The 72089-nt window shown below is 40.9% G+C and overlaps 6 protein-coding genes across 6 annotated transcripts in view; 2 read left to right on the top strand and 4 right to left on the bottom strand.

Annotated features, from left to right (window-relative positions):
* The window catches only part of vwa5b1 (von Willebrand factor A domain containing 5B1), a gene marked incomplete at both ends in the record, with an annotated part of 25382 nt that extends 183 nt beyond the window's left edge, over window positions 1–25199 (bottom strand). Inside the window, 21 exons of the mRNA XM_080732733.1 lie at window positions 1–510; window positions 847–970; window positions 1672–1741; window positions 2579–2650; window positions 3522–3656; window positions 5288–5425; window positions 5582–5890; window positions 6537–6834; window positions 8311–8504; window positions 8679–8880; window positions 9167–9352; window positions 9666–9780; window positions 16661–16863; window positions 17848–17958; window positions 19772–19948; window positions 20432–20556; window positions 21732–21863; window positions 22441–22595; window positions 23468–23687; window positions 24496–24657; window positions 25061–25199. The exon at window positions 1–510 is cut by the window's left edge and continues 183 nt beyond it. Coding sequence (XP_080588859.1) covers window positions 1–510; window positions 847–970; window positions 1672–1741; window positions 2579–2650; window positions 3522–3656; window positions 5288–5425; window positions 5582–5890; window positions 6537–6834; window positions 8311–8504; window positions 8679–8880; window positions 9167–9352; window positions 9666–9780; window positions 16661–16863; window positions 17848–17958; window positions 19772–19948; window positions 20432–20556; window positions 21732–21863; window positions 22441–22595; window positions 23468–23687; window positions 24496–24657; window positions 25061–25199 — 3777 coding nt within the window. The remainder of the gene's footprint in view (window positions 511–846; window positions 971–1671; window positions 1742–2578; window positions 2651–3521; window positions 3657–5287; window positions 5426–5581; window positions 5891–6536; window positions 6835–8310; window positions 8505–8678; window positions 8881–9166; window positions 9353–9665; window positions 9781–16660; window positions 16864–17847; window positions 17959–19771; window positions 19949–20431; window positions 20557–21731; window positions 21864–22440; window positions 22596–23467; window positions 23688–24495; window positions 24658–25060) is intronic.
* An 8897-nt stretch (window positions 25200–34096) lies between these two features.
* Window positions 34097–39411, top strand: ddx19a (DEAD-box helicase 19a; the record flags this gene model as incomplete). Its single annotated transcript, XM_080732732.1, has 9 exons — window positions 34097–34218; window positions 34370–34462; window positions 36456–36558; window positions 36649–36763; window positions 37074–37251; window positions 37831–38068; window positions 38252–38414; window positions 39051–39242; window positions 39350–39411. The coding sequence occupies exons 2-9, from the start codon at window positions 34401–34403 to the stop codon at window positions 39409–39411; spliced, it is 1113 nt and encodes a 370-aa protein (XP_080588858.1). The 5' UTR covers window positions 34097–34218; window positions 34370–34400.
* A 1440-nt stretch (window positions 39412–40851) lies between these two features.
* ubxn10 (UBX domain protein 10) lies at window positions 40852–41604 on the bottom strand (the record flags this gene model as incomplete). The annotated part of the gene is made up of 1 exon (XM_080732731.1): window positions 40852–41604. One exon carries the CDS (start codon window positions 41602–41604, stop codon window positions 40852–40854), a length of 753 nt encoding a protein of 250 aa, XP_080588857.1.
* A 1408-nt stretch (window positions 41605–43012) lies between these two features.
* cptp (ceramide-1-phosphate transfer protein) lies at window positions 43013–46406 on the bottom strand. Its single transcript, XM_080733161.1, has 3 exons — window positions 46300–46406; window positions 46023–46194; window positions 43013–45456 (listed from the first exon to the last, which is right to left on the bottom strand). Exons 2-3 carry the CDS (start codon window positions 46154–46156, stop codon window positions 44934–44936), a joined length of 657 nt encoding a protein of 218 aa, XP_080589287.1. The 5' UTR covers window positions 46157–46194; window positions 46300–46406; the 3' UTR covers window positions 43013–44933.
* An 817-nt stretch (window positions 46407–47223) lies between these two features.
* ints11 (integrator complex subunit 11) lies at window positions 47224–58719 on the top strand. The gene is made up of 17 exons (XM_080733331.1): window positions 47224–47387; window positions 47575–47672; window positions 48459–48532; window positions 48638–48866; window positions 49126–49224; window positions 49309–49343; window positions 49447–49585; window positions 49802–49866; window positions 53276–53465; window positions 53575–53658; window positions 53829–53918; window positions 54887–55049; window positions 55648–55758; window positions 55886–55947; window positions 56375–56517; window positions 56831–56960; window positions 58363–58719. Exons 1-17 carry the CDS (start codon window positions 47360–47362, stop codon window positions 58426–58428), a joined length of 1806 nt encoding a protein of 601 aa, XP_080589457.1. The 5' UTR covers window positions 47224–47359; the 3' UTR covers window positions 58429–58719.
* A 213-nt stretch (window positions 58720–58932) lies between these two features.
* Window positions 58933–59898, bottom strand: LOC308290819 (lysophosphatidic acid receptor 6; the record flags this gene model as incomplete). Its single annotated transcript, XM_080732730.1, has 1 exon — window positions 58933–59898. One exon carries the CDS (start codon window positions 59896–59898, stop codon window positions 58933–58935), a length of 966 nt encoding a protein of 321 aa, XP_080588856.1.
* Window positions 59899–72089: the final 12191 nt, after the last annotated feature.

Here is a 72089-nt window from a genome sequence, read left to right as displayed (position 1 = left end):
GCTGGCTGAGCTGTGCTCCAGCCAGGCCAGAGCCACGGCCGTGCCCCACACCATGCCCTCTGGACCCTGCCCCCTCCTGGACAGGCCGCCGGGGGAGATGGAGGCCGGCAGTGTCTCCAGGCCCTCTGTCTCCGAGCCCCGCCCACTGTCCGTCTGGGAGCGGGGAGAGAGCGGGGGCTCAGCGGTGGTGGAGGATGAGCTGGATGAGCTGACCGAGCAGGAATAGCCAGCATTCGTGCTGGGACTTCTGGCTGAGGGGCAGAGGTTGGGGCCGGTCGCTAACAGCTCTCCAGGCCGCTGCTGTTTAGAGGCGTCCGGCTCAGGCAGTGGCTTGTGCCCATCTTCAGTGGTCTCGGTACGACGGCCGCCACCTGAGTGGGACAGATGGCCCAGGCTGGCCCGGTGGCTACTGAAAGGCGAGGTCCACTTCAGCTTGTCCATGGGGACATTGATGGCATCACACAGAGCTGTGTCTAGGGGGAACGCACCACAGGCCAACTGTAATGCCACCTGTTATGAGGAAATAGTTGTGTGTTATATTGTCTTTTGTAAATAAATCATTGTGTATGACATAACTCAAAAACATGCATGAGGACATAATGAATGTAGACAAAACATGTTCCTTTCTCAAAGACAACTCGCATGCACATTGCAACAACGCCTGCACGCACCACGCAGGCACACACACATGCGCGCGCGCACACACACACACACACACACACACACACACACACACACACACACACACACACACACACACACACACACACACACACACACACACAATCAATTGTGTGGTCATGCAGCAATCCGTTTGGCTTTCACTATACATTATCTAGGTGCTACCAGAGGAATGTAGTCTTTGTTCTCATTGTCGCTTTCATTGACTGAGTCACTTGTCCTGCTGTGTGATCGACACATGAAGCCCCTGGCAGCCCGAGTCAGGAGACGAGTCCTGCTGAGGCTCAGCCTGACAAGAGAAAAAGAGAGAGAGAGAGAGAGAGAGAGAGAGAGAGAGAGAGTGAAAGAGAGAGAGAGAGAGAGGGAGGGAGAGAGGGAGAGAGGGACACATGCACAGCAGTAGAGTGTGCACAGATTACTGATGGCTTATAAGTGCTGCTTCAACTTAAAACACTCCTTTGTATATCCTCTCATGGAGTCATTTAAAAAGTGACAGTTGCTTTAAAGTAGACGATGATGATTTCTACAGGAAATAATAGGGCTAAAAACATATGAAATACACTATTTTATATTACATTTGGCTAAGAAACCCCGCCCCCGCCCCTGCCCACGTGCTCACACACACACACACACACACACACACACACACACACACACACACACACACACACACACAGCTCACTCAGCTCACTCAGCTCACTCAGGGCAGGGTCATATTGAGGTCAGCAGGAAGCCAACACAGAGCAAGCCAACTTGTACCCGTAACCCGAGGGATTTGTATTTGAGGAATAATATTATCCTATAGCCGCGACACAACGAGAACTTCTAGTACTATACAAATAGAAAGGCAAAAATAATAACACTAAACAGTTTAACTTCGCAGCCATTACAGTACATATAAGTTACCATGGTATAAATCAATGTATTGATACACTGGTTCAGTTCATGTCTAGATAGTACACTGATGGTGCTAGGCTGTTGAACACGCACCTGGCAGAAAAAAGGCTCTCCAGTGATTTCTGTGATTGGTCTGAGGTCACAGATGGACTCCTTTGGGTGGCTGACATGGGTAGAGATAGGAAAAAGATCAAAGGCAACTACTGATCTATCAGTGACAGCAGAAGAAGACATATAAACATCCATCTCTTTATTTGTGTGCGTGCGTGCGTGCGTGCGTGCGTGCGTGCGTGCGCGCACAGGCGCGTTCGTGCAAGCATACATACATGCGTGCGTGTGTTTGAGAAAGAGGAAGAGAGATATCTCAACTCATCTGCAGACCACACAATTATCTTAACTTGGTACACTTGAAAGAGAAAGGTCAATCTCATGTGTCAGATTAGGAAGAAGAAAACAAAGTTCCTCAGGAAATGACTAGAGACTGTGGTGTGGTGGTTTACCCCCATTTGTTTTGTTGAATACTAATTCACAGGTCTTCAACATTTACAGGCCAATGACCCCTTAGCTGAGAGAAAGATAAAGCAGGAACCCCCACAACCTTGTTGTAGATTCCATATAGTTTATCGTTTGACAGCACAATGATCAGTGTATTTTGGATTCATGTCAATTTGTGTTTTCAGATATTTAACCACTCGAACTGTCAACAATTGACCTTTCACTCCGTACGTGTCTGTTCCTTTTCCCCTCTATACCAAACCTCTTCGCCGAAAATGGAAAATCTACAAGCTCACAACGCCTCGCAGCTTGTAGATCTGCTATTTTTAGCTTAAGTTCTCAGAATATGGACATTAGGGTTCAAAAAGGTTTCTATCACACAAAGATTTGGAGGACCCCCTGTAGTAACTCTGAGGACCCCCTAGGGGTCCTGGACCCCCCTGTTGAAGACCCCTGGACTAATTGATAAGATCAATGGAATGAATAGCTGTTGTGTAGAACTTACCCTCTACAAAGTTACATTTCTCCCAGCCTGACGAGGTAGGCGTACTGCATGGAGACACACCATCCTCACCACCTTACACATCATTTGGAAAGATTGCTCAGTTTCACATGAAGACCACTATTATTATTTCCTTTTTAACTGTGCCCACATTTTTCCCAAGATCAATTCTTTGTTTCTGTGACACGTGCCGCTGTGAACCACCATTCCGTCAGGAACACGCATGTCATAGATAGATTTAACGATTTATTGCAACACATGGAATACAGTTATACTTGGCGTTGATGACTCCGCTCTTAAGAGGTTCCCTGGATTAGCCAAGTAGCAGTTTAAGCTAAAATCGGGGAATGCAATGCAGAAACCCCCATGGGTATACAAGTGCAGGCCCAAAGCAAGACATTGAATTCAGTTTAACTGTAATATATTGAATTTCAGTGTAACTTTAGAGCCATGCAAACACTGAATTTCAGTCACGTATGAGCCGTGCAAGACTCTGAACTATAAGGTGCAGGCTGGCGTGGTGGAGCCAAGCTTTGGCAGCAGCAGCATCAGCAGCGTGTGTAGCAGCAATTCAATAGCTTGTGTGTGGCAGCAATTCAATTCGAGGGTAGGAGGGAGACATGTTTAAATGGACCGCCTTTGTGTGAATGAACTGTGATTGGCGTGTAGAGAGGAGTGCTTCAGTAGTAGCGTTTAAGTTGTAGCAGTTACTACTGCACTGCTGCACTGCTTAAGCCCATTTTATAGTCACAGTCTCCACAAGGATCACTTTGCTAATGTTCTGTTGGCTGTTGTTTTTTCCTCCTTTCTAAAACAGGTTGTCAAAATTAAGCAAGCTCCCACAAAGATTCCCCTCCCAGATCTCCTCCTTCACCCCTTTAAATTCAGGTCACCCCATGTAAAATGTTGTTAAGATGTCCCCGGTAGAACGCAGGGTGAATCTTACTGTTTTGTAGTAGAGCATCCTCAGTTTCTTCTGACATGCACCCAGACTGGGAGCGACCCAGCCCTACAGAGTAGGTCCTGTTCTTTCTACTCCCTGAACGTGAACTGGAGTGGGATCCCCTCTTCAGACCTTCACCTGAAACATAACAGTACAGCTTCACATACCAAGCATTTTAAAGACATTTTTAACGCACTATGGTCCAAGACAATATAATTCAAAAGTAAACCTGCAATGTCATTTTCTGTCACCTAAAACGTATGGAGTTTTGATCTTGACTCATTTGAAGAAAGCTTAATCGTAGGTTTGTGAACACGTGAACATCTCTAGCAAAGCTAGAGACGAATAAAACAAAAAACAAAACAAAAATCACACCCGTGTGAAGTGGAGCTGTGTGTGTGTGTGTGTGTGTGTGTGTGTGTGTGTGTGTGTGTGTGTGTGTGTGTGTGTGTGTGTGTGTGTGTGTGTGTGTGTGTGGATCATGTGTACCGATCTTTGTGACATTTGAAGAAAATATGTAGGAAAAGGAGCAAAAAGTGTGTTTTGGAGAAAATTCAAGATGGCGGAAAATCTATCATGGCGCAAATGGGCGTGGCCTATATGGGGAGATGCGTCATGACCCAAGGAATCCAGGGAAAAAAGATTTTTAATTTTCCGACCTACGGTTCAAGAGTTACAGGCCAAAACGTAAAGTGGGGTGTTATGGCGCCACCATGCGGCCAAATGACACAAATATTTTTTATTTAATCCTTGAAATCATTATGAACCTCCTCTCCAAGTCTTGAAACTCTAGCCCCTATGGTTTGCGAGAGACAAATAATTGAATGTGAGTTTTTGCGATTCCCATTATAAGTCAATGGGGAAAATTAATTCACTAATAAATTAATATCAATTAAACTAGTGAACCTTTCTCTTAGCAAGTTACTAGCCCACGATTCCCGAGTAAGCCGGTCGATTTGACATATGGCGCGAGTGTGTGGTGGCAAAACTGTGGGACTAGTAGCGTGCCGAAGTTTAGGAAGTTCAGGCTACATACACACAGACACACACACAGACACACAGACACACAGACCCACACGGCCACGTATAGGGAGCCTGTGCTTCACACAGCTCCAAAAATAGTTCTCCTCAATTTACTTATTGGCAATTCCTTTCCAATAGTACTAGACCGGTGCCCGTTGGGCAAAATAGTAATTTGTGCAATACCCATTGTATCCGTCTGTCTGTCTGTGTCCCTTTCATGCCCATACATTAGCCTATATGGAGATCTCTTATCTCTGTCTGTCTGGCTCTCTTTAATGCCCATATATGGTGTTACGTGTCCAGGCCAGTCTGTGAAGTCAGTACTTTGACTCCAGAGTACACAGACATCAGACAGACAGACAGACATTCGGTAAATTAATAGTTAGATTAGATTAGATTAGATAAGTACTATCTAACAATTAATTGTTCTCTTGAACTTGCAAGTGGCAGTGTGCGGGTCTAATCTTTCAAAGATTCATCTTACTACTTATACTGTCCTGAACTGGGTGTGCGGAAGTCCTCTTTTCACTTTTAGGCATAGTTGCAAAATCACCACAAAGAAATTGCTCCCTGGTGGGAGACTTCTCCCCTTGGCACTCAGATATCGAACCCGGGAGTCAATGTCAGGCTGCATCAGAGCCTACAGTATATGGTACTCGCATTCGCCTTGACCACTCGGCTACCAGCACCCCAGCAAATTCCTATTCTAAGACAAGGTTATATAAGTAATCTAAATGTAAACTTACCAGCATTTATGTATTCAATACATGTCTGCAAGTACTCATTAGTGTCAAGATCAACAGGCACCAATGCTGTGTATTTGCTCAATATATTGCAGGCCTTGCTGGTGTGAATAGAATATACTTGGTACCTCCTGCCAGAGCCTGTGAAATATTAATATAATAATAAATCAGTAATCAATCAATAAATAAGTTTCAAATATCATTACAGATAATTAGTTATTTGAAAAGGGATGAGAGTTAAGCAAAAACACACTCAATACTGTTCTGTAATCACTCAAATACAGTACAATAAAGTACAATAACGTAACTCCCCATGCTCGATCTCACACTCCTTCTCTGCCATGTTCTCAAAGTCCTGTATAATGGAGCGTCCTGCCATATGATGGAAGGTCTCGTTCCAAAGCTCCTCGTGAACCTTTTCCTCACGCTCTCTGCCATTAAGGTAGGGCTCAATATCAAACACCACCTCCCACTTCACTGCCTTCCCACACAGCAGTCCAGACACTATGGCCTTGCAGTCCCCCTTTCCTTGGACGATAGCTCCCAGATCTGAGGTGTGGTTCTCCTGTGGGGTTTCTGCCTCACACAGCTGGTGGCTGTAGCCATCTGCAATGAATAGCACAGGATCAGTGTTGATTTGTTTTGGATATACTTACTCTCCTTTTGCACAAAAAACTGCATTTGGACTGCTTTTGATCATTTGTGATTCAGCTCCATGGCTCATTACTTGTGAATTATTTGTGGCTATGTTTGCTTTTCCTCTCGATATGTGTCCAATGCTTTCTCTGCCCACCTCTCTCGCTAACAGCTAGAAGCAAGCGTTTCCTTCATTAGCTCTGAACTGTTGTTTTGCTCCTAAATGTCGACCAATATGTCTGGTTCTCCCAAGAACCCTAGTCCTTAGTGCCTCACCAGTTGCTGTAATATGGTCTGCAGTGCACACCTCTGGATATTTGTCACATACATTATATATACCACACACATGAAATGTGTCCTCTGCATTTAACCCATTGTAGTTTTTTGGGAGCAGTAGGCACTATGGGGTAGTGTCCAGGGAGCAGTTAGGGGTTAAATGTCTTGCTCAGGAACACACAGACCGGGGCGGGGCACAAACCAGGGACCTTCTATTTCTCAGACCAGACAGCCTCTCTACCAACCTAGCTATGGCCGCCCCCTTTAGAATCCCATACATAAATAGTCTGAATGACGAGAGCAAAAACCATCAACAACACTGTCCTCATTCTGATCCAACCTGTGTCCCCAACACTGCCGACAGATGGGCTCTCAGTGGAAGATCTGGATCCGTCTTCCCCAGTGGCGCTGTGAGCTGCCACAGGCTGCACACTGGTACCGGGCGCAGCGTTGGTCTGGGTCTGTGCATGGGTGGTGCTGTGAGCTGCCACAGGCTGCACACTGGTACCGGGCGCAGCGTTGGTCTGGGTCTGTGCATGGACGTGAGGCTCTGAGTCGGCCTCCTGCTGGGGCAGCACCTCCTGCTGAGCGAGAGGATGTCCCCTGGAGGACGTGGTACACACGCTGGCCAGCTGTGGCTGCATACGGTGGAAAATTAAAATCCTCGTTCAATATGCAGATCAAAGAGGATTGTGGTAGGCTGTTGTGGGCATGTTTTGGAATCATGTTTTAGCAGAAGCATGCTTGACAAGGGATTGTCACTTCAGCTACTGATTGCATTGATTACAATCATTTTGCTACAATTACATTAAATTATAGTGGTAGTGGATTGGTAGTGAAGGTTCCAACGCCCACTCTAGTTGTAACATAACAACAATAATAACACATAAATCAGGAAGGTGTGGCAAATAAACAAGGGAAGAAAATAAACTGTAGCCAGGCGAATACCTCCTTGCTCTCAGGGAAAAGCCAATCAGTAACAATATCATTGATGTTGTTAAAGTGAAGGTACTTGGCCATGATATAAATTACTCTCATCAAAATTGGTCTCTCAAGATCACACTTTTAGCAGGTAAACAAATACAAACAAGCAAATCTGATTCTGCCAATATATAAAGATACATAAATGAGACACGTTACATCTTACTGATTAAGATATGTCATCATCATCATCATTATTGGTGACCTATCGGTGGCAAAAGAGATCTTTCAAATCCAATGGATTTACATATTATGAATTTCACTTTCCAAAAACATAAGTACCTGGACTCATCTTTTTTATTACATTTTTTTTTTTACATTTGTTTATGCACAAAAATTTTTATTTTGAGCATGGTCGCCATGGAGATAGAATGAAATGCTATTCCTCACAGAGCACAGAAACAACAGATAAAGGTTCACAGTGTTTGGACTGATGCCCAGATAGAAACCCCTTCTTAAATTCTCCTTAAATTACTTCACAATATATGGTTTTAGTCCAGTTTAAATATCAAGTTTGTAGAGAGCCACTCTGATGCGTGTCTAGTACTCTCTCTCACATCTTAACCGGAAGACCAGAAACCCCTTCTTCCAAAATCACTTGAAAGCATGTTCTGTAGTAATATTACCACAAGATATTCCATAAAATAGTAATATTACTATCTTTGGATTTATTTGATGATACCTACAGTACAGTATCAGAATGTAATATGTAAGATATTACAATATTTCTTCAAACCATGCCAGGATTACTTGAGTGTACTGAAGCACTCCTTGTGAAATATACCAACTCAATTATTATGCATGAATTGTGCCCCTCATTAAAGCAGAGCACATTGCTCTGTTGTATTCTTGATTACACTCCACCCAAGGCAAGGGTCAGATGGCTGCTTCTCATCCTAACACTCCTCCCTTGCAAACTGTACATAAACATTACATTTCCTTTGATGGACAGAATGCAATTTTTAAGATATAAAACATTATTTCAGTGTAACTAAAATTGCAGCACACTAGCTCACGATCTTTATGCTGCGACGAAATTACTTCACTTCACTTTACAGAAATACAGTAAATACCTACTTAAAATGAAATGAAATGAAGTTAAGACCAGTGTAAATAAACAGAAGCTCTTCTACCTGATATTCATTCTTCCACTGGGTTCCATGGTCAGGGCTTATCTGCCCAGCCAGCTCCTGGGCTCTAGCTCTCCTAAGAGGGTTCTTCTCCACCACAGAGCTGGGGTCACTGGCAGTGTAGCCCCTCTTTGATGGGTTGTAGTCCACTATCTGGTTGGTGCTGTAAGCACGTCTCCTGGTTTTACTTTCAAACCCTGAAATTATTTGAAGAGCACACAAACACTCAGAGACGAAAAATGTATTCTTATGATGAACCCATCACAGAAATCCAGTAGAAATCCAACATTGAGGACCTGAAGGGAAATCCGGAAGGTAGTACCATGTACTAAATGTGAGTGTGGGGGGGGGGGGGGGGGCAGGGTTCTTACACATGGCGTCTTGTTCCGTGATAACAGGGCTGCTTTCGGACATGGTGTCCTGATAGGAGTCATACAGAGGGACAGAATGCGTGTCCGTGTGCGGTCCCTGACCATCAAAAGCCGCTTTCACTGAGTCTTCTTCTTGAGAATGGTAGAACACTGAGCTTGCAGACTCATTGGAACGCATCATGCTGTACCGCCTCCTCTTATCCTGTTGAGAGTGTTTTTACACAAATTACAAATCCAACGTTGTTTGGTCAAACTCCTATTCACAAAGCTCAACAAAATTCCCAATGGGTTCATGTGGACGAGGAGACACACAAATCAAAATCTAATCAGATCTACGATTTGTAGTGTATGTTGTTATTGTATATTTCTCATGGTCATGGTAGGTGGCTCAATTTCAAATCATTCATGTTCAAACTTGCAAGCATGATAGTATAGTAATTGAATGCTTGGCCATCTTTCAGTTTTGGACTGGTGATGAGGTTACTTACAGACTTGGGGTTGGAATGGTAGCGGGTTGTGTCACAGACCACACTGTAGCCAATCAGACGGTCCCCAGGAAAGAGGAAGGTGTTGCTAACAGGGGAAAGCAACACCTCCTTGGTCTCAGGGAACAGCCAGTCAATGGCAATGTCACTGAGCACGGGGGACATGGTTCTCTTTAAGGACTTGATCATCTGTGGAGAAATAGTTACAGTATACTGTATTTATATTTTTAGAGCAATTTAAAATTAAACTCGATCTTGGTAATCTTTCTTCCAGACAGAATAAACAAGAGTTCAAATATGGAGTGTAAAGTCTGACACAGCACACAAAACGGTTCTTTGCTCTGGAGCAGCCTGGCTTTTAATTAATGTTTTGCCTGACAGCGTGATTAGCTAATTGCTAATGGCGTTCAACCCTTGCAACTGCTGAATAATGGCCTCTCCGTGACATTCAGAATAGCTGAGTGTCAGAGGGAAGGATACACATGTCACTGCAAATGAGTACCTTGGGCTGCAGTCTCTCGCCCTCTGCTAAGAATTCTGCTGTTCCATTAGAAGCTGTGGCCAATCCCTGCACCAGCCTTCTGCAAGCATTCTGGCCAATACCAAATGTATGGCACCTGCACAAACACACTTACAGTTAGTAACTATAGTTCAGGAAGTCCGTGAACCGGTGGTGGAAGAAATACTCATATTAGTATTCAAATCATTTTACTTGAGTAAACGGACAGAAGAATTGGCATAAAAATATACTTACGTTCAACCCATTTCCCATTATTTTTAAAACAGCAGATCTAGAAACTTGTTTTAATTTAAGTATACAATGATGGCATAGTTGGTAATGTTGGAATAGTAATATTCCAAATCTGCAAAGTAACTTTTAGCAGAATAAAAAGTACAATATTTGCCTCTGAGATATAGTGGAGTAGAAGTAAAGAAGTAGAACAATGAAAATAGGCCTACTTAAAGTAAAAGTACCTCAAAAATTGTTTTAAAATAGTGCACAGTAAATGCTGCTTTACACCTGTGTCGTGAACATATCTATATCAACTTGTATATCAAAAGTCTGTGACCCCAAAAGCCTGATTTATACTTTGCTTGGTGGAGTCGTATGCCGCAAGCTCACAATGCATCGCAGTGACGTGTTGTTGAGAGCTATTTTCAGCATACAACGAATGTACAGTAAGTATGAATTAAACATAAGAAGACACTCTTTAACTCTCTGAGAATTGTGTTTTTGACAGAAAGTTCAAAAGATGCTACTACGTGGTGTTAAAGTATATCACGTACAGTGACCCTGTCATATTGCATGACGTTAGTAGATAATGTGATTTGACTCAAATACAGAGTTGCAATGGAAAACAGACGGAGCCAAACAGGAAATTATCCTCCATCCTGAAAAGTTAAGGCATGCCTGCAGCTTCTCAAAGACCTCCAGGGAGGCTTGATAATGTTGTGTTCTTCATCGTACGCAATTACATATCAGTTGTCTTGTTAACTGCTTGAACCCTAGTGTACCTATTCTGGGCATATAATACGGTAATAGGCAAACATTTGTTGAATATAGGCAAACATTCAGCAAACACAGCAGATCTACGAGCTCACAATGTTAGCTTGTAGATACTGCTATTTTCAGAAAAGAGATTTGGTGTAGAGGGGAAAAAGGAGGCGGTGAAAGATCGCTGGGGGGCCCTGGTCAACAAAGTATATAATAGGCCTAGGGTATAGTCTGCCCATCTCATCCTTGAAATTAGACAGCAACCTCACACCACCTGGCCTGTTTCAAATTAGACAGAAGGCAAAAAGTGGGTATTATTAAAACAATGAAATCTGACCTTTTGCTTATAGCTACAGTCAGACATGGACTTTCAGATAACAGATTAATTGAAATTTACTTTGGTCTCGGACTGGATGTGCTGGTTTGTAAAAGCAACAGTGATCATTATGAGGATGTGTGGATGAATTGGCTTATTGGCTATGCTCTATGTTCCTAATGTACTGTAATCATCTGGGGCACCAGAGCCATTAAATGACGAAAAGACAAAAGTCAATTATTTCCCGAATGTATTGACTATTGTGCACTGAGTATTTAACTCTGGCAGAGCGTTATAATTTCCAGTTCCCCTGGCATCACAGGGATGTCCATATATGGCAATAAAGGGGATTTGGTTCCACTGACATCACAGTGATTATATATTGGCATTCACAGATATGGGCTTAATATTAATGACATCAGGGATCTCCATATATGGGCATAAAAGTGATTTGGTTCCCCTGGCATCACATGGATCTCCATATCTCCATATATGGGCATGAAGGGATTTGGTTCCCCTGGCATCACAGGTATCTCCATATATGGCAATAAAAGGTTCCCATGACATCACAGTGATGTCAGAGCATGATGTCAGTGTGAGAGTCAATCAACAAAAAAAGACAAGCGTTACCTGTACTTAACCAGACAGAAAGACAGGAAGACAGACAGACAGACAGACAGACAGACAGACAGACAGACAGACAGACAGACTGTCCCTTTATGGCCATATATGAAGATCCCTGTGATGCCAGGGGAACAAATCCATTTTATGCCCATATATGGAGATATGGAGATCCCTGGGATGACAGGTGAACCAAATCCCTTTTATGCCCATTTATGGAGATCCCTGATGTCCACATCACTGTGACATCACTGTGACTCTGTGCCACATTGGCCAAGACAGTGATGTGTCAGGGGAACCACAGTGTCAGGCATTACCCGTACGGCCACAGACAAGCTGTGCCGGTTCTGACAGTAAACTGCGACCTACGGTCACAAAAATGTATTTTTTTTCTCCAGAGAATCTAGCAGCCATTTCCCTAATTTGAGTGCGCAATGACATGTCATATACTGTAGGCCTATGAGGGTAGTCATAAGCTCACACGTAGTGACTCTGCCAGACTACTTGTATTCACAAACAGATGAGAACAGAACCATGACTGAGGTGCAAATTCCAAGATTTCATTTTGAGAGGATTATAGCACAATAACATTTGGCATTATAAGCTGTTGTCAATCCCTTCAGTTCCATTACATGTGAGGCTAATGCTTTTCCGGTTTGCCTAAGAATGAACAAAAGGTGAATTGTTGAGTAGCCTACCATACATAGTAAAATACTAATTTAACCACTTTCAACCCGGTGTCCCTACGCATGCCATTATACGTGGCAATACAAAATACAGTCTATATGGTTATTTTTTTAATTATTCAAAATGTGCAAAAATAGCCAGGCTACAAGCTTAGTTATTTTTGTGTGACACCATTACAAGTTTAAAATAAGACTTAAGTGGTTAACTCTGAAAAAGTTCTGTGTATGCCCTAATACAGAGTGATCTCTATCTGATCTATGATCTGTGCTTGTGCCATGGCTGTGGTTTCGGTTAATGTAATAATATCGAATCCACTCCCAACTCTAAAAAGCCAAGTAACTACTCCAGACACCAATCCATATCAATTTGGGATATGTATTGCAGTGCCTGGAGATTTGATTCACTCTCTCAGGGGCGTCACAAGGGGTAGGAAAGTGGGACTGAGTTACAAGGGCCCAAGGTGGAGGGGCAATAGTAACTTTAGCTATTGAATAGCAGATATACATAGCAGATATACAAGCTCACAGCGCGGCACCGAGTGCCGCGCTGCGAGCTTGTAGATCTGCTATTTTTGAAAAGTCGTGAAAATGTGTGCAAATCTTTGAATATATGTATTTTTAAGTGAACATTTGTAACTCAAATTTTGCTTCTGGGGGGTCCCTGGAACTAAATATTTTGAGATGGGGGTCCGTGGCCAAATTCACATCATTTTGGGGGTCCTTCACATGAAAAGGTTTGAGCATCACTGACATGGAAACATGGGTTTCTTGCACACATTTTCACGATTTTTCAAAAATAGCAGATCTACAAGCTCGCAGCGCGGCACTCGGTGCCGCGCTGTGAGCTTGTATATCTGCTATTTTTCAATAGTTAACATTCATGGGGGGCCCGCAGTGAATCCTTGTACTCAGGGCCCAGAATTTGGTGTGACGCCCATGCACTCTCTACACCATATTTCTCTATGGCATTTCATAATGGATCCAGAACCCTGTGTGGGTGACATTTGTGCAAAAAAGTTACGGTAGTTGCCAAAGTGTCAAAAGGCTACAAAAGTAATTTGTCAAAGTAATTTGCAGTGTACATGTGTAAATGTCACAGTCCAGGCACCCCATGCAAGCACATTCCCTTGTGTTTCCCTTTCCTGTACTGTGTTGTGTGGCCAACACACCTGCCTCCAATAAAGCTCCTCAAATCCCTCTGCCAACACATCTGCCTTCGACCGGGTCATCCTCACCTCTCCGGCATAGCCAGATTGTTATTTCTATCTCAAGACATTCTGGTCACTGCCCTAGTAGTGTGTGAAGCAATAAGCCACAAGAGGCATGTGGTTACCTGGTATTTTATAAAAGCGTGGTGAGACACGAGGCGATCGAAGCCGAGTGTCTCCAACCCTCTCAGCCGTTATAAAATATAGGTAACCACATGCCTCGCGTGGCTTATAATATGGCAACATGAATCACAGACACGTACAACAGTACCAATTAAAACTGTTCTATTTCACTAATAATTCACTACAAGGTCTGCAAGAAAGTAGTTTCCAGCTACAAGAAAGTAGTTCCGAGCTTTTTTGCCAACAACCAGTGTTGGGGTAATTGTAATTAGGCTACATGTAATTGAATTATACAATGTAATTACATTTTGTTGTAATTTGCTGTAATTTGAATTACATTCATATTTGTGTACCGCGTCAAGTAATTCAATTAATTTTTGGGTAATTCTTTTAAGTTTAATTACTCAATTACTCAATTAAAGTTTGGCCAATAACATCAACATGAAATTGTCTTGATACATTCATTTAGATTTTACCCTTGCTATGTGATCTTGTGCCACCAAAACCCCCTTTGGAAAAGGAAGAAGTGGACTGTTCCTTTTTCTTCCATTGTGATTGCTGCGAAGCGCATGATATCTAAATAGGATTTTGCCACGGAAAAGACTCGCTGTGATTGGCCAGGTGTCACTTTGAGTGACAACCTTGTGAGGCCCCTCCCCTACACAAGGCTTCTCCTCCTCTACTGCAAGTCGCCGTGTTGAGCGTTGCGAACTTGCAAAGGTCACATGAGCCGACTCAGTTACCGACGGACTTGCTGTCCGAGTTACATACACTGGGGGACAGAATAGTAAATATTGTTGTGGGGACTGCTTCTGCGTCCAACTGCGGCTCAAAGGGGACTGCAAAAGCTTTCAGCCAATCAAAAGCAGGCAGGGTGGCGCTTGGTAGAATCTAGTTGTATAAAAAAACATGCCTTTGAGACTATTGACCGTATTCACACCACGGCCATCTTCACTGTGTGTGTGTGTGTGTGTGTGCGTGCGTGCGTGCGTGCGTGTGAAACAAACACATGATAAGAAGAATCAGGACTGACTCAAGAACAAAAAAATAAAAAGTAATTGAAAGTAATTTTCAATAGTAATTTTTCAATTTTACTATAGGCTAATTTTGCAAATTACATTTCTCCAGGGGTAATAATATAATTGGATCAAATTACTGCCATGGCAAATTACATGTAATTCTACAAATTACGCTTTCAAAGTAATCGACCCAACACTGCCAACAACACAGGTGCAGATAATTGGTGCACTGTGGAACACTGTGGAAAGAAATAACACAAACTGATTCAAGGTGTGGTCTCATATACCACAGCAATTAAAGGGCGTTTATCGAATGGGTTCCTAGATTGTAGTATTAGTATTAGTAACAGACTGCCATGGTCCAGTGGTTCTCAAATCTTTTAATTTCAAGGACCCTTAGTTTGCTATCTATGCATTAGTCCACAAAACCTCATAACTCTGAGAGTGTTAAGGCCACTTTTAACCGCACAGATTCGTCGACGATTCGGCGGCGGAAGGCGGCGGATAGCGTCGGTTGCCGAACGGGAGCTCATCGTCAGGTTTTCGGCAGCGGGTCGGGGACGTTATCGACCGAAAACTGGGAAACTGGACTTGCCCGGTTTTGTTGAGTCGGTCCCTTGCCCGTCGGCAGTGAAATGAGCCAACGAGAGCGGATAAAAGACAACACACAATCCGCTGGTAGCTATCTGTTTGGCATACATACTGTTTCCACACAGTCACAGAGGACACCGAGACAACACACTACACACAAATGAATAAAGTGGGCGTGAGTGAACTGCTTGCCTAGGGCGATGTAGTAGTTGCCCAATTGCTGCGCTCAGAGAGGTGCTTGATTGTATAATATCCACGTTTCAACTGGGTCCAGTTTGGTTTAGATTACCTCCTCTTTCAGCTGTGAAAAGCTGGATGTGTGCTTCAGCGTATGACGGTGCGTGTCGAGCATAGCAGACATACAAGCTCACAACGCTTCAAGTTCCGACATGTTGTGAGCTTGTAGCTCTGATATTTTCAATGCGCGACGTCACACGGAGGCAGAACGCTGAAGCAGCAACAAGCTGTTGTGAAAGTGTCAGATCATGATACAATTTTAAATGATTATGATTGGTTTTAAAGGTTGTTCTACTTTATCCAAATAATAATATAAATAATAGGCTTAATAACAGCATTTTCCGACAGCGACGGCATGCAGGGACGATCAACTATGGAGTGAAAATAGCCTTTCAGACTACTGCCACCTCCTGGTTTGGAATGGTATTTCATGCGATCTCTCCGCGCATGCGCACAATTGCATACAGTAAGTACAGTCGGCATACAGTCGGCAGACGAAGTTCTGTGCAGTTCTTTGCAGTCCTTTGCAAGTTCTTTGCAGTTCTTTGCAGTCCTTTGCAAGTTCTTTGCAGTCCTTTGCAGACTTTTTGGTGTGGAGAGGCCTTTAGTGTAAGGGTCCATTTGGTTCCATTTGTACACTCTCAGCGTTATAGACCTGAAAGGGTACATATTTGGTTCCTAACAGGACAAACTGGAAACACCTCAAGGACCACTGGGGGTCCCTGGACCCCACTTTGAGAACCACTGCCACAGTTAGTGAAAGTTCTTCGAGTTTGAGTCCTAGTTTAACAGTCCTTTCCCTGTGCTCAGGATAATTAAAATCCTCATCTACCTGCTCGCTTGCCTGATAACCTGCTTGCTTGCCAGTCAGCCTGCCCACACCATTCACCATCACTCCTCAACTCCCGACCATCCTCTACAAATACACTTCCTTAAACCTCACTTTATCTCCTGTGTCTTGTCTTCTGCATTCTGGTTTGCTTTGAACTCCACAGTAATACCAAATAAATAAATAAAAGCACTGGTTCTCAAAGTGAGGTCCCCGGACCCCCAGGAGTCCTTGAGGCACAGTTTACACACTTAAACCCTATTTAATGTTTCGACTATTTGAAATTAGCGGATCTACAAGCTCACAACAAGTCGCGTCACACCATTTTTGTGAACCAGTGATGTACTACTGTATGCAGAGTGGAACATTTACCTGGTGTAGCGCGCGTGGCTGCGTACCAGTGCAATAACCTTGCCTGTGTTGCTGACTGCACCGTCTGTGAGGAGGAAGAGCAGGCGGGGGTGGCCGCTGTACATCGGCTGCCTCAGGAGCCAGCTGAGAGGGGCCAGGATGTTGGTGCCACCCATGTCAGCCCGGAGTTTCCTGACATATTCACAAGCCAGGGCCAGGGTTTCCTGGGCCACGGAGATTAGAAAAAGAAAACAGGAGCATATCGTTGTTGTCGGATGGAAATGTCCAAAGCCATTCGTTTTGTATTTATAATTATAATGTATATTTTAAATAGTGAAAATAGCTCATCTACAAGCACACAATGCCTTGTGCAACGAGGCGTTGTGTGCTTGTAGATTTGAAACATTTGAAACTTGGAGATACCAGGTTTCTGCCTGACAGTGACGATATACTGTGCTGTAAAATCCAGAGTATTGAAGCTGTAACCTGGAACTTATTTTTAATTGATTTGATTGATAAAATACTAATACCCAAGCTTATGCACAAGCTTATGTACAAGCTTACCACATTTCACAATGTGATGCATTGTGGTAGGTGGCTGGGCTACTTTTGCTATTCATCATACAACAGCTTATAAGTGGGGTTTTATGGTCAATGAATAAAACGTTATTTTAACCAATCTGTATAGTATAGAATATTAATTGTTAAAGGTAGGATAAGTGATTTAATTTAAGTTTCAGTTTAAGTTTTCATGTAGGTGACAGGCAGGAGCTAAGGCTGAAGTCCAAATATGGAACATGGACCCATTTTGTGATTATTTGAATTAAATGAAATCACTTACCCTACCTTTAAAACAATATAACTAGCACATCTGCAGTGATTTGTGGTGGTATATCTCTACTCTTCCATTAAGGTGTGCTGCCTGAAGTTAGTGTGTGATACCTCACCTAGCCAAGCAGTTATTCCATCTTGGCAGAATTAAATAGGCAGGAGATCAAATACCTATAGGCTATGAAACCTAAAGAGTGTAGCTTTAATTTTACTCTGAGAGTATGTTCAGAATTGATAAATAAACAATGAGCATTATACTTAACTAGGTTGTCAGTTTAGTTATTTCCACCAGTGGCCATGTACATTTATCATAATTTTTTAACAGCAGAGAAATCATTGTAAGGGATTTGCATTCCTCAATCATACAGTTGTTATACCTCTTCATATCTCTGGCTGGTGGTAAAGAGTGTTTTGAACGTGGAGCCGAAGCCAACGATGTTGAACAGGCAACCAGGCACAAGGCTCTTCAGAATCAGTACCATGGTATCCTGGGGAAAATGACACATCACTCATTGAGGACAAAGCCAGGGTGTGAGAGGATTCAAATATCGAAGTAGGAGTGCAACAGTTAATCGAACTAAACGATTTCATCAATTAATTTTAATAAAATAATCGATCTTGAGGAAGAAAATAGAATTGTCCTTTTTGTGTTTCTTTCCCCAATTCTTGTCATTAAAGGTGACTTGTGTATAAAACAGGGCTAATCAGGTTAATCAAAAGAAAATTAAAAAAAGTTGTTGATTGCAAAAAAGAAAAAAAAACATACAAAAACACGCATGTATTTTTTCAATTAATAAAAAAAAATAAACCAAAAGAAGAAGGTGAGGCAGCAAATTCAGGGTGTCACAGAAATCCCTGAAGTCCTACAACCACCCTGAGCATACTGACGGAGGCCATGACTGAATGGTAATGAAATTCCCATTCCTGTGATCTGCGAGGTCTACACAAGGTGGTGTGTACTGTATACGGCTGAGTGTACTACAGGGAGCCTCCTCCCGGAAACAGCAGACGACCGAGGAGAGCTAAAAGGATAAAGAAAGACAGGCAAGATCCCGATGCAAACTGGTAATCGTTTGAGGTGTATTAATGCCCAGGGTTCAAGGCTCAACAAGAGCTTCTTGGTTTATGGCTCTGACAGCCACTGGGCAGTCAAAGCCATAAACAAAGACACAGACAATAAAAACTGGGAAAACTAAATAACAAAAATAAAAATAATATGTTAGTACTAACATACACTAAAACTGTAAATATTTCTGTACAGATTGTTGAAACTGATATTGCACAATACAAATTTAAGTATAGCCTACATGGTTATTCCTTTTTGCATATTCTATAAACCCATGAAATAAGCTATTGCTGCTATAGGACTCCTCACTTGGTGGATGCATGAGTGCCAGCAACAAGAGTGATGTGTGTTGCGCTGCACACCAGAGCTTACAGTCTTGTAGCCTTCAAGTCTTTGAAACAGTACTTTATACGTGATCAATATCTTAGTGTATTTCTACTTTCTTTAAGGCTCACTGCACATACAATAATAATATTTTTTTTCTCTATCATGAAAGTCTGCAATATATTGTAGTGTAGGGAAACATGGATAATTTCTTTTTTGGTATGTCATCACTTTTGGTCCATTGATTTTAATAATGCCACTAAACTCTTTTTCTTTCAGGTTGAGTCATACAATAATTGAGACATTCTGGGGCATTCAGGAGTCATTACCTCACCATCAGGCTAACCCCTCGACATAAACCCAGACTGGGCAGTGTCTGGGAGGAGACACACCCAATGAAAATCGGAGTCACAAAAGCGTGCTAAGCTCTGCATCACTAGTCAGGACTACTAGTCCACAGATGGAAAGTCGATTATATAGGCTATATTGGTTACAGATAGTAGACACATTATACTGTATATGCAGGCTCAGGCTCTTCCAAAAGCGTGGAAGAGAAATAACATGAATACTTAAGCATTGAATAAACAGACTGTAATCTTCAGAAACAAACAGCGTGGCTATGAGAACACTACAATCCAGTTACATTTGTCTCATTTAATTATTCAGAAAATGATTTAGAATGAACTATCATAATTCTTAAGCTTTCATAAATCTTTTTATGTCCCAAGATAAACAGCCATTGCAAGCTGTTTATGTTTCATTTGGCTTGACATCATTTTAAAATCCATGAATGTTGAAGTATTTGATGTATTCTAAAGGATTTGTTAATCACGTGTTTGTGTCTAGACAGACACTGTGATACAATGCAGCCATAGTGAAGGGGGACCTTAGTGGCTAGATGTATACTCTACCTTCACACGATTGATGTTAACCCCACTCATGCTGCCACTGCGGTCAATGAGGAAGATGAACTCTCCATGCACTTTACTCAGGTCTGAGCTGATGGTCTTTAGATTAGGGCAGAAGTTCAGCATGACCACAGGGTTGTGGAGAATGTCCTTGTGTAGACGTTTGTGAATGATATCTACCTATAGACATGAAGGTTAAAAAACAGTTAAGCAGTCAAAATAAATTCAGAGAGAGACAAACAAAATAACATTGATCTGTGACTACTTGATGCAACGTGGAGTTCATATACATTTAACATTTCAAATAAGGTCATTGGGGAAGAATCGTGCGCCAAGTGATTTTAGAGAGGGAAAAGGCACTTATCCATTTATTGTGCATGCATGGGAAATCCAGGCAGAGTGTGGAAGAGGGTTTCCATAGAAACACCTTTTATCCAACACTTTTGTTTAGGGCAAAGTGCTTTCTCTCCCTCTCTGCTGTTGAGGTCATTAAGAGTCTAATGTGTACAAGATTAAGTGAATGTTATTGGAATGAGAGTTCAAAAATAATAATATCGACATTAGTAATTAGCGATTCAAAAGTTCATGGTTTTTATTTTGAAAAACCCCACCAACGCTATACGGCCTCAGTTCTGTGACACACTGACGACACGACACACTCACTTTCTTCTCATTGCTGGAGTCCTTTTTTGTGGCCTTGATGAAGTCACTCCTGCTGTGAAGATGCTCGTCATACTCCTCCTGTGTCATATCTCCATCCTCGATGAGCACATGTGGCACATGAGGCTCTAAAGGCAGGACACAGCAGGTCAATAACTCAATACATAGAGTTCAGGAGGAGGCACGCACATCCCACAAAAATAGTTTCAGGTGCTGGACAAAAATACGTACTTAAGAGGAGGAGGAAAGTCCGCACACTGAGCCGTAGCTCCAGGAATAGTACTTTATTCAATCATGAAGGACAACGTTTCGACCTCTGTCGAGGTCTTCATTAGGTCTAGAAGAGACCTGATGGGGTAAACTATTCCTGGAGCTACGACTCAGTGTGCAGACTTTCCTCCTCCTCTTCAATAACTCAATACACACACTACCAGCCATTACCTGGAAAGCATAGGAGATGGACAATGTCAGGTAGCAGCGTGTTGAAAAGGTGTTATTCCTCATCACTAAATTATCTCTATTCTGACATACGATGCAAAAGAGCTGGAGCAGTGATTGAGTTATTGTTGACTATATAATAGTGTCTGCCCTGAGACTGGGAGGTTGGGGTTTGATTCCTGGACAGGTCATACCAAAGAAAAAATGGGAACCAGTGCCTCCCTGCTTGGCACTCAGCATCAAGGGTTGGACTGGGGGTAAGTCCCTGTGAACCAGCATCATGTCCAGGGGGTGTACTTGTACACCAAGCTGCCTCACGCCACAGAATCAGGAGATAGGCTTACTTATATAATATACAGTTATTGTTGAGATCAATTAACAAATGTCCTTCATTTCTATGTTTCTGTTGACTAACTCCATGGCAAGATTGAAACCTCTTAGTCTGCACCATACTGGGTCAAATAGAACTGGCATCCATCAGGTTTGTTTGATTATTTGTTCATTCCTAGCACACACACAGGACAAAACTACCAGTCAGGAAAGTGAGAGAGAGAGAGTGAAAGACAGAGACAGAGAGAGAGAGAGAGTCAAAGAAAAGGACAGCTCATCCACAAATTGGTGGCTGCATGGCTCAGCAGGCATTGAATAGTATTGTAGATGGCATCCACACAGTGAATCACTGAATCACCTTGCTACCGATCTGACTGATACTTGAAACGTATACAGACTGGCCAAGTGATGTGTCTAGAGCATGAACTGAACTCCTTATCTGACAGCAAACACTGATTCAGTTTTGTACACCAGGGAGACAGAGAGACTAATTAAAGTACCACACTGTGAGTGAATGTCGAGCCTGGATACCCACCACTGGGGTAGATGATGATTTCGACAGGGCAGTCATAAGTGTACTTGTCAGCCAGGGTGATGACGACACTGGTAGCAGAGCGGGCCAGAGGGTCTGCATCAGCCCGGATGGCATGAGAAGGACTCTCCACACCTACATAAAGAAACCACTAAAGGCAACTAAAACAACCAGTCAACAGGAAGGAAACATATCTTGGTAGGGCAGGAACAATCCATTATCTTCGTAGAGATTATTCTATCGATTACTTTTTCGATTAATCAAATTATAAAGCTTGTTTTCTTTGTAAATTTTCTTTATTTCTTCAGGGATACATTTTAAAAAAATAGGCAAATATGACTTTGTTGTACAACAGTATAGCTAATAGATCAGTACTTTTCGCTATAAGAAATGTTATAGGAAATGTACCGGTATTTCACACAAAGTGGCACTATGTAACCTTTTTAAATGAATACATTTTAATTTTGTCCTAATACAATATGTATACAATTGGGGTGGTTGTATTTTGTCTCCCTGCTCTTCTATTGTGACATTTAGATTGCGTCAAAGGTCATGTCTCATCTAGACACAGCATCTGACACGAATTTTGACCTGAAGGTCAAGATTCAATTTATCTCCTTTTTTTCTTTTTCTTTTAGCAACTTTCACTTTAATTGATTCATACGGTATGTAACCAGCTAGGAGTATTTATAGTATACGTTAATTCTCTGACCTGCCAGGAGGTAGGGAGCTCGGATCTCGAGTTGGAAGTTGAACTCGTAGTCAATAGAGTTGATGACCTCTTCCTCCAGCAGAGTGGCCAAACACAGCTGAGTGGAGGCGGGGGTTTGATCATGAACGCCTGGGGCACAGGTGTGTCTGTCCCTCCTATATGGTAAAGTATACTCAGTGTTGGGAGAAGTCATGGAATTCAATTGGTGTTAAAATGTTAGTAGACTAAACTCAGATGTTATGGAGAAACACAATCACCTCAGAAGCTGCTGCACCCTCTCAGCACAGCATATATGAAAATGATCAAATTAACCACTTAAGTCCTATTACGAGAGAGAGAGAGGGGGGGGGTAGCTGATCTGCTATTTTCACTCTTATATTAGAGAATTTTCATCTATAATGACAGCTTCACCCAGTTGATGAATACTCATGTGGAGATGTTAAGGGATAAATATCTTGCTCAGAGACATGGGAAGGCCGCGAGGTGATGATTACCAGACAGCCTCATACCCACTCAGATTCAGTGATGTGATGTGAATGTTAGAGTCGCCGCCATGAATTTTCACCGGGCAGGTTCCACAGTAGCGCAAGTTCCACCAACAAGAGAGACTGCTACACATTACGATTTGGGGTATTGAAGTAATTCTCCATGACATGGTGAATTAAACATGTTTACTTAAAACTATAGATTGATTGCTTAAATACTTGCGGCTTCTACAGGAGCATATTTAGTATTGCTTTACAACCAGGAGACTCATGGTAATTGAATTGAATTGTTTCAATATTATACAGTAGCTGTTAATAAAATCCTCTATGGATGATGTTACTTCCAGAACTCACTGCTGAGCCCCATTATTTATCTTAGTGAATAAATATGTCTATGGGTAAACTACAGTATACTTATGTTGTTAACAAAAGGTTATGCAAACGAGGGCCGGTTTATTAGTCCAGGCCATAAATAAAGGCTGATGCAGTCGTGGTATTGGCTGCACTTTGGTGCGTGTTAGTTTCATGTTAATTCTTCTTACGCTCTGTTGAGGTTAGGGGATAAACCCTGCTCCTCGTTGATGGTCCTCTGTACCCGAGGTGAGCACACAGATGGGGAAGAGACCTGGATGCCCCCATTGGAAAGGGTGGAGAGTTCCGAAGAAGTGCTGACAAGAATGTTGACCGTCTCCATGGCAGGGATGATCCCAAGGTTAACCACTAGCACAGTCCTCTCCAAGTCCTCATCCATCACTATGTGTCCTACACAGTGTACACCAGATGAAAAACAAAACTCTTCTGTTTATACTGGACATTAATACTGCAATACTCATAGCCAGCCAATCACTTCTCTTACTTGGTGACCTATAAAAGCCCTTTGTGCGCACGTTCTCTCTCTATGCTGACATACCGTAGGCCTACTGTTATTGCTGCTGCTATGCGGCAAACAAACTTTTTTCAAGCTCCTGAGCCACAAAAAGGACCCAAATCCACAGAAGGAGCACCATCGCCCGCACTAAAACAGACTTGCATGATGCCAATTCCCTCCCTATTCTAACATTGACAACTTCAAACTATTGCCATCTTAATTAATGACCTACCGCTAAGTGATTCCTGACAGAACTAAATCAAGAGGTTCATTTTTTTGCAACAGCCAGTATTCTGTGGTAAACCACCCTCAAGCAGTCACTCTGTTATTTTGATGTTTCCCCCATCTCACTGTTGGCTCTGAGCATCCTTGATGAGATTAAGCACCATGCTGATTCAAATACTATTGCAAGCACCATACTGAGTCGAATAGAACTGTGAAGCATTTGCCTCAGGTTTGATATTTTGTGTATCTGATGAGAAAATCCAAGGTTCATTCGTTCCTCTGGGAAACAACTAGCCCACGCACAGGTCACCACAAACATGAGGGTCACACGGATAGCAGGTTTAACCGCTATAGGGCAGTCGTCTCCAATTCTTTATCCATCACTACAGTAATGTGTTTTACACAATGTGAGATGCATGACAGATTCAATTAGAAAACATGAAACTTTCACTCTCACAAGATAATGCTCATTCTTACCGGTACAACCCCGGGAGGCCCCATTAGCTGCATTGCAGCAATCAAGGTAACAGTCATCAAGTTTGGCTTTGTCTTTGATTTGCAATGTTATTATTTGACTCGATATCATAGCCTCGAACCCCACAACAGTGGAGTTTTCTTCCAGTGGATAAATAAAGATTCCTAAAGTGGAGACAAAAAATATAAAGAAAAGTATAACTCAGGGCAAGTATGTAAAACCAATGACTGTATTGATGCACCTTTAAGTAAAATATTAAAGCCAGTATTAGGGAGGGGAAGGAACATTTTATTTATACTTATGAGAAGGAGACTTTGAAGAGGTGCTTGAGAGCATGGGATGAATTGATAGGAGTCGGAGATTGTGGCAGAACGTTTCCCTCTCTATATTATGTTATGTTATGTTATTAAACAGAATATTAAAATTCCCGTTCGGAGAGAAGGACCGGCACGTCCTGCCTTTGCCCAAGATCCCACAAGAATGCTGACCTTTACCAGCGAACATCTTACTGCGCTGATTATTAATAATGCCCATTCTGAAAGATCTTATCACATATAGTATACTCACCCTCAATGGGATGGTCTTCAATATTTTCATAGGTCATGGAGGCAGTCAGTGCCAAAGTGTAGCCTCTGACACAGGAAGTGATGTCAGAAACGCTAAGGGGCAAAGCGTTCCACCTCTCCTTATTCATGAGTCCAGGCATGGTGCTGGTTTTAGGATTCTGTTTTGTTAACACCGATCATGAAGAGAGACAAAGAACAAATGCGTCATATAATGACATGCTAATTCAGGATGCAAAACTGGACAGCTTTCCCTTTGTGGAAAGCTCCCCTTTCTTCTTTATCCCATGCATTGTTATCGAGACATGACATCAAAGCCAATATGGGCCATGGAAGCAATATGAATGCGGCTGCCCATCTGCCTGCTCAGTGCCTCAAGTTGTATAACCATGATAACCTCAAAGATGTTCTCCATAGAATCATGATGGGGACACGTATATGCATCTCTAAAATAACCTTAAGAAATAGCACAACTGCAATATATCACATAGGAAACATCAATAATTCTCAGGTAGAATATGGCTTGGCTCTGTGAGGTATACAGTAATAATGACATTTTAAATGTATTATTATTGCTTCTCGGGTTTGTTTTGAAATAAATATCACCTGACCAGCATGTTATCTGGGGATCTATCTCTTCTGGAAGACCAAAGCCTCAACACAGCCTTTATAAAGTGTTATGACGAAAGCAATTTCCATAGAGACAGCTCTGCTTGCTTGCCTGCAGACTAACCAATGATCTCTCCAAAGCATGGCACTGCTTGAGGCATACAAAACTATAAGACCATGAACTACTGAAATGATAATGACGCTGAAGATTAAAATAGGTAAGTGGCTCTCCAGACAAGATGTGACAACTAGCAGACCCATAGTCTATGCGCTCCATAGAAATCCTGCTAAATGAAGAAGGGTCTTGGAGGACCCATCATTGCCTGACAAATTACTTATTAAAAGTCAAAGTGGGGTTTTGGACAACATATGGTAATTTATGGAATAGAAAAGGTCATGCAGATGCTAGTCTAAGAAGCTCCTCTGCTGACTGTGTGAATATAGTGCCATCACGTGTGCCTTCTAGTACCTAGTACCTATCTGTTGCTACAGAAACATTTAAAACATGATGCAATTTAGGACATTTAAGGCACAGCTGCCTGGAAATGTTTCCTTGCACCCACAATGAGAATTTGCTATGTCAGATGAATAATAATAGTGTGTAGATATTTGTACAAGATAAATGAAAAATAACACAGATATTAATTAAAGTTACATTTGAGTTGATTTTGATGTGCATATCTTCCTTTAAAATAACCTGATTTCAGAAAGTAGCTGGGTTTCAGCTCTTTTCTTTTCTTCTTTATTTGTAGTACTTCCAAGCCAGCTACCGCCTACTGTACTGTAGCCTATCTCAGCTTGTAGTAATAGTAATAATCAAACAAAGTGACAATCCCATGGGCTCCCCTCTCCTGTGAGGCTCAGTCATATGAATCATACTGAGCCCATCAGGGGAGCTAAACAGCCACTAAACCATCCACCTCCAACATTTTGCGTCAGCGCTGCTGTCAGCAGACACTACGACCACCTGTTGGCTCAGTTTGGTGAATGAAGCAAGACTTGTCAATGGCATGCTTACTGATTTAAAAAATATATTATCAATTTAGTTTTTCATATCTGTGAGCTGTCAATTCCTAGACACGACAGTAGAGAGACAGATAGAGACAGTAATAATAAAGCATCTGCATCAGCATCAAAATCTTACCTTTCATTTGGGTTCAACTGGATGTATCAGTGATCTTTCTCTGTTTCAGAAGTCCATTTATCATGAAAGATATCCTCCTGTTCCACAGCTTCTCTTCTTACCCCCTTTTTTGTCTTATGCCTGTGGTGAGGGAACAAGATGCTGCCACAGGTGGCTATTGATGCAATGGTCCCTGGCTCTGAAAAGGAGGTAAAAGCACAAAGAGGACAGCAGGTTCACCCGTTGCAGCAATTCAATCAGCGCAGCAACATGTGGTTTTATAAAAAACTATGTTTTAGTCTCTCCTCCTCCCTTTGAATGGAGGAGTTGGAGGGAGAGATAGAGAGCTATGGGGAGGGAGGAAAAGAGAGGGACAGAGATGGAGAGAACGACAGATTGAGACAGAGAGAGAGAGAGAGAGAGAGAGAGAGAGAGAGAGAGAGAGAGAGAGCTAAGTGGGGAGGGAGGAAAAGAGAGGGAAGGAGACAGAAAGAGCTAGAGTCCTCTGCTACAGATAAACATCCCCATCCCCTCCCCTCTGCATTCATAGCATCAGTACCATCCATTCCCTCCCGCACCACTCAAGTGTCCTTACTGATTGCTATGGATGATATTAAATTAAATACAAGACTAGACAAGGAGAGAAAAAATAACAGGAGGTGGAAAAGGTGGGTAGCAGCCGGAAACATAAATGTCTCCCTTGAATAAACATCTGTCTCTCTCCTCTCTCTCTCTCTCTCTCTCTCTCTCACTCTCTCTCGTTCTCTCCCTTTCTCTGGTGTGGTCGGAAAGCTGAACGAACGTGTTGAATCCATTGAGGGATGTTTTGTGATCACTTAGTCTGATGTGTCTGATTTCTTCACAGGTTACCATGACAATCAATATCATCACCCCGCTGCCATTTTAAGGTCCTTGGTGTGAAGATGGGGATGGTGCATGCGTGGGAGTATTGGTTGGCTTCAGTATCCGCTTTCGCAATTGAATTAACAGGCTGCCAATAAACCTCTGTCTCTACACACTATCCCTCTCACTTACACGTTTGCACACAAGTTGACACAGCCACACGTGCTCACACGCAGACGCACATGCAAAAATACCACATACATTCTTGAACTAATACAGTACTAATATGCATTCACTCACTGAAATAACACTATAATGGCATTAGCACTTATGATGAAGGGCTGTTATCAATATTGTGAACACTGAAAGGGAAGTCTGGAGCTCTCTGTTGGAACTGTCACCCCCATGACCCTATTCCGGAAAAGTGGTTGAAGATGAATGGATGGATGGATGGATGGATGGATGGATGGATGGATGGATGGATGGATGGATGGATGGATGGATGGACATCTCCCAAAGCCAGAAACAGAACAGTTCAGATCTGCAGCATGCAATGAATGAGAGAAGAGAAGAGACAATTATCTAATTTTCAAGAGTAAAGGTACAGACACCCAAACAAATACTGATCACATTCAGTGTGTTTTTATAACCTTATTTTAGAAAGGTATGTTAAGTACTTTAGTACTGTTTGTATTGTTCTTGTTGTGTATGGAGCACCCCAACCTAGGTTTTTCACACCCACACACGCACACACACACACACACACACACACACACACACACACACACACACACACTGCAGGACTGCTCACTCAGGGGTGATATTGAGGTCAGCAGGACTGCCGGAGCCAGGGGTCATAAGGGTCAGCCTCTGTCAACATCTTAACACACACACACACACACACACACACACACACACACACACACACACACATACACACACACACACACACACACACACACACACACACACACGCTATAGTGTATAGCTGCGATGTACAGATTTATTGATTTTGACTACAGGTTTTGATGAATAGGTTCTTGAATAGGTTCTTGGTCTACCTAAGTTGTTCTAAGATTACTATTTATATGCATTTGATGTATTGATGACGTTGCTTATTGTAAATCACTCTGGATTAAGAGCGTCTGCTAAATGCCTAAATTGTAAATTGTGTTCAAATTAGTTTATTAGCTTACTGTTAAAAGATGTTGCCAAATTAGGGGTGTTGAAGTATCAAGATACACCCCTCATGTGTCAAAATGTGACTGCATTGCTGTAACATTTGAGCAGCCCAGCAGGGTAGGGGTGGGCAGTGGCTCTTCCCTGCCCTGGCTGGATGAATCATAGGGATGGATGGGTCCTAGTGGTCACATAGCTGGAGGGACAGATAGTCACACTGTGATTGGCTGGTTGGGTGGGAACCAGTCTGCACTGCATTAATAAACATACACAGAATAGAAACAATAATATGACAAATTGATTGACTGACTGACTGATTGATTGAATACTTTATTAGACGTTTGCATAGGAAAGGTACAGGACTGTACACTGATACAAGGTCAACTAAAAGGACCACAAGAAAGCTTTTGGGCTTGTTTAAATTGGGGTCCCTTTTTCTCAATTCACACAACATTAAATGACAGACAAATAAAACACAGTAGTACTAGTAGGCCTACTATGCAAGAAATATAAAATATTATAAAATATAGCAAATATTGTTTAAATTAGTCATATGTATGAAGTGGACGGCAACTATAATGGCAGATGTAGACTATGTTTGTTTTAGTTTGCTCTGTGAACACCTGGGTAGGAATTAAAAATCTAACGATAGCAGATCTGCAAGCTCGCAATGTGGTGCTAAGTTGTGAGCTTGTGGGTCGGCGTCGGTTAATAGCAGATCTACAATCTCTAAACGCGTAGATCGGCTATTTTCACTACTTCATAAACGTTTTGTTTTCTAATTTATGGGATTTCTTAGACTTTTCTTTGATTTCTTCATGAAATTACTGAAAAAAAACATCGAATTTTGTTTTTAATTCAGGGGGGGAGAAAGCTTTTTTGGGAATGTTTTTTGAAAATGTTTTGTAATTATAATAATTAAAATCAAAATACGAAACACCCAAAAATGAAGGGAGCCATTATAATGTGTCCGTCGACCCACAAATGGGTCCCGACCATAGGTCCCGACCCAGTGTTTGGGAAACGGTGCCCTTGACAACCATTAGCCAATCACAGCCCGATTGTCCCTCTGGGCCATGGGATGAGACTCACTCACTCTCCACCTGATGAACGGCAGTCGGCAGCATCATTCGTCACTCAACGCCCTTCCATTCCATCACCGCGTTCACATCATCACCAAAACTTTTTCAAAGTAACGTGTTGTTCAAAGATAAGCAGCACCATTATTACTAACCTTTAATGATGGCTTCAGCTTCAGACTCTTGGGCAAAGGCAGTCGACATACAAGATGTTTCCACTGACAAACCTAAACCCACTCCCAGAGTCAGACAGGTAACGTTGTTTGTCGAGTTTGACATGATTGATGGCATGCAAAAAAAACAAATGCGGGTTTAGACGTGGTCGAATTATACTTTCGACTGGAATGCATGTCGAACGGGCCCGTTTGACCAATATTTCTGGGGAAAGGGGGATTTACGAGGCTATGTGTAATGTATGTTACATCTAGTAACTCCAAAAAGTAACTTATTCCGTTGTAAAGTGTTGCTTTTTTGTCGAGCGACCCTTAATAGCCTGTGCCCTGTGTCACACCGGACACCTGTTAAGCTAACATGATGATGTCCATGGTTAGCATGGGGATTGCTACCTGGTCTGGTGGAAAATGTACACATGTTTTTAGTGAAAAAGTATCAATACTGCAATGTAGAAATACTGTTGCAAGTAAAAGTCCGGAATTCAAAATGTACTTGAGTAAAAGTAGGAAAGTGAATAGCTTCAAAATAATGTACTTAAAGTACCAAAAGTAAAAGTACAAAATGTTTGGAAATTGCAGATCTATTAAGCTCACAACTCGTCGTGTGAGCTTGTCATGATCGCCTATTTTCAAATTGCCTAGGTATAAAATAGGGCTAAAGTGGTTAATCTATGTTTTATAATTATAATTTATATCTGCAAAGTAACTTAAGTTTTCAAATAAATGTAGTGGGGTAAAAGTACAATATTTGGATCTGAGATGTAGTGGAGTAAAAGTACTGGAAATTTGAAATACTAGTAAAGTACAAATACCCAACTAAACCAAGAAATGTCTTCACCAATGTGTTTCTAAAGGTGTATAATATCATGTACTGAAAAGTTGAAATTCAACTCCTGGGGGAAACCTTATAAAAGACTGCTGAAAGTTGGGGTCCCATTAAGTTTACTAAACAGGAAAAAAATACAAAAAAATATATATTTTTTTAAGTAGCATGTGAGGGGTCAAACTAGTTTTTTTTTTCATGATTCTGAATCCATTGCAAGCATTTGTTTTGCATGAAAAACATTGCTTGGGCTAAAACGGCTCCTACAAAACTATGGTGAGAGCCGTTCTTTAGCCCAAGCAATGTTTTTTGTGCAAAATAAATGCTTGCAATGGATTCAGAATCATGAAAACCCCCTACTTTGTGCAGTTTTCCCCGGGAGTTGAATTTCAACTTTTTAGTGCATGTTATTATACACCTTTAGAAACACATTGGAGAAGAAATGTATTGGTAACCATTTAGTTTGACCGATTTAGATTGGTCAAATATCGAATAAAATGCCCTTATTTCCTATGAGCGCTCTAATCATGTTATGCTGTCTAGTAGCACGTGTTATTTTTTTATTTTTTTGCAAACTTGCACATATTAATTACTGTCTGTGATGTCATTGCATTGTACTGTTTTTGTTGCATTATGATGTATTTGTATTACAGTATGTAAAGATGTTTGCATTATGTATTGTAATAATGTCATGTTGATTCTGTGTTCCTCTCCAGTTCATCAGGCGTATAGACAGGGACACTCCAGTGAACATTAGAGGAGAGATAAATGGGAACATCAGAGGAGAGATAAATGGGAACGTCAGAGGAGAGATAAATGGTAACTTGAAAATCCTCCATTCATTTTTACAAAGATATTTATATCAATTATGTTAAGCCTAGAATAAAGCCATCCAGGATCCTGGTGAATCATGACCATAAAACCTTTGATTCTGTGAAAAGAAAAAATTGAAAACCGCTAAACAAATGGTATCTATTAAATGTATATCATATAATTAAATATTCAAATATATATATTTTCCCCCGCAGAATCAAATGTTTTATGGTCATGAGTCACCAGTCTATGCTTAAAATAATTGATATAAAATAATTATTTTTGTAAAAGTCTTATAGGAAAACGTTAATGGACTTTTTTTGCACCAGTAAACAACTGGGTCCGCTCTGCCCTATTCTGCCATTTTATCTTAAGCTTTAATTCTCATGACTGTGTGACATCAATCTATGCTGCTTCTATGTAGGGAACGTTTTGCCAAGACTCAAGATTGCAAAGAAAGCAGAGGCGCCAGTGATTGGAACAGGAGACGAGCCAGATAAAGGTATATTGTATTTTGTATTATTTTCATTTTAGAAGTCATTTTAGAATCCTAACCCTAACCCTTTTTTTAAATCATAGTTTGCCACATTTTATTAACATAAGAAATGGTAATAAAGTGAAACTTGTAAAGTTAACTCAGTCGGTGCCATATTTAAAGTGGGATGACCTCTTATATTGCCGGTTCGCCAACAAAGGGTTAAAAAAATAGTGTGCACGCTGGTGCACACATTCGTGCACAGAGCATGCACTATGCATGTGCATGCTTTTCACAGCTTTCAAACAAAAAAATCCGCTTGGAAATCCGTTCAGGCATTCAGGAGAAAGGAGCCCTTATGTTTTCTTCAAATGTAAACAAACATGGCTGCCATGTTTGAAAGATGGGGTTGGTATGGGGGTTAAACATGCAATTTCGCGATCGCGATCATGCCTAGTACACTGTTGGAGGTCCAAAAAAAAATTATTTTTTTATTTTTTATTTTTTTGTATTTAAAGAAAAAAGACGTTCAGAAGACGTCTGGCAGGGAGGTCCATAGTGAAAAAGACGTTTTAAAGATGTTTTTATCATAGAAACTTCTTTTTTGGCAGGGTATGAGTTAACCTGATGTCAACACTAAACCTTCCACATAATGATACATGCATACATGCTTAATGTTTGTGTGGTATAAATTGCAATTGCGTATATATACTGTAGTAGACGGTTCTCTCCTATATCATATTATCAAACATCTTGTTTAATGGCTAGTAGGGGTGTAACGATACATTTTAATAGCGATTCGATACATATCACGATACATGGTTGACGATACGATACATGGACGATATTGGTTCATTCATGGCGATACGATACGATTCGATTTAATGATTTAAAATCGATATAGTAACTATTTAGCAAAGAAATTAAATCTGTGTGAAAGGTGTAGATAGTGCAGGTTTTTAAGGGAAACATGTATTATTATGGATATAAATAAGTAAACACAGTGATTATCTGCCAAATACATGGACATTGTATATTGACAAACCTGCACCTTGACATGAACCCAGAGATTACACACATTTATCGATAGACCAGTGTAGCTATATGGAAAGGAAAAGTAATGAAACCCCTCCTTTTAATTTTTTCTTCTTAACTCATCTAGTGCCTTTCGCGTGATGTCACGCGATAAGTACTAGAGTACGTATAGTGCCGAATGCGTGATGTCGCGCGAAAAGTAATATATTACTGTAACGGCGAGTAAAAATACCTAGTACAATGGCCGACGCTCCGGAGACGAAATCCGCGCTGATTTGTCATCATCACGGCTCCACGAGCACACAATAGTCATCCCATAACATTGAGGTGGACGGCCGATCTCATCTTTAATGTCCATTATCTCAAAACAACACTTTAGAAGCGAAGATGGAGGCAGATGCTCGCTTATAAAACACATGTATAAACGCTCCTATGCAATCCAGCATGGCACCACGTAAACAATGATCAGTTCCGTCGCAGGATCCGATGACGTCAGACCGGAAGTACTTCCGGTCTAGACTTCTGGCCTTCAAAATAAGACAATGGCCCTCTGGACCCCCTAATCCGTTAATGTCCTGGGCTCTGGATGAGTTAAAAATGCTAAATACAATGCACAAGTAGGTAGTATCGATACAATCGATTCTTTGCACTGCCGATTCGATACGATACAAAATAAAACGATACGATTTGATTTTAGCTGTTTTCATTTCGATCTACTTCGATTTTTTAAGTTAAAAACTATATTTCGATACAGTTACTATATCGTTACACCCCTAATGGCTAGCTTTCCCTTTGATATAACCTTGTCATACAGCTACAGTATTGATCTGATCTCTGATCTTTTGACTCATACATTTCATTGTGTATTTTACAGTGAGCGCAGCAGAACAATCACTGCTGAATAAATTAATCCGCAACAATCTTGTGAGGAATAGAAACCACGTTGAGGTCCTCCAGCGAGACCCCAACTCTCCTCTCTTCTCTGTGAAGACATTTGAGGAGCTGAGGCTGTAAGTCTGCTGTGAAAAACATTTGACATGGCATTTATGTAAATGTCATGTAATGTTCCAGAATACATTTCATCCATGCATCAAAATGCAGCCTTTGCCGCATATTGTTTTCAGTTTCATAACATGACTGTATTGACTTGATGTTCAACAGGAAACCTCAGCTTCTTAAGGGTGTCTACACCATGGGCTTCAATAGGCCATCAAGGATCCAGGAAAATGCACTGCCAATGATGCTTGCAGAGCCGTGAGTACCTTTTGTGCAGTTACAGTGGCATACATTTTAGCCACGTCTTGGTTGGGAGACTAACAACGTTACAAGTATGTCACCGACAAATCATCATGTGCCGTCTTTCACTTGGGGAAGCAGGTCAAGAAATTGTCAGTCTTAGCACATCATAGAATCATCGAAGCCCAATATTTGATGCCACCGCCAGCTGAGCTGATGTCATTTTATATTTTTTAGTGTGCTCTAGACTCTAGGAGACGGAATGAGGAAAATAAGTCGATAAAAGTTCAACTTTGGTATATAACAGTCAATCCAAACGGAAAAGATAATCCAAACTCTTCAGTAAAGAATCCTAATAGTCCAGTCAACAACCCAACAGAAAAATTGAATCTCCAACTGAACACAGAAAACAAACATAGGTCAGATTAATGAATTGTACCTGTGCATAATAATTCTGGTGTGTAATCCTGCATTGTGGCATTTAGCTCTGTATTCCACCAATAGCACAAAAAGATAGCATAGGCCTATACTGTAAGCGATCAAATAATTCAGGTCTCACAGACTCTCTCTCTTTCCCCTTTGAGCCTGACATTTCCATGTCAGTCAATTGGTAGCCTAAATTACCTGACCCCTAAAAAGTAACAATGTAATGGAAATATTACACACAGTTGGGCAGGGATTAACTCCTAGAATATGCCATTATAAATGAATTGCTTTGTCGTTTCTAACTGACCTACTGGCCATTTAAGGGCCATGCCACTGATCCTATCTGAAGGTCATGCCCTGGTTTTCCCATACACCTGCTGGCCCGGGCCTCTTATTTGCGGCGCTCTGCAGAAAAGAAGAGAGCGACAAGCCCAGGCTATAATGCTTTGGTATATAATAAAACAGGCTAAATCAATAATATGTGGCAGTCATATTATGTGCACCTGGGAAGGGCACTTCAAAGATTTGTATTTTGTCATAATGAACACACACTGGGCAAGAACATTGAAAAACAATCTTAACATGCTAGTCTTTCTGTCGTGTTTTATTGTGCGGCACTGTAGACAGTTACGCCAACTCGATGATCTTCTGACATGTCACACTACAGAGGAAAAGATTAAGAATGGGCATTTAATCGGTCATCATATCGATGTTGGCGATATCGCCCAAAATTGGGCTGAGATATGTGTAGTTTGAGCCTGGCTTTACTGTTCCAGAAATAAATTGTGACCTTGATAAAGTCTGATCTTTGACTAAATAACATTTTAATAAGGAAGTCTCTCCAATAAAGATGTTATCTACTGAGAATTGGGAACCTGGGCATCAGTGCTCAGTCTGTGGAAAAACTGAATTGTAAGATTTTCTATTTTGCTATAGTAAACGGTGATATTGAAAATTTAAAAGATTTACTGTATCTGAAAATTTTACAAAATCCCAAATCTAAAAAAAACAAACATTTTATTTAAAATAAAACCAGGATTTACTCACTCAGAAATTAAAATTATACTTTCAATATTTTGATAAATATCCATGTTTTGCTTGATATCTGGACCTGGTTTCTCCAGATTGGGTACATTTCCGCTCATCGGTCGCGGCATTTGGAGTGAAAATTGGCCCGTTTAAATTGGTGGCCGATCTATCAGAGTGCCTCTCCTTCTGACATGTTTAAAGAATGCTTAATCTTGACTGGACAACTATTTAATCACTGTCCCAAGCTTTTTATTTGTTGCATATATTCACTAGCTTCAATAAATGCATGTTACCTTCAGAATGCCAACCTACTGATCAAAGGACATAACATCAACATAAGATTTAAAACTTGTGATATATTGCACGACAGTGTCAGTTGCCAATAAGAACTTATTTACAAGCTAACATGGTGTAGGACCAGCTCACATTGCGTTGCTTGAAAGCAATGTGATCTTGTAGATCTGCCATCTTTGACGTGTGACAGCATCATACGACACTTTAGGCTTTATCCCCTCACCTCTTCCATCCTAACTGTGTCCATTTCCTTTGGCTCTAGCCCTCAGAATCTGATTGCCCAGTCCCAGTCAGGCACAGGCAAAACCGCTTCCTTCTCATTGGCCATGCTGAGCCATGTAAACCCAGCTGACAAGTGGTGTCAGGTAAGTGTTGTTTTGTTTAGAACCACACAATGTATGCTTATATTTCTAACTAGCCATTCCAATAATTGTATTATTTCTTTGCACTTGCAGTGCCTTTGCATTGCACCAACATACGAGCTTGCAGTGCAGATCGGCCAGGTCATTGAAAAGATGGGGAAGTTTTACCCTGACGTCAAACTGGCCTATGCCATTCGGGGCAATAGACGTAAGACCAAAATAATTCCTTTCCTATTGAATATTATAAAGAAATATATTCTTACAGTTTGATATTAACATTTTAACCGCCTTATTCAACCTTTTTAAACATGTTCAAACAATGGACAAGCTTACATGTTTCATTGCAAACCGTTGTGACCCTCTAGATCAGCTATTTTTTAAATATTTTGGCTATAATGACATGCCCAAAATAGGGATGCCAGGTTAAAAGCAGTTACTTGTTATAGCAGCTATTTGTAAATTGTCCTGCAAAGTTCTGTTGCAGCACATGTCATTAGATCTCCTTGTGTTTCCTTCAGTGGAGCGAGGTACAACTTTGCAGGAGCAGATTGTAGTGGGGACACCTGGCACAGCCATGGATTGGTGCTGGAAGCTCAAGTTTATCGACCCCAAGAAGATACGGGTGTTTGTTCTGGATGAGGCGGATGTCATGATATCGACACAGGGCCATCAGGACCAGAGCATTCGCATCCACAGGCAAGTTTCACTAAAAGAATACTTAACCCATTTAGGCCTAACCTATAGTTAGGCCCAAATCAGAAATTAGCCTACAAAAACAAACATGTTGATACATACTGTACATGTACTGTAAGCCCCTCCCATACACTAAAATGTGTACCCGGCCTGAATGGGTTAAAGGGCCATGAAATCCTTGGCTAGGCTGAATATAGCTGCTGCTATTCATTTAATAATGGGCGTGTTAGGTTTAGGTGTGCCAGTGTGCAGGCATAGACAGTAGTCAACAGTATTGTCAATGCTTGCACATTTGCACTCCTAAATCTAACATTCCCATTATTAATTGGATTAGCTGCAGCTGCATTGATTAAATCATAGTTTGTTATGCAGCTTGACATGTTTTTCCCCTGCTGTGGTTATTAATCTGAAGCGGAAAAGGAAATCACCATAGGGTTTCTTACATTTTTTTTGGAATGCCTATTTCGACAGCCACACAATATTTAAACTCTGTAACAACAGGTGTCGTTTTAAGCTTGATGTATACTTGGTAGCATGATGGTGTCTTGTCTTCCCAAAATAACCATTTCCCCTCTGCTGCAGAATGCTGCCTAAGGACTGTCAAATGCTTCTGTTCTCTGCCACCTTTGACGATATGGTGTGGAGCTTTGCCCAGAGGGTGATTCCCGACCCAAATATCATCAGGCTGAAGCGTGAAGAGGAGACACTCGACAACATCAAACAGTTCTACATAGTCTGCGAGGGGAAAGAGGCCAAGTTCGCAGCACTCTGCAACATTTATGGATGCATCACCATTGCACAGGCCATGATCTTCTGCCATGTAAGTCATGGGGCTTACCCTTAAAGCTCTTATGTAACTTTTGTGTATGAATAAAAAAAAATTGTCCAATCTATATGGTAATACAATATAACTTTGGTGGTTGTATTTGGTCTCCCTTCTCTTCTATTGAGACATTTAGGGAAAGTTCAAGTCATGACAGATAACCTATTGGCTTGTTTTCAGACTCGCTGGATGGCTGGCTGGCTCACTGCAGAGCTAAGCAAGGAGGGGCACCAGGTGGCACTGCTGAGTGGAGAGCTGACTGTGCAACAGAGAGCTGCAGTCATCGAGCGCTTCAGGGATGGCAAAGAGAAAGTGATGGTGACCACAAATGTGTGCGCCAGAGGTAAATCATATAGGACTAGGAGGAAAAAAGGAATCTCAATGATCTTTTGAAGTAGCCTTTTCTTTTTTTCTTTTTTTTTTAGTATGTTTCATTTGCTAGCAGGCTTACAAACACTCTCTCCTACTTTGGAGTATAAATTAGGTAGCAGTAAAGTTGTGAATGCAGACTGTGCAGCTCAAACCATGCTGTTTGTTTTAGGACGTTGCTTCCGGTTTAACTTCTGGGAATCACAGTTATAACTGATCGCTGTAATGATCAGAGATGACTAGCAGAGAAGTGTTACCAAAAAGACTGCAAAAATGAACGTTGCGCGCATGAACCTGAACAAGCCTGAAAATAGCGGATCTACATACCTGCCGTATCCTGTTGAGTTTTCAGATGGTAGTTCTGCTATTTGTCAGGTGTTTAACCACCATACAACAGAGTATACATGAACCCAAACCATTCTTGTAATGATATAGTAAAGATTAAAAATAAAAGTCAAAAAATCATTGAACCCAGTCATGAATGGTCTCGAATCATGGTTTTAGTGCATCTTTTCATCATTATATAGCGATGTAAAGTTCACAATCTTTTCCCAACCTCAATCTTATTTATCTTATCAATGAAAGATTGTTGTGTGTGTTGCTCATGCAGGAATCGATGTAGAGCAGGTTTCCATTGTCATGAATTTTGACCTTCCTGTGGACAAAGATGGGAACGCTGACAACGAGACCTACCTTCACCGGATTGGCCGCACTGGGCGTTTTGGCAAACAAGGATTTGCCTTCAACATGGTTGACAGTGAACACAGCATGGATATTATCCGTCAAATTGAGCTGCATTTCGGTATGTCTATTTTTTTTTACTAATTATTTGAGATTGATACTACTACTATAAGACATCCACTTGGTTCTTTGTTAACTCTTACTAATTGTTTTTTCTTTCTCCTGTAGACAGGAAAATCTTGGAACTTGACACAGAGGATCCAAATGCAATTGAGAGAGTCATGAGCTGAATTCATTGCTCATGCAGTTGGATGCCGTAATCACTTTGTGCACCATGTACGACATGGGCCTTTTCCCCAATTTTCTTTTGTTATTTACAAACATTGTTTTTTGCTAATGCTGGATATGCAAAGTTATTTTATTTTTAGGCCAGTAGTAGCCTAATTTGTGCCAAAGTGCACCATGTACGACATGGGCCTTTTTCCACATTTTATTTTGTTATTTACAAAAAGAGGTTTTTGCTACTGCTAGATATGCAAAGTTATTTTATTTTTAGGCCAGTAGTAGCCTAATTTGTGCCAAGTGCACCATGTACGACATGGGCCTTTTTCCACATTTCTTTTGTTATTTACAAAAAGTGTTTTTGCTAATGCTGGATATGCAAAGTTATTTCATTTTTAGGCCAGTAGTAGCCTGATTTGTGCCAAAGTGTTTATACTCTTTATACTCCACTCTTTGTTGGGATATTTTAAAAGGTGCTGCTGTTAACTGTACAAAAGTACAGTAAAAGTGAAAACTTGAAATTACGCAATTTATGCACAAAGCATTTGGTAGCATATTCTGTCAGTTGACAGGAGTTGGGCACTTTTTTGATGTTTGTTTGTTGGCCCTTGGCCTTGATTTGCTTTTTGTGCACAAAGTTACTATTAGAAATGCCAAAACAAGTGTTACGTTTTGTCAGTTGTTCAACGACAGCGAGACTGTTGCAGTACATTCTATTCTATTCTTTCACTGCATTATTACGAAGAGAAAGTTCTTATCCAAACAAGGAACATAACCTCTGTCAGTGTGTTTCATTTTAATTTGAAGGCAACATTGATTCAAGACTGCATGTCTTTGGTGATATCTTTTGTGATGTAAGTTTGAAAACATGGTAGTCCCGCCATTTGTATCGGCTGATAATTGATTGGCTTTTCACATCAATACTTGCAAATAAAAAATAAATTACTCAACAGTTGAGCTACATGATTCAATATTACTTTTTTAAGATCTTAAAATTTGTATGAGAACATACCGACATGTAACCAATAAAAGTTTATACCAAAGGTGTTTGAGATGAGCATTACAGCACACTTAGCCATGTATGTTCATGTTTTTATTGCTTGTGTAGTGCAAAGCTGCAGGATCTGTCCTCATAGGAAGTCTGTGAAGTCATAGGAAGGTATGTGTGTAGAACCTTTGCTATTTCAGTGATTTTGGAAATTTAGGTTTTATACCATGATGAAATAATGAAGTAAACACTCTTTCAAGTAGTTTTTAATGATTGACATAATGTGGATCTATTACTTCGGCTCAACCACGTAAATGTACATCAATAGTGAAAATAGCTGATCTACAAACAATGCCATACATTGTGAGCTTGTAAATCTGCACATTTCTATTGTGACATATCCAGAATAGGGCTGATGGTATTCTCCATGAGATAAACCTTTAAACTCAATGTGGCCTGTTCATGCATAGTCCACCGAGCTATCTTCCTGAGAAATGCATAGCAGTGATTTGTTCAAGATGCCACACTGGGCCAATGTCATGTCCAAGTCTGTGAAGGTCTGACGAGGTACATCCATGGTCTCAATGAAACCTCCTCCATACGTTGTACAATATCTGGCTTCTGCACTGGCTATCACTGTGAGCAAGGTGTCTGTAAAGAGATAGTGCTGCTTAAACCTTCTGCCACAGGGAACTCTGATAGCTAGGAGCAAGCTCCCTCTAGGACCAGTGGAGGAAGCTTCTCCAGTTGTTTCTGTGTTCATATAAGTCCCTGGGGGCATGAGGGGGACCTTGCTGCAGTGCACATCAGCCACATTGCCCATTTCAGGGTTGCTTTGGGTTATCGCTGTGGGCAAATTGGCCTCTGTGTGCTTGTGCTGTTTGTGGAATGTAAAATGACCAGAGAGCTTATTGGGCCCCTTCTCCATGCTCCTCTCTGATCGCCTTTTCTCAATGGAAGGAAGGACCATGTACTTGTTTAGCGAAAGTGCTGGAGCTGAAGGGACAAACTGCAACATGTGTGCAACTTCATCCTGTCTCGTTTGGTGGGTCTGTCTGATCATGGGGTGCGACTGTGAGAGGAGGTTGCTGTCTGACCTGCTGTGCTGCACAGGGGGTTTTGGAGTCGATGCTGAACTCTGGATGCCATCTGGAGGATGGTTTACTGAGGGCCTGCTTCTTCCTTTGGAGGATTTAGGCCTTGTCAAATGCATTGATCTGCAGCTATTGGATATTTCTCCTAAGTGACTCAGTGACAATGAAGATTGTCAGTGATTTCTTTGGGAGAGAGTAGAGGGAGAGAGAGAGAGAGAGAGAGAGAGAGATTCATGGTAGTGTAAGTAAAAGTGATATTTTCTGGTTAAAACGGTTTTCTGTGAAAAGGTTAAAGATGTATATTCAGTAGGTCTATTCTATATTGATATAGAGTGTTTTAAAAAACAGGGGTCTCCATCCATCTCTATATACATTCCAATTTCCAATCGTTCCAATTTCAATTTGGTCTGCTCATTTCTTTGTCATTAGGCCTACTTTAAATTTCACTTGATTGTCCTGTAGGCTGTGTGACTTCTCTATCCTGATTAGATAAATGGCCTGACCTTTTTCTGTTTATTAAAGAGCTAGATAGGGGAGATCTCTACTTAACTAATTAGAATCAGTAGAAACATAGCCTATACACTTAGAAAGACGCTTTCTGCACCATAAGCACCAATTTATAAATTCTTACACTTTGCTTATTCTTTACTGCTCAAAGTGCTCATTCAAAAAAAGTAAAGTAACTATTGTCAGACATTGAAACAGATATTGCTATCCGAGCGAATGTCTTGCAGGTCACCACTGTCAACAACTGAACACATATTATCACGTGCCATGTCACTCAGTGACTGACTGACTGACCATATCAATCTGATTCTATCCGCATACATAAACTAAACTTCAGTCCACTGGAAGACAATTCACAATTGGGCATTTACAAAGATACTGTAACTTCTCTAGACCGTGTAGTTAAGAATATTTAAAATAAATAAGCAAATACCGTTTTCATTGTTTGATTATGGTTTCCATACAGTTTTCAAGCTTCAGTAGGAAGTACGAAGTAGGCTACTTTTCTTCAGCGTCTCTTTAAGTTACCTTGACAGTCTAGTTGCCTTGACAACCACAGTTGGATAGGAGATAGCAGGGAGCCCCCCGGTGTCGGAAACGAGTAGCTGCAGCACACTAAACCTGTTATCTCAGCTACTGCTGAACAGCACTGCACCTTTGAACCTTTGTCTTCAGCAGCCAAGATACACAACAAGGGTGCATGAAGGCAGATACCGGTATATTCCATAACAAGAAAGGTCTTATTCAGTACATAGTCTATACATCCCACTATTAATATACATACTTGTATAGGCCTACATCTATGCCAGTAGTGGCATAGATTAACCACCAATTTCTTCGGTGTAGTGAAATGCTTATGCTTTGGCAACATTGATCCTCCTCTTCCATTAAAGTTTATTGGATGGAATGTTTTATTTTAAATAGTTTGATGACCAATGGGGCCCCTAGAAGCAAACCTGAGCATAGATACATCTGGGGGGGAAAAAGGACAGAAATCGCTTCAACGTCAATTTTAATTTATTTAGCCCCAATGATTTAAAATAGGCCTATTACAGTAGTCATTTTTGTAATTGTATCTTGTTAGGACAATAGCAACACCATAATAATTACCACCAACTTGACCTCACCATCGCTCAGGCCAGGGTAAGGTCACAGATGGGGCAACATAATTTACTGTATTATGAATAAACCAGCAGATATATATATATACATATACATATACAGGTCGTTTTCATTATTTACAGTGCACCAATTACTTGTAGTCATTGTGCTACTGAGTAATAACATTTAACATGTTTCCCTTTATGTAAAATAAGGCTACAGGGAAAAGCTGAATGTGAATTAACACAAAGAGGTCCATCAACATAAATGATTTACATTAAAAAATACTAACTTAACAGCAGGTACATATTCAAGTTGACTTGATTAAACATTCACTGGACAACTCTTGCCATTATGTCTAGTATCTAGTTACGAATGTATTAATGGATAAGATTGCACAGATAAAACTGTCACCACCCTGGCCACAATATAACTTCAGGTTGGTTCTAGCGGAAGTGCTGCGTTTAACGGACGTTACGTCATGCGTTGCAGTCTTCCGGTGAAATTCTCACGGCGGAAGTTGAACAGTCTCTGCCTGATATTGTCACCAGGCTTTTCTCTTGGCAGATGAGTAAGCCTGGCTACGCGAGGCTAAACTGTCACCCATAAACACAATGTACAACTAATTGGGGCATACTGTAAAATCCTGACAAATGTTTATTTGTCTCAGTGTACATTAAAACTGGAACCAAACAATCTTATGGGTCCACCATTGCCTTCCTTCTTAATTTTGATGTACCGGTAGGCCTGTTGAATTGAATTTTCCAGGAAAAGACACGCTGCAAGTAGTCACTTTGAGTGGCAGCGTGTCTTCGGCACTTCCGCCTAACCTGTTTTATGAGTCACTCCAATGAACTCCAGCGGCGGAAGAGGAATCTATCTAGCTTTTAATATCTATCTATGCTAAGCACACCCATTTTCATTCCCATCAAGCGCTTCTCAACTATGGGAAATGGTCAATCTGCCATCTTGATTGGTGCTAGAGTGTTTGCCGCAGAGAACTATGTTGGTTCAATTTGTTCGCTCTCAGAGATAAATTAACACTGCAGGATTTAAAAATGTAATGTGCAGTAGGTGCAACAAAGCAGTGCCAGTGTGGAATGATGGTGCAGAATCTTAGGACAACCACTGGAACTGGTTTATCTTGATTGGTGCTAGAGTGTTTGTTTACCGCAGAGAATTATGTTGCTTCCATTTGTTCCCTCTCAGAGATAAAATAACACTCAGGATTTAACAATGTAATGTAGGTGGAACACAGCAGTGTCAGGAATGCGACCGCGTATTTCCCGGTGAACCTAAGCGCAACGGTGGGGGGTTGGGAGTGTGGGGAATACACACCACTGACTATTGCTGATGATGGAGAGGTTAATATAGCTTAGCCTTTATGTATTGAGAATGAGAGGCACTCTTTCCGATTTAGACTTTAGAGACTCGTCGCCAATTGAAAGATATTTCAAAGTTATTTGGGGCCATGATGATAACCTTTTCTTCCCACAACTAGACTAAGGATTTATATTGTTGGTTATTGTTTACAACCACAACTGCGACTGTTTTCGCCAGGTTTTAAGGTCTTGTTTTAGTTGTTTCTCATAAACTCGCGACCCTCCTTGCCCATCGGCCCCCACATTTGCGCACAGGTTCACCGGGAAATATGCGGTCGCGGACGGAATTTACAGTGCAGATATCTTAGGACAACCAGAAAATGTAGGCAGATTGGAGAAAATGTTCATTGATAAATCAACAACTAACAACTAACATCAACAATTACATAATTTCATCATGTCCATAACTTGAGCCACATCCCAGTGGGGGAAAAAGGCATATTTTTCCTTCTCAAACTCTAAGGTATTTCCAAGAGGTTGTGTTGAGCATAAATGTCCTCTGTGATCCTGTACACCTCAGAGATGAGCGGTAGGGCATCACCTAGCATGGCCACAACCTGCTCCGGCGTACCTACATTCATCACGTCAAAAAACGTAGCACGCCCTGGCAGAAAACGGAATGCCGTGCCCGCAGCCGTACGCACGACCCAGGGATGGTGCTGGGCCAGGGATTCATTGTAGGACTCCCCACACATGGCTGAGGTCTTACAGTCTTCACTGCTGGTACGGAGACGCTCCAGGAACAACTCCAACCATCTCAGGGCACGGTGGAGTCTCAACAGGGTGCGGCAGCCTGACTCTGGGTGGCTGCCCCTCTTGCTGATGTCCACCAGTTCATTCTCCAACTCATATTTGACCATAGACTGGATGGTGACATAGTGGGAGCCATTCTCGCCGTTGAGGAAGTTGACTAGGATCTGGATTTTACTGACAGCATCCTTGGAGATGAAGCTGAACACACTGCCCAGGCTATTCATAAACCTGTATAAATGTAAACAAAAAAACAAACAAAAAAATCATATGTAAAATGGTAGCCTGGTCTATTACAGCAGGAAAATATGAGGTACAACTGCTCAATGATGACAGTGTTACTCTGCATTGGGATAAATACTCAATCTTTCTGCATGGCAAACATCAGGTAGAGTCTAGAGACAGAAAACCAATCAGGACGAGAACACGGTTTGACCTAGCCTTGAATCAAGAAGAGTAAAGACTATCATTGCATTGGTGTATTTTATCGAGTAATATATCTATGTATGATACAAAACTAGATTTGACTGATTGATTGATTGAAGACTATTAGAAGTTTGCATAGGAAAAGGTAGTTTCATGACGGTACAGTTCACTGGTACAAGGTCAACTAAAAGGAGATCCAAGAAAAGCACTTGGCTTATTTCCACAGGAAACCATTTATGCATCTCATATAACATTGAATGACAGACGGATAGAACACAGTACTATGCACTATATAGTCATGAAAAAAGGGGAAAAAAAGAGAAAAAAAACAGACGAGAACAGAGTGACCTGAATTGTTCGAACTCACTTACCTTACTAGCCCGCGCCACCCAGCAACATAGTGCTCGATGGAGACTTCTTTATTTTCAGTCAGACATTCCTTGTACGTGTCGAGAACTTCTCGTAAGGTGAATTTCTGTTCTTCCACTGCCACAGAATCAGCCATGGTACAGCAAACTGTTATTAATCTATCCCCCGGAAGTGCTATGGACAGATGGAAAGACAAAATATCAAATGAATGACTTAATAATCACATTTTTTAATCACAATCAACATACCTATAGTTGTGTAGCCTTGCAATCAACGCACCTTAAATGATGCTAGTAAAACGGATAGTGAAAGGACGCGAGGTTCATTGCTTTTCCTTCCCTATTTTCTCTTCTGACAGCGGAGCGAGCGACGATTCGTAGCTTTGATCTTCTCTACACTGTCGACCCAGGCCGGCGCTCCATCGCACGACGGTGTCGCGCGTCATAAACAGCAGAGGTACAAGCTCACAGCCCGTGACGAACGCTACGGGCTGTGAGCTTGTAGATTTGCTATTTTCGACGCACGACACCGTCGTACGACGATGTACCGGGCGCCGGGAAGTCCGTCCCACAACGCTAGTCAGTCCCAGAGCAGTATAATCAGAGAGTGGTGTCACCGCGGGGTCAGAAACAGCGCTGGTCACGTGGTTCATTGTCACTTTACACCCATAGTTTACACCTCATAGACTTCAATGCATTTTGTAAACTTCCGGTTCGCCGTTTGTCACTATACGCCAATAGATGTGTGCGTAGAAGATCTGGCCCCATGAAGTGAACGGGAGTGACGCAACTCTCCATTCTAGGGCTCTGGTCAGTCCCATTGCCAGGGAGGACATGCGCGCTGTGATTGGCTAGTTGTTTGGCAGGCAAACTGCTGACATCACGAGTTGACTTGAGCTACAACAAATCTGCTCCGACTCCTCTGGTTCTGACACTGGCGTTACCTTTTCCCCCAGCGGAAAGCCTGGTGATGCGAGGTTAGGCGTTACCAACAGTTTAATTTTATGATAATAATGAAAAATGGTTAACATTTACGCCTTATCCAAATACTTTAGTAATTGTAGGAAATAGACATACATTAACACATTTGTTTCCATTAATAATGATGCAAATTTACAAGGGCCAAATTGGCCAATCACAGAGCGACGACACCTCGGGGCTATGGGATTCAGCAGCCTCTTATGAACATGGACAGACATGTACCCGAATGCACTACACGGGAGATAATAAACAATTGTTTGTAAACAAAGTGTTATTCTGTGCAAACAGCCGGCCCACCAGGGTAACATAGTTGGCACTTATCAATCTACTAAATTCCATTGATCAGAAAAAGAGTCACCATGCCTGAAATCAAAGTAACACCATTGGGTAAGTGCTGTTGCTAACTTAGCTAAAGTTAGCCAACGTTAAAACATCAACAGTGGATTAAAAGTTAACTTCAGCTAACACTAACTTGAGCTGCCATGGTGGAAACTGGCTATCTTTAGTTTTATTTTATTTCAATTAAAGCTATTATTTTGCTTCCCTTCCCAATACTTGCTGTCTCATCATCAAGGTGCTGGACAAGATGTTGGTCGCAGCTGCATCCTTGTGTCAGTTGGAGGCAAGAACATCATGCTGGATTGTGGGATGCACATGGGATACAATGACGATGTAAGTCTAGTTACCAAGTCTGGAAATCTTTGATTTGAAGCAGAGATTCTAACACGCGCGCGCGCGCAGCCACACACACACACACACACACACACACACACACACACACACACACACACAGTGCATTCAAGACTACAAGAATACCTGCCATAAAGCTTTAAAATACATTTGTTCCTTGACCTACAGATGTTGACCATGGTGACTTACTAAAGGATCACACATAACTATTTTTCAAAAGATGTACCTGCTTCACATCCGAACATCATCGCTTATTCCATCACACCTCTGCAGCAGAGCAAAAATGGCTTGCAATACTACTCTAATTTTAGTGCAACTAGTTACATTTTGGCACTATAGTTTCCTCTCACCTCACTTGTAAAGATCCGGCAGCTGGTTGGTCCTGACTATACTTACTACAGAGCGTATGCTTGGGATTGAGAGTAAAAACACCTCTAGTACATGTCTTCATTTTTGTTTGCTAATTGTCTTATACAATATGAGTGGCTAAATGAATGGAGCACTGGTAGATTTTTTTTTCCTATGCCTTTATTGATAGGACAGTAGACTGACAGGAAATGGGGGGAGAGATGACATGCGGCAAAGGTCGTCCGGATTGGGAATCCGGATTGGGAATCGAACCGGCGCCGCTACCAGGCATCCATGCCTATGTGGCAATGTCTAAGTGGTATGCACCTGGACCAGTAGGCCAGCGGGTGCCCCGATGACTTGATGAAGAGAATATTGTGCTACACAATCCTTGATTGAGACTCTGTATTATCATTCCAGAGACGCTTCCCTGACTTCTCTTACATAACCCAAAACGGACGTCTGACAGAATTTTTGGACTGCGTAATCATTAGGTTTGTAATATCTATACCTTAACTTTTATATGCACACCCACACACATATGGATAGTAGATGTGTACAAAAAAGGTGTACTATTTTTGGTTACTTGTGTTTCCTAGCCATTTCCACCTGGACCATTGTGGTGCTCTGCCTTACATGAGTGAGATGGTGGGCTACGATGGACCCATCTACATGACCCACCCCACCAAGGCCATTTGTCCCATTTTGCTGGAAGACTTCAGGAAGATCACTGTTGACAAAAAGGGAGAGACAAACTTCTTCACTTCGCAAATGATCAAAGATTGCATGAAGAAAGTGATTCCTTTAAACCTGCATCAAACTGTCCAGGTGAATGAATTAAACTGTTTGGACAAATGTCCCTAGACACCAGGAGTGTTTATTTTGAGTGATTTAAACTGCTGTTTGTGTCATGAGTTAATGAGTTGCATGATACATAGTATGTCTGTAATGCCAGTGAAATTTGGCATACAACAAGGTACAATGCTCACATAATTTTATTATGTCCAGATATCCATGATTCACTTAATAGTACACTGGCTGCTCTGCTTCTTTCATGACATACAGTTTTCCATTCTGGTAAACGCAGGTGGACGATGAGCTGGAGATCAAGGCTTACTATGCAGGCCATGTTCTGGGAGCTGCCATGGTGCACATCAAAGTAGGATCAGAGTCTGTGGTCTACACTGTGAGTATAAACAAGCCTGGCATATATTACAATCTGTGAATTTGATTAATATGGTCTTAATGTGAAATCTCTTTTAACATTCAGGGAGATTACAACATGACGCCTGACAGGCATTTAGGGTAAGTGGTATTTATGACAATACACACTGGTAAGGCTTATGGTTATCTACTGTACATACAGCCTCTTGACCTGGTACATACATTGTATGTTACATTTCTGAAGGGCTGCATGGATAGACAAGTGTCGTCCAGACCTCCTCATTTCAGAGTCCACGTATGCGACCACCATCCGTGATTCAAAAAGATGTAGGGAGAGGGACTTTCTGAAGAAAGTGCATGAGACAGTTGAACGAGGAGGAAAGGTAAGTACACACACTGTACAGTTAAATTTGGGCATGTCATTGTCGGCTAAAAAGATAAAGGTAAAAAAAAAGTTCACACCAATTATGAACTTGTAGATTTGTCAAATCTCGTTCTCATCTACAACACGTCCAGGACAAATGGGGATAGGGAATAAAAAGATTTCTTTTTTTAAGTATAACTGTTTAGATTGACTCTGTGTAATGTTCTGTTTGTAGGTTCTCATTCCAGTCTTTGCCCTGGGGAGAGCACAGGAACTCTGCATCCTATTGGAAACATTTTGGTAAGCCTCACAGACGAAACGCGATGTTGGATCCGATCAGATCTCGTGCCCGGGGGTTTATCGGTGTTCATTTCAAACGACAGTCTTGAATTCGGGCCCGGTATATCCCGCTGTGCCAAGTGAAATATCTCAGACCATTACAAATGAGACCGACGTCTCGCGATTCTAGCCACCCACGATCTCGGGGGGGTGGTGCCATGAGAGACACGACTAGATGGTTCTCAACCTGTGGATCGGGACCCACAGGGGTACAAGATGTACAGAAAGGGTTCCTTTAAGATGAAACCATGTTTACATACATATATTCTAAGGAAATGGGTTGTGATTTTATAATATTAAAATGACGAAATTAAACAAATATATTCGCTATCTAACGTTCGCACATTGCTGACCATACTACTGTGTATAAGTGTATTTGCCCTTCAACTATAAAATATATATTGTTTTTTATGAGACATCCATTGTAATTAGGCTATGCTCCCAAATCCATTTTATTACCTTCTGTTCGCATATGCAATGAGTCCCGCAGTGCTGCCAATCTGTTGAAGGTGAAAATCATGGAGGTTTTTTAGCGAGGTGAAACGCCATCAAAAGCCACCTCGAAGATGCAGGTTGGAACGTCATTTATATGGAGCGTGTATCACATTATCTGCGGGGATGGGTGACATAAAGTAGCCTACTGGAAATGTGCATCAAATGACAGTGCCGTCGAGCGCTGATCAGCTGCTTTTTTTCCTTTTCTTTTTTTGCGCAGCCTCTTAACAATTAAGGCACGCATGGTGCTTTCTTCAGTGGCAGTGCTACTAATTAAATATTAAAACGGCGAAATTAAACAAATATATTCGCTATAGTCTATAATAAAGAGTCTCTCTCTCTCTCCCTCTCTCTCTCTGTCTGTGCGATATTTGTAGCTAATAATGCAGTAGGCCTATTGATACTTTTACTTAAGTAAAGAATTGGAGTACTTTTTCCATCACTGCTCAAATTAACTGTTCATCAGCGTGAATGCTTTCAGGTGTGTATGTGTATCTGATCAATATAGGAAATTGCCCATTACATCCTGCATGACATCAAAGCGACATGTTGTGTGAAGTCTTGTGAGCATGAAAGAGTTTGAACTTGAACATGTAGTGCGCTACATCGTGAAAAAAGTATTAAGAGTAGACCTAGGCTAGGCCTATAAAAGCCTTTTAAAATGTTATATCTTGCTCAAATTAATCATTACATCATTGCGCGAAACTATAGCACACGCGAGCCCATGGCATCTCACCCCTGGTCAGATCAATAATTAGCGCATCAGTTCCAGGTGGTGGTCGCTGATACGGCGAAGCGCAAATCAGGCTTGTCACTCACACAACACAGCTGCTGACGGCACCGTGTTTTAGACTTTGGTTGGTGTTATTACTGTTATGTTGATATGATTGATCTGAACCAAGCTGGACCCAGTGGATTATGTAGTCTACATGGAAGCACGTTGGCTGTCTCAGCCTGTCTTGTCACAGCAATGGATTAATTGGTAGAAGTTGGTGTTACATTCTTCTTTCGTGTATCATCGTCCTTTGCACACAAGTGATAACTGCGCCATCATGACAAAACATTATAAAAACAAAGGTAGGTTGGTAGGCTAGTCTTCTAGGTACTGTGCGCACACTGGCCGCTGCTCACTTTATAGATAGGCTATTATAATTATATATTCAGTTATTTTTTTGGCAAGCGAGACGCGAGATGTGATGCGCATCCAGCAAGACACGGCTGAGAGTGTCGCATCTCCAATATCATTGATTTAATAAAATCCATTGCCTCATCCAAGCTTTCAACCAACTGTCCAAAAAGGAAAAGGCTTTTTGTGAGGTGATAGAACAGCATACACTGCCCTAGCCAAATCTGCGCAGCAAAAAAAAAAGAGAGAAAAAAGAACGCCCGAGTCCACTCCTAAAATGCATCAACCAGCATTTTAACGGCAACCAGCCAGACATTAAACAGACATGAGCTTAATCAGCTAATAGCAATTATGAATGTCCAAACCTCGCCGTTGTGGGCGTGCAGTCGCAGAAAAAAAAAAGTTTAACCTCTCGCTTTTTTTTTTACTGTCCCACCACCTCATCCAAGCATATAGAATAGGGACGGGCCTAGGTTCCTCAATATCATTTAGCTGGGGACCCCCTGGAACTCATTTTAGGGAGAAAGTAAGCTAAAGTAAAAAGTAAGTAGGCTATAATAATAAAAGTGTAGGCTGTTCTATTGTGAGGTGACAGAATAGCCTACACTCTGCGCAGCCTAAAAAAAGGGAGGAGCTGGCTTCATATCATCTGAAGCAATCCCGTGAGCTCATTCAGACGACAATAATTGTAAAGGATTCCTACCCGATGACCCGAGAATATCAAACTTTTTTGATATTATCGTGAGTGCTCCCGACGAGTCCCGAGGTCATAAAAAAGCTAATTAACATAATCCGATCGTGTCGGGGTACTGTTCAAGCCCAAGACCGATTCCGGGGCCGACAAAACGATTTTCCCGGGGGGTCCTCCCGAAATCTGATCGGGGATCCTCGGCCCCGGGATCGGCTCAATGTGAACGGGGCTTACGGTTGGTCTTTAATCTAACAGGGAATTCCCATCTGCAAGGGATAGGACTCAATATTATTCTGTAGATGTGAACATGCCATCTGTGTAGGTGTGTGAAAACAAACACGTTTCTCCCAAAGTAAAAAACAAGAGACAAAACTGTTTTATGACATTACGAAGAGACACATTTTATGGCACTGATTGTGAGTGGGAGACCAAGAGTAAGCTAGGCCCCAGGGTAATTTGAGAAATGAGCACATTTCATGGTTCATAAGTTAATTCTAAATGGGCAAAATCTCATTTGGACAATAAATTGCAGATTAACATTTTAAATCTCCAGTCCACACCGTATCTATTTTTACGACAGAAAATGTGTGCCATTTACAAAGATTGAAGTGTAACAGAGAGCACAGGAATTCCATTTTACTGTAGAATTTATTTAAAATTTGATTAGCTAACCCCTATCCCAATACATAAAACACATAGCATGAAAGGATCAGTGGGTATAAACTGTATACAGTATAATGTATCTATTTATATGTTTTATATGTATTATGTAATACTGTATTTTAATAATATGAATAAATAATCACTCATGCCAAGAGGATTTGAAGCAACTGCACTCTGCACTCTTTTTAGAGGCTCTTGAAAGCACAAATTACCTGCAGATTACAAATGGAACCTTCTTTACATTGTGCTCACCCATTCACTAAATCTGTTATGAATGTTAGATGTCAGTACTGAGTACGCTACTGTTTTTAGGTGTAAGAGAGGTTGTATGTTATTAACTTAAATTATTATGAGGTCAATTATGCAACTTATTATTATTGCCTCTTATTTCATAGGGAGAGAATGAATCTGAAAGCCCCAATGTACTTCTGCACTGGGCTGACGGAGAAGGCCAATCACTACTACAAGCTCTTCATAACATGGACCAACCAGAAGATTCGCAAAACCTTTGTTCAGAGAAACATGTTTGAATTCAAACACATCAAGGCCTTTGATCGCTCCTATGCGGATAATCCTGGACCTATGGTGCGTCTGTTTTTTTTTCTCTCTCGCCCTCTCTCTCCACAAAATGACTTGGTGGTATGTGTACATTCATTCATTGGTCTGAACTGAATTATACTGTATTTATTTGTAGGTGGTGTTTGCCACACCAGGTATGCTGCATGCTGGCCAGTCTTTACAAATCTTCAAGAAGTGGGCTGGCAATGAAAAGAACATGGTGAGTGTCACTCACAACATGAGTTCTTTAGCCTTTGTAAAGTGTCTTGAGATAACTTGTTATGATTTGACACTCTAATAAAATGGAATTGAATTGAATTGAACATTGACATCTTTCCTTAATGAAGACCACGCTTGAAGTATACAGTAACTAGAATTTCTTTGTACCAGGTAATCATGCCTGGGTATTGCGTTCAAGGGACAATTGGACACAAGATCTTGAACGGGCAGCGGAAACTGGAAATGGAAGGAAGAGCAACGGTAAAGCAAAAGTTTTATTTTTTTAAATTGTCATATAGGGTATGAGATTATACTGTATAGACAGAGTAGCAGCTGACCCAGCTACAGTATGTCACATGGTGTGTACACTGTATCATGGGACACATCATGGGCGCTGCCTCATGACTTGTTCCCCATTATCCCCTCTCTTGTCCTGTCTTTCTCTGCATATGATCCAGTGAAACAGAAATACCTTAAAACTGTAATCCTAATCCATAAGATTAATTCCCTACCCACCAATCAAACCTGAGTCTCCTGAACATGTGCCAACATTTCCACACCTGCTTGCTCAGGGGAGATATTGCAATTTGAGCTTGAGCCGATACCACCTGTCAAACAGTAAGTGGTCCTACCCACAGGATCTAAATGTCTCTATAGGAGAGCAGGTAGACCAACTACAACCACTGCATTTCATTTAGTTATATTGTATTGACCGCATTTACCCTGGTGTCCCTATTTTTGTCTTTATGGATGAGTTATCTTTCACCTTTTTATAAAAAAAAAAAAAGATACATGAAAATAGATCTACAAGCTCACAACATGTCATGATGCGAGCTTTGTACAGCAGATAGTTTTATATATTTATTTATTATTTAATTTTTTCCATTCATCCACATTTTTCATTCGTCCATTCAATTACATTTATTGGACTTACTGTATGTGGTTTACATACTGTACCATACAGATTTGTCTAAATCATATTTTATTGACTAAAAAAAGCTATGGATTGCAAAATACCAGTAAGAAAGTCATTTTGGCACAGGGCCGCAAGTACCTGCCCAACACCACCTCCTTGCATCTGGCAGTGGGGGGAATGAATTGGCATAACAGCTTAATTGGGAGAAAAGGGGTGGGAATTAATTGGCTACTAAATACAAAAATAAAATGGCTGTTACTTCTTTCATGTGGGGGGTGTCTTTATTTGTATTTTTTGTCTGTGTCTCCTTTAGTTGGATGTGAAGCTACAGGTGGAGTACATGTCCTTCAGTGCCCATGCAGATGCCAAGGGCATCATGCAGCTCATCCTGATGGCAGAGCCTCGGAACATGCTCCTGGTTCATGGAGAGGCTGTGAAGATGGAGTTCCTCAAGGGCAAGATTGAACAGGAGTTCAGTGAGTGCAACCTCACTCTTTAAACACCATAAGCCCTATATACTGTATTTTGTTGTATGTCAAATCACAATGTATCTTCGCTTACCAACTTAAATGAATTATTATGTGTTTTAGAAGGTAACTGCCCCAATTCAGAAATCTCAACATATTTAGACATAAAAAACAATAATATGTTAACTTAGACACAAACAAGTGAGAAGCCTTACATTTTGAATTTGGGCCAAATGTATTTAATGTACACGATCAGTCGATAAACCTCCAGTAGATGGCGGCATTAGCCAATACATCTTGATGTAGGTGCAAACCAGAGCAACTACTGTTAATGCAGTTGGCATTAACAGTTCAGGGGGAAAAGACAAGGCTGACCTGATTATCAAAGAACTTGTTCTGTAGTGTTACCTCCTTCAAGGACATGCATGCATCCTGTAATATGCACATGTATGACTAACTTTGTTCTGAATATCACTGAATTCTGAATATCACTGAATTATACCAACTTGATCACCTACCCTAAAGACCATTTCAGCTTTGCTTGGGGCGGGCTTTCAGCATTAATAGTGTGAGAAAATGGCCTGTATGATGTGTCTGTGTATTCCAGGTATAAACTGCTTCATGCCAGCTAATGGTGAAACCGTGACTGTCCCCACCAACCCTAGTGTACCAGTGGACATCTCACTCAACCTGCTCAAGAGGGAAATGGCTCTTGGGGGTGTGTCCTGTTTGCAGTTTCAAAACTCTTTTCTTTGCTGTATTTACCAGTTATAAAAAAGTTAACTAACACTACTGGTGATATTTCTATTACTGTTTGTTATTAACTACTTTCCATTATATCAAAGGGCCCCTTCCAGATCCAAAGAAACCTCGGACCATGCACGGAACGCTGATCATGAAAGAAAATGTATGTTTTTCAGTAGATTTTCTTTCTTTCTTTCTTTCTTTCTTTTAAGCTACCCACACATTTGGCCTTGTTGCTCATTCCACGAATGCCCAATGCTTAAAGCTGTACCTCATTGTAAAGGTGACTAATCAACAATATTATTAAAGGGGAGATAATGGAAGTTAAGTTTCCAACCCTTTTGTGGGTAGTTTGTGTTGCCCCTAGAATAAGGGCACTAGGGTGCATTTAGGAAAGAAAAACAAAAGCGTGCATCTGTGAGAATTATTTCAGCCCCATAAATGTACGATAGAAACATCCTTGTTTACTTTTTGTCTTCTATTTTCTTCCTTTTCATATGTAGTTTACTGTAACTTTTAGTTATACTGTCTCATGGGACTTTATAGACGAACAACAATTAATCAATTCATTCTCAACCTCCCTTGAATAGAGTCTGAGGTTGGTTTCTCCAGAGCAGGCCTTGAAGGAACTTGGCCTCAACGAGCACCAGTTACGCTTCACCTGCCATGTTCAGCTTCAGGACCCTCACAGCGACCCCGACACACTCCACAGAGTCTACACACACCTAAAGAGGTGAGGGGGCTACAGCAGGGGAGAATGGGAGGGCCACATAGCTTTGCAAGTAAAACATAGTTATTCAGTTCTATTTTTGACTTGAAATTTTAGGCCAAAATCTGTAGGAGCAGTGTCCAAAAATGTGTTTTGCAAAAATCAGCCTGATGGTGGCACTAGAAGAGGGACATGTGAGAAATGATAATAATTGATGTCATAAAATGGTAAATTATGTGATATATTATTGTGGGGCAAAAAGGTGAATTATGCTTGCATTACACTTTTACTCATGTGAAATGATTCCTTGGTGTTCTATTGTGGGTTTGTGCTCCAGTGTGTTAAAAGGCTACACCGTCCAGCACCTTCCTGACAGTACGGTCATGGTGGAATCTATAGTCATCAAAGTGTCCTCTTCAGCTGAAGACAACAACACAAAGGTCCTCCTGCTCTCCTGGAGTTATCAGGTAAAGCATATATATATGTATATGTATGTATGTTGCGACGACACAATGTCTCCACGATATGTCTTTTCAGAGATATTGTATAGATTGTGATACTGAGGGAGCCATATGAATAGAGAGATTAATTGCAGAATTCATTAAAACCAGCTTGAAGTGGTATTTTATTACTGTACTGGTAACTTGAAAAATAACCATAAAAAATCATCATGATAAGATCGTGGGTCTTGACAATGCTTGAAAAGGAATCGTGATATGATATCTTTCCATATCGCCCACCCGCCCTAGTTGATCTGCAAATTTATCTGTGTTTGATCTGTGCTTGCTGGAGGTCATGTGGTTAAAACTCACTATTTTCTAGTAAGTGGGTGTCAGTCAGCCAGTGGAAGTGACATAATGGTGGTCTCTGGTTGTGCATCCACGCAGAGTGCTGGATGAGCCGTGACGTGTCATGCATGCTATCTGACACCAAGACGTGTGCACAATGTTTCCTCATGATCTCAGGTTAAGGTTAATCGCTTCTTATCTATAACCACAGTGTTTATAATATCATAATACCAATGTGTTATAGTTTACAATTTTGTGGCAACAAAATTGGAAGCACATAATTGTCTAGAATTGAACTGTAGTGGGAGAATGTAAAATGTTACATTCAATGAAACAAAGGGCACTAATTACAAACACTAATTAGAATATCCGTTATGGTTTCCACATTAGATAGGGTAGGGTGCACTGTGCACTGTGCACTGACTTTTGATAATAATAATAACCTCAAGATATTACCGATGTCCATTCGGTGAAAGCTGCAGTAATCCGTGAGACGTGAAAAAAATGGAGCTTCATAGCTGCAACCAGGCCCAGCCCTCAGCTAGAAGCTAACAAGTTGGCCGTGGGCTAATGGTGGACGGACCAGAGGAGGGACAAAGAGAGAGATATGGGCTGTTTCCTGCAAGGACCGGAAACCTCCATTTGGCAATATAATGTAATTTGATATGTAATAATACTGTTACTACTCAGCTAGACTACTCTTGGCAACTTACCAATTATAAGTTTCAGAGACAAATCAAATAAATTCTCCCACCTATAATGCCTCCCCCCTGGCCAGCCGGGGCGCTTGATAGAGGGGAAAGGAACTGGTTGGAATAATGTCTTCCTTCCAACTGGGGAAGCTCGACCCGGTCTGGTGATAAGAAGCGGCTTGCTCACTTCTCATGCATTGAAGGAAGCATGAGCTCAGTTAGGGGGCCTCCCCAGTTTGGCAGAGGAAGAGCAGAGCCCAGGATTACAGCTTAGGCAATTGGCACTGGGTGAAAAATGGGTTACACAATCGTGGGATAAAAATGTAGAAAGAAAATAAATTCTCCCACAGTGCTTATTGTTAATTTTCTGTTCTGCTTTACATTGTCAGGATGAGGACTTGGGGAGCTTTCTTTCTACTCTACTGAAAAAGGGACTTCCTTCTGGATTGTGCTGAAATATCAGAAACCAAAGATGTGTAAAGATGATCAAACTGCACATCAGTGGAGGCACATAAATGAGCCAAGATAGGACTGTATAGCAGATCTACAAGCTTGTGTTCTGAGCTTGTAGGTCAGTTTCTTTCGGCAAGAGATTTGGTGTAGAGAGGAGCCAACTCATGTGAAGTGGAGAGTAAGGGGTTAAATGTTCCCTGACATTGTGTACATTTTACAGCGCTTTTGTTTGTATCTTTGGAGAAATAAGTTCACAGTTGTTAATCTAGATGTACCTGCCCAAGGGTCTAGGAATAAGACATGTCAATTCTGTTTTTAAGGTTTTGCTTTGGATATTGTACAAATGCCAAATTCACCAAACCTATAATAAAAAAAACACAATTTAGAAAAACTTAAATTTATTTTTGTGTTAGGTGTGTTGTTTTTATACATGTGATGTGAAATTTGAATATACAGGAACACAGGCAACTATCAAATAGGACAATCCACAAGTGTCCTAGATCCACCTAGCTTGTTGTAATGGTATACACTCCTCTGGCCCTCCCAAGCCTTCCCCACATCCACTTGAGCTTCAGCGGCTTCCATTTGCAGTGGTTTGTGATGACATAGTAAAGCAAGGGGTCCAGGCATGTGTTTAGGGTGACCATGGCTGTAGTCACCCGCTTGGCTATGTGGATGGCATTCTCAGCGGAGCAGTCCTCAATGAACCCCTGGCGTAGAAGTAGGTGGAGGAAGCAGACCACGTGGTATGGGAAGAAACAGAGCAAGGTGATGGCCAGAAGGGCTGAGATGACCCTCTGGGCTCGCCGGGAAGTTATAGTACGGATCAGGGAAATGCGTCTCGCAGCCAGTGGGTAGCAAACCAGGATGATCCCCGAAGGCAGCAGGGAGCCAGTGAGGCCCAGCGCAATGTACGGCGCCAGACGCCTATCCCACTCACCCTGGGCGTGGTTTTCAAAGCAGCTATGGCAGAGGGACCCTTCCGTGTCCTTTGTTTCCAGAGGTCCCATGAGAACAAAAGTCAGCATGACCACCACACAGACCGCCCACAGCACCACACTCACCCCAACAGAGCAGGAAGAGTTACGCCACCTCGAATAGGTGTGTGGATGTATAGTAGCGACATACCGGTCCACACAGATACAGGTCATGAAGGCAATGCTCATGTAGAGGTTGGCGTAGAACAGGATTCCTGTGGCGAGGCATGCCGAATCTCCAAAGACCCAACTGTTTTTGTTCATGTGGTAGTGGATGCGGAAGGGCAGGGTACAGAGGATGCCGATGTCTGCCAGAGCCAGATTGATGATGTAGACATTGGATGAGGTACGTGGTGTGATCTTGAAGGTGAAGACGAAGAGGGCGACCAGATTACCTGGTAGACCCAACAGCAGAACCATGCTGTAGACTATAGGGAACATCCAATACTGGTACTCAGATGCTGGTACGCTGCAGTTACTTCCCACTGTGTCCATAGTGTCAGAATAGATCTAGATGATGTAATACGATTAATTACGTTAGAAACTCCTTCAGTTGATCTGCAACACTATAGCAATCTGGAGCAGGAGCTGTATTTTCTTCTCATCTAATACACACATCTGAGAAAATTACATTGTTCCCATTAGAAACAAAAAACACTAATACATTTGAGCAAATCCTTTTATGCTTTGTTGATGAATACAACAAAGCAAATCAAATTTCATTAATATAGTAAAGTTGTTTGAAGAGGGTTTACTCACCAAAGTTTCTGATGGGCTCTAATAGCTAATCCTGTGACACAAGTAAGCACTTAAGCAAACAAATAGCTTGGCATTTGTTGTCTCTAGACACGATATTGCTGGTACCTTTCTCAGCGGTGGAAAATGTCACGCTGATCTTTGCTCTGTGTGTTTATTTCAAGTTATTGGTGTGGGAGGATATAGACATAACAGGAAGCCACAATCGGAGAGAAAGCATCACACTTGAGTGAAAGGTACTGTAGTGGTTGTCATGTGTGCAAGATTAGCTTACTGTAAATGGTTGCACTTGACTACAGCTGTTATTGCAATGAATAATATACCTAATAGCAAAACCCTTTCTCACTGCTCTCCTTAAAATATTTTGTTATCTAAACAAAAACATCCTTTATACCAGAATGTTGAAATTAATAAAAACCTAAAAACAAGTAAAATAATTTGTGTGATATTAGACTGATGATTGGCCAAATGTATTTATATGCATAGTGTGAATACATGCCATGTAAATATACCATTTATTGCAGTTCAAGCAGTCTTTTGCAATGTGTATATTGCAAATGTAGATATTGCGACGACAGTTAATGTTGGATATTTTGTGTAGCCCTAATTGTAAGTACACATATTAAGTAGTAGAAAAGTTTAATAATGTCTGCTTGTCTATATGGAATCTGGTAATTACTACTTTATTTGAATTATATAAAAAATGTAATTCATATAAAACGTTAATAATTAATAGTCACAGGTTAATAATGACTAGTATAATGCTGAAACATACATCACAAATTCACTGTAATTTATAATTTCACACTAGATGGCGTCAAAGATAAGTGAATTGGGATGGGGTAGTCTGGATACATGTATTTTCAGTCCTTCTGACCCATGCTGTGTTGTGTCCTTCTGGTCATGATGTCTGAACTCTCCCCTGAAATCTGATCCCTCATCCTTGTGGTGATGTTCCTGGAGAGACTTGTGTGTTTCTCCCTGAGGCATGCTGACTCCACCTCTGTGAGGAACATGGGTCACTGCAGTCAATGTTGTTTTTGACGTCAAATTTTGATTTAGTTTTAGTCATAGTCTTTTGAATTAAATGTCATTTAGTTTTAGTCATAATTTATAAGTCACCTGAAAAGTTTTAGTTTTATCCTAATTTTAGTCGACTAAATAACATACGTTTTTAGGCAACTAAATCTACAGTTGATTTAGTCAACTAAATGTATTTTGGCAGGCCTTGATGGCATCGTAATGACAGATTTTACACGTGCTGAAAATAGCAGATCTACAAGCTTGTAGATCGGCTATTTTCAGCACGCAACACCTGAGAGCAACCAAACATAAAATGACTCTTCTCCACTAGTCCCTCCCTAACGTTTCAGTCTAGTTTTTATTTTGTTGACGAAATTGTCAATATAAGTCTTAGTTTTAGTCATCACAGCTTAGTTTTTATTTCGTTTTTATTTCGTTTTCGTCAGTGAAAAAAACGCAGTCGACAAACACTGCAGTTTGGACCATTAGTTCTGTCCCTTTGGAAAGGCTCATAACACCATCTTGCAGCACCCAATCCAGCAGTCTGTACCACTCAAAACTATAACAAAGTAGACACCACATAAGTGGTGAAAACATTCAATTATATAGCAGCACAGGTCTTTAAATGTTTAATTTGTAAGTGATTGATGGCACATCACTGTGAGATCATCTGGATCCTTGACATTAATTTACAAAGTATAAACACCTTTATAAAATATATATACAATTTTATCATTCATGACATTTCAATCAAAATAACAGTGCAACAACAGTCTTTCCTATTGTTAAACATTATTTGCAGTTGGTAGACATTTAAATCAAACTGACCACAATGCAAAAACAATCAATAGAAAATATTTTATCACCCTAATTGTCTGAACTGTCCTAATTTCTTGCCTCCGACTTTGTCTCTATTACTAATTTCAGCTGCAAAACATTTCAACCAAATGAAAAAACACAATGCAAAAATCCTCACTTGTCAGTTAACAAAACATTTTGTTTCAAAATCAAAGAAAACTAACACCAAATAACATTTACATTTTGTTCATAATTAAACAGATCACATAATAATTTGGTTTACCATATCATTATCACATTATATCATTATCACATTTAAACAGATCAGACAAATTGTCTGCAAAGGAAAGGTGTCTACCCATTATATTAATATAGCTTATTCAGTATAGCTTATTCAGTATAAGTATAATTTACTGTACTCATTATGATGGATTAATATATTGATCTAAAATAAATAGTCTTCACAAAACTTTTTTTCTAATTGAACATTGATAGTATAGGCTATACTGTTCCTAAAATGTTATGTCAATGAAATGAACCCATTTTATATCACTTTGACTCAAAGTACACTATGAAATGATGTTACCTCTGTATTATTGTTTTTGTATCTCAAGAGATGCTGAGATAAATGCATGGGATCTCTTATAAGCTCATAGTTATTGTAAGGAACATGAGTAGTAGTACACTGTGTGCACATACTATGTGACAATGAAAAATACACTAATGACTACATAGGTAGTTATAATATATGCAAGATGTACAGCTTCAGATGCATAGTAACAAAACTATCTCCATACTCCATACACTACTGTCAGTGTCTACCCTGCTATTGTAGTTGAGCTAAATTAGTTAAAACACATTAGGGCCCACCAGAATCATTGATGGGTGTATATACTGCACTTCTACCCTCCACCTTCTTGTTTCAGCTGTCTTTGCCAAAAGGTGACCAAGAAAGGTGCACATCTAAGGACTCTGTCAGCCAGGGCGTTCTGCTGGGTGTCAATCTGCACACAGAACGATAACCCTTGATAACTTTGATATGTATCGAAGGTGTGTGTGACGTTATAGCAAAGACCACAGCTACAAGTAAGTGTTGTGGAGCTATTGTGTACAGTAAATGAGGCGATCATGGGGGTAGTTGATTTGAGTTCCATCTGCTCCTGTCCAGCCACAGAACTAGCCACAGGCAACACCACAAAAGCCTGTTGAAAACTCTCTCCAATGTAACATCGTAGATCCATAGGCCAACAGTATTCTCCGTGGTCTCCTGTGAAAATGAACCAGTATAGTTAATCTTGCTTGCTATGTGTTATGTGACCTAGCGGTCCAGGCGCATACCACATACAGTATAGGCTCTAATGAAGCCTGACAGCATTTGGAGGGTTCAAATCCCAATCCCGACAACCTTTGCTGCGTGACACTCCCTGTATCTATTTGATATAAGGCAGCGGTGGTACAACATGCAAGTGATGCAATATGTTACAAGTGATGATACTCTATTAATAGAATCGATATTCATTTCAGAAATGACCCAGCACGAGTTGAACAGCATGCACTGAACCATGTGAATTATTTTGTGACTCACCTAATGTGCAATCGTAGAGACGAATATTCCGATTATCCTGAAGCTGAATTTTCTTTTGATAGGTCGAAACTGAACACTCCATTAAACATTGAGTGGGCCATGTCATGTCTCTGGGGAACTCTTTCAGCAAACGCTCCCCCCTTGTGCACTCAATTTTCCCTTCAGCTAGTAGAATGGCAGAGAGCAGCATGCCACAGGACACCCACATTATGAAATAACTTGCCATCCTTTCCGGCAGCAATACAACGTCCAAGTTGAAGCAATTATTAGGTTCCTGGTCTTGTTGTCGTCTTGTGTCTTTCCGTCAAGAACTGATATATTGCATACACAACTCAAGAGTCAAATCAAGGGATTTCCATTGCAGCAAAAGACGAATAAATATTTTGAGTTAAAAATGTATGCAGAGCGACTGACAATGTTGAAGACCTTTTGAGAAGTGCGCAATAGACTGTCATGCTTTTTGACTGAGTAACGCCTGCATTTCTGGTGCACTGTGCCCAGAAATCCATGGTGCCAACATTTCAACCACTGCCCCCCACCCCCTTCCCTCGAGAACTGGCTGACACACACTGCACAGCTAAATCTGGAGTGTTCATTTCACTCTGAAATGAACACTTGAAAATGGACCACCCCCTTTTCTAAAGGGAGCTTTCAACAGGCATTTGTGGTTTTGCCTGTACATAGATTTGTGGCTGGGCCCATAAGGAACCATGCACGTTCAGAGTTAAATCAACATTCTGGATTTTGCTGTGTATACTGTAGCACACTAGACCGCTATGATACATTACCATATTAAAATGTTCATCTCAATAATCAGGTTGGATTTTGTGATAAACAAAGATTGCAGAATTTGCAGTAAGTGGCACTATGAGAAAATAGATATACTACACATCTTTGATGATAGATTTATTGTAGTCATCTTTATTCAAAAAAAATATGTGTATCTGTTGAATTTCACTAGTGATCAAAATGACAGATGTGCGAAACAAAATAAAACATTCCACATTGTTACTGAAATACTAGTAATGAACTAAACTAACTAATGATATAATATATAATATGTTACATAACCATATTTAGGATTGCACAAATAATTGCCCTTTACAAGTGAAGGACTTGGCCTTCTAGACAATGTGGTAGTTGTCAGATTCAGGAATGGCTGTTTTAGGCAACTGTTCTGAGAAAGTATTTGGCCTGGATAACCAAACATTTTTGGAGGCAACACTGAAGTTATTTCTTCTGCTTTATTGCCTTGCCATTTCCTAACCATGTAGGGGTGGAAAATTATGTCTGCCTGAACTAGCTCTCTGCAGTGCGCACACATGAGAAATATAAGTAAGCAAGTAAGTAACTTAAATTGACATACTGAATATGTATATGTGATCTTCTCTGGATTGATTTAGAATAAATTAAACCATGGGTCTTCAACAGGGGGTCCGGGACCCCTAGGGGGTCCTCAGAGTTACTACAGGGAGTCCTCCAAATATTTGAGTGATAGAAAAAATGTTCTCCTTTTTTTATATTAACCACTTGAACCCTAGTGTCCATATTCTGAGAACTTGAGCCAAAAATAGCAGATCTCACAAAGCTCACAACGCCTCGCGCTGTGAGGCGTTGTAGATCGGCTATTTTCAGCAAAGAGGTTTGGTGTAGAGGGGACAAAAGAGCAGACTAACTACAGTGTGAAAGGTCAAGTTCATTATGTATTGATGGTTCAAGTGGTTAAATATCTGAAAACACAAATTGACATGAATCCAAAATACACTGATGATTGTGCTGTCAAACGATGAAACTATATGGAATCTGGGGGTCCCTGCTTCATCTCTCTCTCAGCTAAGGGGTCCTTGGCCTGAAAACGTTGAAGACCCCTGAATTAAACAATACACTAAAATGTAATTAAATTAATTGCATAAAATATTCACTGTGTACAGCATGTTCCAACAATTGGATTCTGACATACTGCCACAGAAATGGTGTGTAAATCAGTTTGATGCAGTTAAACTGTTTGAGTAAAATGTATTCACAGACAAGCACTGCAGATAGCACATGGATGAACAATGGGCCAGATTTGCCAGAAGTGATGCAATCTGATATCATCATCAATTTAAAGCTAAATAATTTGAACCATTTTGCTCCACTGATCTGTCCATCTTCAAAGGAATAACATAAAATGTAATACAAACACAATACGGGTGCTAGTGAGAAGGAATAATAGCATTCATTATGCTTTCCTCAATATTTTACATCATTTATGGACCTTGTTTTTTCTGTTGCATTAAAATGCTAAAATGTTAAACATTCTATACACAACATGGTGCGCTAGTTAACAGGAGTTAACAGACATGCACAGGACTTTAAAACCAGCCTTAGTCTTCGGGAGGCAGCTGGGTGGTGTCTGAGATACAGCCACATGTACGGGTGAGCTGCACAGAGGAGATGACAACGGTGCCACCTTCTTCCATGTACAGGACAGGCATCATTACTTGGGAGATGGACTGGCAGCATGGCATCTGGGCCTGAAATAATGAGAGGGTGTGCAAGGGTGAAACATGAGTGGCATATATCCTTTCACACATCAAATATACAATCATAGTAATCATAAGATATCTCTATAGTAAGGTTTTGATGTCAATGGTACATTTTTTTTTTATTTGACATGCGCTGGTAGCTAACAGGATATTGTGTTGAACACATAACGGCAAAACGTGATTGTTTCTGGGTGGAGACCTGTGTTGCATAACGTTTCCATAACCTTCCCATAGAGTTACGCTATACTGTAGCTCAATGGCAGCAGTAGCCTAAAGGTTAGAGGAGCGCACTTGTTGCCTGAAGGTTCTTGGTTCAATTCCCCAGACCGGCAGGACATATCTGGATGGGGGATTGAATGGCGAGCACTCATACCAACACAGCTGAAATTCCCTTGACCAAGGCACTGAACCATCAACTGCTCTAGATTCTAAATTAACTTGGCTTCATTTACGCATTCATTATAGCCCCACTATAGTCAGTGAGCAGGACTCTTGTTGTTTTGCCAGTCAGTCGTGGGTGTAATGAGCAGCACGGCAGCCTCTACAGAACAATTTACAATTTAGGCATTTAGCAGGTGCATTTACCAGAGCGATTAAGTAAGGTAAACACAAACATCAAATGCTGAGAGCCAGTATAGTGTCACCAATAACTAAGCATGCAGGCAATTCACCCTTTGTCAAGTCCTGCCCGTTGTCCCGCCCCTCTTCACACCCATTGGTTGCTGTGTCTTGGTGGGACATTCGGTGGGACACTCCATCCACTACCATTTTAATTCAGTTGCTTCATATTGTTATTCTGTGTGTTCAATTCTAATTTCAAACTTGGTTTCAGTAAAATGGAGCTGCTCAATGGCAGTATAGTGACACAGCATGGTTTTAAATGTTTTTATTTCTCCATAAACTATGTTTTAGCAAATTCAACATAAAAAGGCGGAACCAGGGCGGGACAAGGCAGATAGAGCCTGCTGGTTGGTCAGTCAAGGACCAATCAGAAGGCTAACAAAGGGTGAATTCTAAGTGCAATGGGGAGTTTCTTCCACTGTTTGGGAGCCAGGAGGGAGAAAAGTCCTGGAGGTGTGGGAGTATTGTCCCAGGTGTGTGTTTAGGGAAGGTTCAGACAGCTTCCCTGTGTTAGCTGATGAGTGAGAGGGAGGGGGTGTAGGGTTCTGGCTTTGAAGTTATGGGTTGCTTCTTGGTAATGTCTAACAGCGGTTAAAAAGTAAAACCAAACAAGTATCAAACTGACTTGTGATGCTAAATTCATTAAATGTATACAGACAAAAACTTTCTATATCTGTAAGAACCTTGGTGTTAGGAGGAGTGTGTGAAGGACAGCGCAGGTTGTTTGGTTCCAGCAGAGGGTTGCAGGATGCACACTGGACAAGGGTGAAGCTCTCAGGATAGACCACCCAGTTGTCCCAGCCCAGATCTGTTACATAAATAGGAGGTTATGATATTACATAATGATCTACTTGCAAACAAGTACTCTCTGTCTCTCTGTCTGTCTCTCTTTCACCTAACACACACACACACACACACACACACACACACACACACACACACACACACACACACACACCTTTCAGGAAGATCTGTGAATACATCTGACAGCACTTAAAGCCAGGGCTATGGCCAGCACCAGGTGTCACAGTTAAGGAGCCTGCAAAAAACAGGTTGTACATTAAAGTTAAGGTTATATGAGTCATATCAAGTTTTGCATTGTTTTGTATGCTGGGCATTTGTCCTACCTGTCCCAGTGTGGGTTGTGTGAGTGGTGGCATTGAAGGTGGACATCCATTGGTCTCTGACACTGTTCAGCCACCCAGCAGGCAGACGTGGCTCAGTCTGGAGGTTGAGAGCATCCAGGAGATCCTTCCTTATGGTCTGCAATGGCTTCTGGCACCTGCAGATGGCCAGCATTAATAATGGCATTGCGATTACCGGTACATGGCAATATGTTATTAAATAGCATGTTGATTAGAATATATATATATATATATATATATATATATATAGTATTACTATTATTATTATTTACTTTTTTAAGTAAAATATGATTCATGTGTTGCATTGTCTTGCTAAACCATATCAACCTCTGGCACTGAGTGCCAGTATGCCAATCGTAAACAGGTTCTCCAACAAACTAGTCAGTCATGACCCTTCAAATACCAGGTCACTCTTATCTTGTGTCACAGACAGAAACAAAATATCCCTCTATTTCTTAAAGAGGCCTCAACAAGCACATATCAACTCTGAACTCATACTGTAATATACTATAGACGTTCTAATAATGAATGGAAGCCAAATCCAGTATTATATTTAATGATTATGTAGCAACAGCAATCCTATAAAGATTGGACACAGCTGTATATTTCCATTTAGACAAATAAAAGGACATTATAAACTACTCAGAAAATACTGTGGCTGGCAGTATTAAGTCCCACGACTTATACTGTACAACTACTTTGACTCAAAGTTTCAGAAACATGTGTATATAATACTAACCTGTTGTTCCTGGCAACAAGAGGTACAGTGGATGTTGCAGTTTCTCTTTCAGAAGTATTCAGGACAAATGTCATCACCAGTGAAGAGCCCAGGAGGACCGTCATGATAAAGACTGTGATGGACATGTTGAATCTACAATACAAGTAGTTTCAATACATACAGATGTATGTATTGTGGGATGGTGACTGAGGTTGGTTCGTCCGCCCTGGTTGGAGGAGGAGATAGGAATGACAAGACAAGGATGCTGTAGTGTAGAGCCTGGGAACCTGCCTTTTTATCTCAGTTTGGCCTTGAGATATTTAACATTGTTGTCCTGTCCACCCAGGTGTGTGAAATGGAGGAAGAGAGAGAGAGAGAGAAGTCAAGGAAATAAAATAAACAAATGACAGTATGCAATGCAAAAGATAATTAGTTATATCACATACATTTATTTAAATCCGCAAATCCAGACTAACAAAACAAACCATCTCTAAAAAAAAAAAAACATTTGTCTCATACTAAATCTCCATATCAGGTTAACCAAAAAGAGTCACTTCACAAATAGAATAATACTGATTTTCTTATTTGTAACAGACCAGAATTAAGTCACGGTGATGTACTATGACGTCTACTGTAGGAGACACAATTTCACACAAGGGGTAGTTACTGGCACTGGCTTATACAAAATACAGACACTGTAGTGATAACTAAGAGAATAATATGGTTGTTATTACTATTATTTTAGTATTCTTTGTTTAACAATGTAATTGGAAGCTTGCATAACATATTTCCATCTACTTGATGATTGTGAGGTGTGATAATAAAGTTGAGTTTGAAATGCAAACAGCTTGCAAACAGTTTGGCTAGTATTAGCGAATCTCAGACATGCATGGAATGCTATCTTGCTACCCTGCTGTCTTCTACTATTGAGGCCTAAACTGAGACACACACACAAACTAAATAAAATAATTGCATTATGCCCTGAACTGAACCCATTGTGTTGTTCTACTCCAATGCATTCCAATATGAAGCCATAGTTTATTATCATGTGGCTGGAATGCTTGGTAAACCACCTGCATAAAATGAACGCACGCATACACACAATCATTGTGGGATTTATGGCCATAAATGACTAAAGTCCTTGAATGTCGGACATCTCCCACAGCTACTCCCTGTAGTAACAGTGGGAGTCAACCTGGCACCTGTTCTTGGTTCAGATCACAAGGAATTACAAAGACACTTTTATGCTCAGATGAAGGACAAATAATATGCATCCCTCACAACTGCAGGTGTTCCATAACCAAAAGTTGTTTGTTGGCATTTTAACTGCATTTTAACATTTCAAAACAAGCTGGATTCTGTTACAACTCATGTGAAGAATACAAGTTGGACACGGGTAGATGAGTCAATGAGGGGTCAGAAACATTACAGGTTTTCATGTACTGCATGTGGTTCATCAACGCCCATTGCTGTAAAATAATTGGCCCGATGGAATGAACAGATGTATCTCAAATGCTCTGGATAGATCTGTCTCTTTTGGAGACTTGCAAATTTCAGATGTATTTTTTGTATAATTGTTTGTTGCATTGTTGTTTGTCCAGATATTTGAATGTTTATGGACCACAATGTGATTATCCATTTGGCCTTTTTTCTATACTGCAGTAGTTTAGAACTGTGAAATTATGTCAAAGACAGCAAGTGACTCAACAGTGGAATGGGGCGAGCTTAAAAGCTTTGCAACTGATCATTTGTTACATAACCCAAATCATGGTGCGCATGCATGCCACTCAAGTTCAGGCAGATATTATCTGCCTGAAGCTGCTCGCAAGTGTTGTGGTGATATTGTGTGTATTGCTGGTTTTATTTCCTTCAAGACTTGATACATTGCATACACAACTCCCCAAGAATCAAATCAATATATATTTCCATTGCAGGAAAATATTTATATTTCTGGAGCACCCTACAATTTTCCAACCCTATCATTGTGCCAGGTGCAGAGTGATTGTGCCCACTCCCCACCCCCACCCCTTTTTCAGTTTTCAACAGGGCATTTGGGTTTTTTCCTGTGGATAGGTCTGGTCCAGCCAGAATTAAATTAACATCCAAGATTTTTCTGTGTATAACACACTAGACAGCTACAAACATTACCATGAAAATAAGTGACACTAGAAAATCTAGAATCCTTTTTTATTGTGAACTTTCTTCAAAGAATAAGTGATATCAGTTAAATTTTACTAGTGATCAAAATTACAGATGTGTCAAACACAATAAAGCATAACACAAAAAAATGTATTCAATGAATCAACATAGCATTAAAATATGTACACAATAACACATGTCATTAACAAATACAAACACTAAACTGTATGTACAAAGGAGAAAAAGGAAAAGACGACAGTGAATGACACCTCCTTCTGATGGGAATTTACATTTACCTCCCCTTGTGGTCTCCAGGTTTTTTCAGGCCAATTTTGAAAGAGACCAGTGTTACACATCCTTTGATGGATGTGTCAGGCATTACACATTTTGGTGGCAGTAAATGAGAATGTTTGTACTAAATTTGGGTGGTACCAGATCGTGGTGTCACTCACTTCGTAGAAGTAGTTATACTGTAGATATCAGGGTATTGAGGGCACTGTCCCTTTGATTTAAATCATGGGTCTTCAACAGAGGTTCCGGGACCCCTAGGGAGTCCTCAGAGTTACTACAGGGGGGCCTCCAAATCTTTGTGTGATAGAAACTTTTTTATATGAACCACTCGAAGCCTAGTGTCCATATTCTGAGAACTTTAGACAAAAATAGCAGATCTACAAGCTCACAACGCCTTGTGTTGTGAGGTGTGAGCTTGCTATTTTTGGCAATGAGGTTTGGTGTAGAGGGAAAAAAGGAGCAGACGAAGTACAGAGTGAAAGGTCATGGTTATTAAGTATTGACGGTTCAAGTGGTTAAATATCTAAAAACAATAAATTCACATGAAATCAAAATACACTGATGATTGTGCTGTCAAACGATGAAACTATGTGGAATCTATGAAAAGGTTGTGGGGGTCCCTGCTTCATCTCTCTCTGAACTAAGGGGTCCTTGGCCTGAAAAGGTTGAAGACCCCTGATTTAAATATCAAGTCCATGATATTTGCTTAACCCTGTCTTCTACCCTGAGCCATCCCAAACCAGCAAAGAGTCTTGGAATTAGCTTGGTCATGGGCTTAAGGCCAATATCTAGTTAGGAGAATTGATTAACATTGGAGTTTAATGGTGAACACAATATTAAAAAGCTCTCATAAATCTTACAAAGCATATCTAAGAGTTAAACTCTTCACTACCTACTGTAGTCAAATGACTACTCTTTTGTACTGTAAGTATTACTATGATGATTTGCTGAACCCTGACCGCTGAATGACTTGGAGTCCATATGTATTCTACTCTTGTATGGTAATCAGTAAGTGATATTGAATGCATTACTTTCACTCCACCCACAATACAAATAGTTTTAAAGTTATATTTTAGGTACAG

This window comes from Nannobrachium achirus (assembly GCF_963921795.1).
Source record: "Nannobrachium achirus genome assembly, chromosome: 9".
In the NCBI taxonomy this organism is placed as follows: Eukaryota; Metazoa; Chordata; class Actinopteri; order Myctophiformes; family Myctophidae; genus Nannobrachium; species Nannobrachium achirus.
The sequence above is the reverse complement of the archived record's forward strand: the minus strand, read 5'-3'. Positions and strand labels throughout refer to the sequence as shown.

Coding starts and splice junctions, on each gene's coding strand:
- cptp (XM_080733161.1), bottom strand. CDS start 46,156: ATGGCTGATTCTGTGGCAGTGGAAGAACAGAAATTCACCTTACGAGAA. Junction 45,457..46,022: donor GGGTGGCGCGGGCTAGTAAG/GTAAGTGAGTTC, acceptor ACATTTATACAG/GTTTATGAATAGCCTGGGCA.
- ints11 (XM_080733331.1), top strand. CDS start 47,360: ATGCCTGAAATCAAAGTAACACCATTGG. Junction 55,759..55,885: donor GAGGGAAATGGCTCTTGGGG/GTGTGTCCTGTT, acceptor ATTATATCAAAG/GGCCCCTTCCAGATCCAAAG. Junction 56,518..56,830: donor GTCTACACACACCTAAAGAG/GTGAGGGGGCTA, acceptor TTTGTGCTCCAG/TGTGTTAAAAGGCTACACCG.